Source organism: Sycon ciliatum, chromosome 4 (genome assembly GCF_964019385.1).
Source record: "Sycon ciliatum chromosome 4, ocSycCili1.1, whole genome shotgun sequence".
NCBI lineage: Eukaryota > Metazoa > Porifera > Calcarea > Leucosolenida > Sycettidae > Sycon > Sycon ciliatum.
Window position 1 is genome coordinate 36,521,790 of NC_088646.1, and position 72,089 is coordinate 36,593,878.

The window sequence follows — 72,089 nt, forward strand, 5'->3', positions numbered from 1 at the left end:
GTTATAAAGAGAAAGAGAGCTAGAAGGAGAAAGTGGGGACGTTTTCCTCTTAACGAGAGAGCTTGGAAGCTCAGGGCCCTACGCTATGCTTTTTTGCCTAGCTCATCGTACATGTTATAAGAACTGAGGCAAAAGTATTTGCAGAATTTATTGCGGATTGTTATTTCTCTAATAATCATCTACTTTTGGTTTGCTCCTTCTTTTCTTTTATCTCCTTATACTGTAAATCAACAAATTTTGGCCGATGAGAAATAGAAACCTCTCTATTAGAGAGGTTAAGATGCACGTTATTACCGACGTGACGCGCAATTTCACGTCAAATTTGAAATCGATCGGTATTTTTGCTCTCACATGCATCCATTGCTCAATCATGCATCATTTGCCGATATGACAAACTTTGGCCTGCGATTTACTTTGGCCGGTTGGTACTAAGCGGCGAAATCAGCGAAATTAAATCGCCAGCGAAAATTATTTTCTGGCCTTTTGTAGTAATACATGTACATTGACCTGTTGAGCCAATGACGACGCCGAATGCGTGGTTGCCTGTGGAGCACATCACATAACTTAGCAGTCTCCTAAAATACGTATCCTGTCCGACGGCAAAAGAGTCTGCAGATTTAGTTTTTCTGCGCGTCGACGGGATGTCTGCGACGCGAAAGTTCAGCTCGCGTTATTTGGCTTGCACGTCGAAAAATCAACGCGAGTGACCTGCTGCTCACGTGGAAATTTGAACATTACATAACTTTACAGTCCCCTATAATACGTATCCTGTCCGACGGCAAAAGAGGCTGCAGATTTAGTTTTTCTGCGCGTCGACGGGATGTCTGTCCTGACGTTCACTGGGACCGGCTCTGACTCTGCCGATTTACGGGCGTTCTGGACTCGACGGGATGTCTGTCCTGACGTTTCCTGGGACCGGCTTAGACTGTGCCGATCACGGGCGTTCTGGACTCAACGGGATGTCTGTCCTGACGTTGCCTGGGACCGGCGGACTCTGCCGATCACGGGGGTTCTGGAGTCGACGGGATCCCTCTTACGACGTTTCCTGTGACCGGCGCTGAATCGCTCGTTCACGCTTATTTTGGAGACGACGGGATCTCTCTTCCAAAGTACATGTATGTTAATGCGGACGCATCCTATCACCTATTCGGCGTGTTTTCTAATTTATTTTCTCCTCGTCTCCCTATTTCTTTCCAAATCTCCCTCTACATCAGGGAGTCGTATACATAACACGACGAATATTGGTACGGTACGGGACAGATACAGGAGCCCGCAAATATTGTGGACAGCTGTTATGTACAATCCTGTAGAGCCTTTGTAGTCACAGATACGGGACAGATACGGGACAGATACGGGATAGCTCCAGCCGTGACACAAACAAACAAACAAACACACACACAAACACCAAATTAAAGCTGTGTGGACCCTGGCTAGCGCCAGACGTTACTGAAGTAACGTCTTCTGCATAGCTACGGGAATAAATACGTATAATAATCCACATGTCGTAAGAGCCGGGAGCAAGGGCAACTTCCTACGTAAATCTTTCTACCAATTTCCGTGGTAAAGGACTTTCCTACGTTGGATCTTCGTTTTTAATTTTTTTCGCATTTTCCGGCTTTATCAATGGCAATGTTCAAGCATCACGAAACACAAGGTCCGCACCACATCAAAAGTGGTTGAAGCGATTTCGATTCGTATTGCATGCAGTGCGCGCATGCCTCTCAGCTGCCCACAGTGTTAACCGCTAAATGCTGTTTCAGCTGGCAGCAAGACCTATCCAGACATTCGCAATACTTGTTGGAATCCAACTCCCGTTTTCTGGTCCCCTTGTCATAGGGGTGACACTTGCCCATCTGAGCAGTCATGCTGCTAATAGTACGTAGGGGTGAAATGAACGAACGAAAGTTTGAATATTCGTTTGAAAAATTTGAAAACGAACGAACGAACTCGCAAGATTGATAAACGAACACAGCAAGCAAGCATAAAGATCGCTTGTGACTAGATCACGAAGGAGCCGCGGAGGTTGGGAGATCACGCTGATCCACTGCGTCTGCCTTGCTGATCACTTGAAGCAAGTTGAAGGAGTTGTCGCGTCGGAACAAATTTTCCTGAAATATTTCTGTGTGTCCGTTTGAGATTTATTTGTACTCGTAGTGAAAGGAGTCGAGTCGCTTGTGACATCTGTTCCTGAAAGCAAACGTTCACTCGTTGCAATGATGTCAAAACTTTCGAGCCTTTCATCGCGGTCCGGAGTTGGAGCGGAATTTGATAAAGTGGTCGGGAAACACGAAGTCCTTTTCTCAATTTCAAAAAGGTTCTATCACGCAACAGAGTGACGACGAGCAATCTTCGTACCCACCTCAAGAAGTTCCATTTCTCCTGATCTGACGACCTGAGCTAGCGATGAGAAGAAAACTCTCGTCCGGACGATGGTGATGGACTTTGCAGCTAAGCTAGCTGCAAAACCCTGTGATTCAGCGCAGGCTGGCGTGATGAAAAAATATTTCTGTTCTCGCAGTGTATCATGCGGTCAATGAGCATTCTCACTTTCTCAGTGATTCTGGTCTCTGGCTCTATAGAGCTAGCTTACATGTAGATGTACATGCATGATCACAGTGTTTGTTTAGCATCACACCGTCAATACTGAACTGTGGCCAGCCAAGTACAAAGAACGCCTGTACTGACAGTCTGTGTGGTCTTCAAAAAAATACATCCATGAAATACATAATGGAGAATGTTCGTTCGAGTTCGTTCGTTAGTGTGAGAGTTCGTTGGTATTCAAAATTCGATGTTCGATTCACCCCTAAATAGTAGTAGTGGGTGTTAAGGTGGGGGGGGGGGAGTATGTGTATATATATGTGTGTGTGTGTGTGTGTGTGTGTGTGTTATTTGCCCAACTGTTTTTATAATGCTTGTGTGTCGATGTGTTCACTTGTCTAGTAATCAATTGCTCTGTGCCGGAAATTGCTAATGCCACTACGAACAACATATACATCAGGTATGGTGAAGCATTGGTCTACACATGCAGTAAGGGCACAGCACCACCAAGCAGGACTCCAGCGATCTGTAAAGCAGACGGCACTTTAAGCTCAATGCCCAAATGTGAATGTAAGTTAGTTTGTGTGTTGAATCGCAGTGAAGAGGGAAAAAATGGCCCGGTATCAGCAAGAATCGACCTTCGGGTGAAAATATTTTTTGCAGAAAAAGTCATTTTCTGCCACCGCAAAAAAACTTTTGCTTTGCTGTGCACATCTAAACAAAAATTGGTTGATTGCGACAATGAAAGCATTTGATCGTCCTACTTGTACAAGTGTAGTAGGAGCGTTCGCTCACTATGGCCAACTGCCGTCCATCTCTGCCAGAAGTCATTGGACTTCCTAGGTAGGAATCATCATCGCGTCTGGTAGAGAACACCGACAGTCCTCACGAGATGTTTTTTTGTCGACGCCCAATTCTTATTTAGCGACGAAAAAAATTCAACTTGGTTTAGGCGCTTCGCCAAAGGAGATCTCTGCTGGTGAAAGTACTTTCTGACATCTGGAAATCCTCGTAGGGCCCTTCTGATTTCAGTACAACTCCGCTGGGGGGAAATACTCAACGAGGAGAAACTAGTGAGGCGACGGCAACAGAGGCAGTTGCACTGAAATGTCCTGGATCAACTCAAGTATGGACGAAAGAGCGCTGCCGCTAGTGACATGATGTTGCGCCCGGGACTCCGTGAGGCCGAACATGAAAACCCCAGGAGGGGGCAAGAGATGAACAGTACTTGTGATTAATGAGCTATGAACTCTTTGCCATCAGTGCTGCAATCAAGGCGCACTGATGCGCATGCTGGAAGTTTCCCACAGAGCTCAAATTTCAATGAGGTGCAGGAAGAACAATGATGGACTACCTCTAAATCGTGCATGAGATGAAGTCACGGTGTGGTGTTAGAATGTTGTGCCTGTGTCATATTCCCTGTGGGATGCACAGACTGGGACTCAAGGTGTAGTTATAGCCACCCTCCCTCCTGTTCTTGACTTCTGCGGATTATCAGCAGACTTGGGATGGTGTTAAGGGGGCAGCCTACCCATAAATTTCATATGGCATTCAATTGACCGTAACTTTGGTGTTTCTCGATGGATTTGAGTGAAATTTTGACCACACACTCCTGCCACTATGCTGGCCCTCAGGACATGATTTACAAGCTCTTGCGCCTCACTGACAGGCTTTCCAGGCCGGAAAAACTCAAATTTCCGGCATAGTGCCACGGTGTGCGAGCCACCCAGGAGCCAAACAAATGCATTTACAATTTTTTCACATTTTCGTGCTCATTCTGTTCGTGCGCGGGACTCAAACCTAGAACAAGTCCAGAAGCAGCCATAGGTGATGGGGTAGGGCCCCTCAACGAGGCCCTGGAATCTGTCACAACGGAACGAGTGGGCGTTCTCTCACACACTCCCACAGACCCAAGTCAATTTTTGAATTTCTTTAGGTTTAGCACGTGCTACGAGGTCGTACCTTTGATACAACATCCAGTGCTGGGACCTCCACAGCAAGCCATTTCCACAGCGCTGCACACCAAATCCAGGATACACTCAGAAACCGGCAAAGACTACCACTCACGTTTCACTACTGCCTAGTACTGAATCCTACCTGACTTCTTGACACGACTCAAACTTGCCAAAGTCACTAAATCAACGTCAACTACAATAATCAAGCCACATATCTGCAGCGTCACGAGGGTGCTGGCAAAAGTCCTGCTGCACGGCGGCGGGCGAAGCCTGCCGCCGTGCAGCCCAATATGTGGCTCAAAAACCTGATTTTTTGGACTTGGAGCAAATTTCTGCACACTTTCACGTGTTTCCATGATACGACAAGTTGCGCACGGTCTGCTCACATTCAAATACAGTGCTGCCAACAAATGACAGCGTGCAACAAAAAAATCTTTCCTTGCAAGGGCACATTTTCGGCCATAACTCTTGAACGGCTGGTCAGATCGGGACACAATTTTCAGAGAATTTGCAGCTATTCATGCTCTTTCAACCGACGTAGCACTCAATATGAATTTACAAATTCGATTTTTCAGCGAATTTTTGGGTAGTCTGCCACCTTAAAGCAGTTTCCATTGCCGTCTGCAGTGATGGGGATCAAGGCCATCCATGCTCTATGCCAGAAGTTGTGCGAGAGTTGTTTTACAACAAAAACTGGATGGCTGATGTATTACACTGTCTTTTGTAACACATAGTACTAGTATTGCGATGTGGAAAACGCTGTGATAAATTGTTGTATTTTCTGATATGTACCTATACTTATATATATTCTTTTATTCCACGATGGCGTGACGCCAATAAGGATGATTAATAAGTGCGATAGAACTGGTACTAGCCAGAAACAGCTAGATGGAAATTAACCGGGAGGCAAGAAGCAATGGATCATGAAAAACAAGCGGGGGCAATAATGTTAGCAGGGGTGATCGAGATAGTTAAGTACACGTTCGAGATATCAGAAACCAGGGGGATGCGCGGAGCAGGAGCAGGTACTGCTCAAAAGAAGACTGGATGCATTGTTTCGGAAAGAATTTCTACGAGGTTGGGTTGTGATGTCGATAGGGAGTGAGTTGTAGAGGGTGAGGGCACTGTTGATGGGGGAGTCTCGGTGCCTGTTCGTGTGTGCGTGTCCGATGGAGTAGGTCCTTGTCTGTCGAAGATGTGGTTGTTGCAGGTGTGGTGGGGAGGTTTGGTGGTGGATGTCCCATGCTAGTAGGGCTTGTTTAACAAGGAGTCGTGAGCTAAGGGTGGGGAGCTTTGCGTGATGGAGGAGGGAGCTGTGGTGAACTGGTGCAAAGAGGAGAATCCGAAGGCAGATGCGTATAGCACGGCGTTGAATTCTCTCCAGTGTGTCCCGCTGTTGCTGTGTGGTGTTCGAGAGGGCAAGGCTGCCATATTCGAGAACGGGTCGGATGTAGGTTGTGTATATTAACAATAGGCTGGAAGCGTTCATTGTGCCACGTGTCTTGTGGAGTTGGTGTAGTAGTTTTTTGGCTTTGTTGGTGGTTTCTATGATGTGTTGGGTCCATCGCAAATCGTCTTGGAGTGTAACACCAAGGTGTCTATGTTGGTGGACCTGCTGCAGCCGAGTCGAGTGGAGCGTGATGTGGATGGTGTGTTGGGGTTGGAAGGAAAGGACGACGGTTTTCGTGGTGTTGACGAGGAGATGCCAATCCTTCAACCATCGTCCTGCTGCGTCCACGGCACGTTGGAGGAATGCAGCTGACAAATCCCTCGTGTAATGCGTCGCGATGAGTGCCGTGTCATCGGCGAACTGGCTGCATTTAGTGTGAGAGTTTGTACATGCTGGGGGGAGGTCGATCGTGTACACCAGGAAAAGAAGAGGCCCCAGGACAGAGCCCTGGGGTACTCCAGCTGGAATGGATTTCCATGATGACAAAGCGGAGCCAACCTTGACGCGTTGTCGGCGGCGAGTCAGGTAGCTTGTGAGCCAGGTAAGGGCAATGCCACGGACACCAAGGTGCTCGAGTTTGGCCAGGACGCCAGCATGCCAGACTCGGTCAAAAGCCTTTGATAAGTCAAAGAAGCATGCTGACACTGCCTGACCGGAATCTCGGCTGGCGGAAATCTCATGCACTAGGCGTGAGAGCTGTAGTTCAGTACTATCCTTAGATCGAAATCCAGATTGGTTGGCCGGTAGGTGGGGCTCAATGTGGGTGTAGAGGCGTTGGTGAACAATCCTCTCCTGAACTTTGCTGACAACGCTTAGGAGCGAGATTGGTCTATAATTGGTGACCTCTGCACGAGAGGCTTTCTTGTGTAGAGGACTGATAGTGGCGTCGCGCCAGTCCTGTGGCTGCTCGCCTCGCGAGAAAGACTCGTTGAAAAGTGTTGCGAGGGAGCACGATATTTCGTCTGCAGTGATCTTGAGCAATTTCGTCGGGATGCCATCGTACCCAGCCGACTTCCGGAAATCAAGAGCGGAAAGGAGTTTTCTGACCTCCTCCTGGGTGGTGATGATTTCCTTCAGTTCGCTTCCGATGATGCGCGACACGCCAATCTCTGGCACGGCTTCAGTTGGTCCGGAGACGGACTTCTGGCTTTCCGAAATGAAAAAATTGTTAAACGCTTCCGCCTTTTCTCCATCTGATCTAGCCACTGTTTCGTTCGCTGAAATAGGTGGAAGCTCCATTTTCGGGGACGACCGCAGTGATTTCATTAACTTGTACAGGTTTCGCTGTGGGACACCAGTTACGTCGCCTTGCGCGGTAGTGGATACGAAGGCGGATTTAGCTTCTCTCAGTAGTGTTGTGGTCCTATTGCGTTGAGTAACGAATGTGAGCCAGTTCTCGGCGCTGCGAGTTCTGAGATACTGACGGTAGAGATACTTGTTTGAGAAGCTTCTGTGTCATCAATATTTTTTGCTTTGTTCCGTCTAATACGATACCATGTGAACACTAGAAAGCAATATTGATAGATGACAAAAGCAGAAAAGTCATTTTGTAAAAAATCACCCTAAGGCGAGACCAAAAAAATAGAGATTCCTGGGCCCTCCCGCACCAAAATTGAGCCAAAGCCAATTTTTTGGGGAACAGTTCACACATGTACAGTACTGATCATGTGAGTATATCTGTGACATGGAGTCACACAAACCCGAGCATGTACGACTCCCTGATGTACAGATCAGGGCCATCGTTGGCCGAAATATAGAAAAATTGAACTTGTAAACCGCGTACCTGTTGTCTGTAAAAAAATTGAATACAAATTACCGGAAAATGCTGCAAAAAAGTTCAACATGGCATGCACACATAGTCATGTATATACATGTACATGGGAACCGAAATAAAAAATAAAATCCGCCCGCCCGCACCAATTTCACATGGGTCCTGCCCGGGAATCTCGATTTTATTTTGGTCTCGCCTAAGGTCCATTTTTGCTGATACTGGGCCAAATAGAGAAAATAGAGAAAGATAGCAAGAGGATGGAAAGATACAGAGATAGAGAGGAAGGGAGATAGAAAGAGAAAGTGGGGACGTTTTCCTCTTAATATATATGTATAATAATCCGCATGTCGTAAGAGCCGGGAGCAAGGGCAACTTCGTACGTAAGTCTCTCTACCAATTTCCATGGCAAAGCACTTCCCTACGTTTGATCTTCTTTTTGACATTTTCCACATTTTCCGGCTTTATGAATGGCAACGGTCAAGCATCGCGAAAAACAAGGTTCACACCACATCGAAAGTGAAAGAAGCAGTTTCGATTCGTGTCGCATGCTGTGGGCGCATGCCCGTCAGCTGCCCACAGCGTTAACAACTAAATGCCGTTTCAGCTGGCAGCAAGACCTATCCAGACATTCGCAGTCCTTGTTGGAATCCAACTTCCGTTTTCTGGTCCCCTTTTCATAGGGGGACACTTGCCCATGTGGACAGTCATGCTGTTAATAGTAGTAGTGGTAGTGTGTGTGTGTGTGTGTGTGTGTGTGTGTGTGTGTGTGTGTGTGTGTGTGTGTGTGTGTGTGTGTCCCATATGGTGCAGTGGTATGTGCAGCGATTTCCAATCGATAGGTTGCGGGTTCGATTCCCGACGATTATGGTCACACACGTCTTTCTTCTCTTTCTCAGACTCTTCCTGACTTTTCTTTCATTCTCCTGGGTGGTTACCAACAGCCAGTGTATGCCGGAGTATGTGGTGTGGTGTGTGTGTAGAAAAAAAATGGAAAAATGAAAAATAGGGATTCACTGGCCAGAAAAAGTCACTTCAAACAGCTGTGTGGTGGATACCAGGCTAAAAATAGTGGCGGTCAATTCATCAGCCTTGCAAGCTGTTGAATGGTGTAATCCCAGCACAAGTTGCTATGTCTAACATAGCTGTTCGCTATCATCGCTTCCGCGATGGGCATGTCTGAGGTCTGAGGTCTGAGGTGTGCGCGCGTGTGTTATTAGCACAACTGTTTTTATAATGCTTGCGTGTCGATGTGTTTGCTTGTCTAGTAATCAATTGCACTGTGCCGGCAATTGCTAACGGCACCACCAGCAGACATTACGTCATGTATGGTGAGGCAGTGGTATACACATGCAATACTTTTACAGTACCGCCAAGCGGGAATCGAGCTATCTGTCAGGCAGATGGCTCGTTAAGCCCAGTGCCCCATTGTGAATGTAAGTTGGTTCGTGAGTTGATTTCCAGCCTCCGTGTGACAGTCGAAATGTGTTTACCGTGACCAGTATTTGTCACTCTTGCTATGCCAGGAATGTGTACATCCACTGTGAGTGCATGCATGCTTTCTCCCTTGTACATTTAGAATCCACTAAAGATGTGAGTGATGCCGGTCTTTGGCCATCTGAAAAAGGTATACCTTCCACCATTGCTGTTTCCAGGGTTGCTGCACTTTGCTTTAGTGCTTTGATTTGTTTAAAAAATCACTACTTCAAGTTCAATAATTAAAAAAATATTCGATTAGAATTGCGAGCTAGCAGAGAGTATTGGTTTTAACAACTGATTTCACTTCCAGAGGCGTCATGGTGTGCTAGTATGTTACAGTGTGGATGTGTGACTGTGCTTGCCGTAGGGGAACAGTTAACTTTGTGTATGCATGTGGACGATGTGGTTGCTTGAAGTTGATAGTAAAAAACACGTTAAATCTATTGTTTGAACCGAGGATTGTCAGCCTACCCCCTCGCCTCCTGGCCCATTATATTGTTGAATTCAAACAACAGCCGACGGAGCGAATCGAGTTTAGTGGCAGATCTTCAATCATTCGAGTGAGAGTCGAGAGAGAGTTGAAAAGAGAGGCAACGCAATATAAAGGGCCTGGGTAGCTATGGCAAACATGGGCGCGCAAGTAGCTACCCAGGCCCAATGAATAATGCATGAACTAATGAATATGAACTATTTACCTGTGGGCCTAATAATATGATGAGGAGTTTTTTTTCCTGTCACTGACTAAATAATTACTCTTTTTCATGTAAATTTCGTCAAATACGAATACTGTCTTGGTGTAATCCTCTGAAGAACTCCCGACTACCAGGTCTACAGGTCTACAGGACTACAGCCACCAAGTTGGCGTGGCGCTGTGCCAATCAGCATATGCTGGCATTTTTAACAGCAGAGCCTACTCCGCGGGATGTGGTGGTGGGGTACTCAACCAACCCATCGTAGCATGGGTTGGTAGCAGCGATCGAAATGGTAAATTCATGGACACACGGGGAAATTCGTACCCTCCAAATACTGTAAAGCGCCATGTCGTATGTGAATTGCCTAAGTCATCTGCGACTTCAGCAACATCGTCAGATGAATCGCCTTTCCGTAGCTACATCGCGTTCCTTTGGGGTTCGGGTTGTTGGTGTTATCGCCGGCTGGAGGAGTACTGTTTTCTGCACACGCTCTCATCATCGTCACGGTTGTTCCTGATACGAAAAGTTCAAAACAATGACGTACCGGTACGTCCGTTCTCACAAAATAAAACTAAGATGCTCGCGGGAGAAGTCAAAAAGGTGAAAGCTCAGCTGCTTCATATTTTAATTTGGCTGTTTACAAAATGGTTAAGCTGCACGTGGGTCTCTGCCTGTTTGGCATTCTCCTTCATGCCAGTACGGCGTACCCATCTATGTTGCAGTTCAGAAGGCACACGTGTACCGTACATCGGAACAGCTTTATTTTTATTTATTTTTTTATTTTTTTACTGAATACCACAGTACCATCAGATGCTGCACAGCGGGGACGGTGGCATATTGGATGGAAGTGGGGGCGGGGCAAAAGTAACTCCTTCGACCAAAGGTCTCGGAATCATCGTTACTCCTGTGCGCCGATACATAGGAGAAAAGAAACATGTGCATCCAAGAGGGGAGCAACGGCTTTGCAAACGATAATGGGGAGAATTTGAGATTAGGATAGGACAAAACAATAGTAAAAGCAGTGCACCGTGGGAAGATGGAGTGAACCAAGAGTCCATAACCCCCCCCCCCAGAGTGTGCAACTCGTGATCCTTCTCAGCACAAATCAGTGCCGCAACGAAATCCAAACTTCATACGTCATGTAGTGAGTAGCTATGACGAAATGGGAAGTTTGGCCCGGACCTACTTCGCCCGTTTGCCCAATTTGGGGTCTTTCTTTACGAATCCACGGCCAGGTATTAGAGAGGTTAAGATGCACGTTATTTCCGACGTGACGCGCAATTTGACGTCAAATTTGGCGTAAAACTCCAAATTTCGACGCGAGCAGCAGGTCACTCGCGATGATTTTTTGACGTGCGCATGCGAGCAAATAACGCGAGCTGAACTTTCGCGTCACGTCAGAAATAACGTGCATCTTAACCTCTCTATTGTACGTAACACGCCTGGAAAGGCTCAAGTACACAAAGAATTATTTTAGAGTTGTCGAACAGTTTTCTCTTTTGAGTGTCTCTCCGATAAGAGAAGAACAATGGCCACTGTTGAACCTAAAGCAAAGCGCTCCCCATTGTCGCCGGAGTGCAGTGTCTCTGTGGACGATAATCGTCAGTTTTTGCTCGATCTGGGCTCCTCATTTTCTTCTCTCGATTGTCGAGTGTTGGAAATTGTACCAAAATGGGACTGAGGAGCAGGTTGAAGCACATCTACTTCGAAATCGATCGGGTCTTCATGCCGTGTACCAAGAGCTATTTCCATCAAATCTTGTAAATCTATATCCATGCCTATTCTTGCTATCCCGGAGTCACGAACTCTCCCAATACAAGCTTTTCAGACAACGAGCAGAGAAACTCTCTTCAAATAAAAAAATTCTGTGACTGTGAAATCAAAGCCGTTCTGCTGACACTGCATAGCCCGTTGAGCAAACGTTTTACGTGACACTTCCGTGGCTTGCTTCAAAGCAACCTTCAAGTAAGTTACTTGGAACCCCCGCCGGATGTACCAGATATGCACATGGCCCCATCCGCCCATGCTTGCCCGGGGACCGGATGACGCAATGTTTGGATTTCGTTGCGCCAGACCCCAACCTGGAGTTGCACACTCTGGGGGGTTATGGACTCTTGAGTGAACTGATAATGATGTATTCATGTAATGAATTCAGTTTAGCGTAGGCGCACATCTCGCAACTACGTATCTGCTGCGCTACAGCGCCCTCTACGGTTCTGGCCGCGGCACTTGTTTAGCGCGCCTTGCCGCGACCGGCAAGACCGCCTGCTGTGCATCACATTAATTTATGCGTACGCCATCACAATAATTAATTCAGTTTTGATCGGGTCCGAGTCCGCAACGTGGCACATCTCCTTGCCATTCTCAGTTTTGAGTCTTCTCTGCTTTGGCTCATGCCCGACTTGCATCCTGCTGCCTTTGTCTTTTGCTGACCGAACTGTCATTGCCTAGTCATGTCGGGCACCAGGAAGAGAACCCGTCGCGCAGCACCTAGCCCTGTTCCCGACCCACCTGTTTCTTCGGCTGCGGACCCCGAGCTGCCGAGTAACGCTGCCTCACCACTCGACGGCGGACAATTCAAGCAATTTATATCTGACGAAGTCCAGAAAGCCGTCACCGCCGCCCTGGCAGAAACGGTCTCCCCACTGCTTGCCACCATCGGATCCTCGCAGCCTTCCCCCGCCATGGCCGTACCCACCGGAAATGCTGCGCCAACTGGTCCGGGTGCTGGCTCTCTATCTCATCCACTGAACGTGCCGTCTCACGTGAGAGAGAGGATTTTGCGAGGTGAGTGTGTTGATTTGAATACACTGTTACCGGAAGCTCTTGGGGCACCAAAGCGTGACACGATTCAGTTGAATTTCAGTGGGTCCAGGACTGTTGAGCTGCTGGATCCCAGCTCTGGCGGGCATGTCGAGAAAGTTCGTAGGCATGTTCACGACCTGGTTACATGGCTAGAAGCCTGGTCCAGATATATGTTCGTACTATGCTCGCACGCACCCAGCCGTTTCTCCGAACTGATGGCATATCAGGCCACCATTGTATCGGCCAACTCCTCATACTATCCGGAGGCCTGGCTCGAATATGACCGGGAGTTCCGTCTGGCAATCTCTCTTGACCCCAGTAAGCGTTGGGACGCCATTGACGGCAATCTCTGGCAACTGAAAATGACAGGCCGCTCACGCCCGCAGTGTAGCACATGCCGGATCACTCACCCTCCATCGGGTAGCCAGTGCCCTTTTCGTGCCTCCCGAGTACCAAACCAGCAGTTTGCACCACGGTCTGCCTACACCAAGTCTGGCAAAGAGATCTGCCGGAATTTCCAGCAAGGTCGATGCTCCAACACCGACTGTAAATTTGCCCACGTCTGCTCCCAATGTGAGGGCGCACATGCCCGCCCCTCCTGCCCGCGTCGCTTCTCCACTGGCAACCAGCGGCAGAACAAAGCTTAATGAACTGCATCTCGATAGTAGCATTCTCCGGACACACCCTACATTCTTTCACACTTGCCGCACACCTATTCACGTTAATCGCCTCCGTTCCTTACTGCGTGCACACCCCGATCAAGCTTTTGTTAAATATGTACTTCATGGCCTTACGTATGGTTTTGACATCGGCTTCAATGGCCCACGCCAAAGCAGCATGTTCTCCCCTAACTTACCTTCTGCGAGGATGCATCCCGATTTTATTACCAAATACCTGCAAGAATGTTGCTCCCGCTTTGAACTGCTAGGTCCTTTTTCCTCCTCGCTTTTTCCTTTTTTTCATTGCTCCGGTGTTGGCTGCGTTCCGAAAAAGAACGGCCGCTTCCGTTTAATCCACCATCTCTCTAGCCCAGAGGGTCAAAGTGTTAACGATGGAATTTCACGTGAAGATTTCAGCTTGCATTACATCACTATTGATCACGCGATCGATGCCATTATGCAGTACGGTCGTTCTGCTTATCTTTTCAAACTTGACATTCGGAGTGCTTTCCGCATTGTACCTGTGCGGCAGGAAGACTGGCCTCTGCTAGGTATTCACTGGCAAAACCAATATTATTTCGACACTGTGCTCCCCTTTGGCTTACGCTCCAGCCCTGCCATTTTTAACTCTATTGCCGACTGCCTTGAATGGATTGCTCGCTATGAGTTTTCTATTACTGACCTGCTCCATTATCTAGATGATTTCCTTTGCATTTCTCCATCGGAGCTGGTGGCGAACCAACGTGCTTCAATCCTGCTTCGCTGTTTTAACTATGTCCAAGTCCCCTTGGCACCTGACAAAGTGGAAGGTCCAGCTCAAGTGCTGTCGTTCCTGGGCATCGAGCTGGACTGTGGCAGACTGGAGGCCCGGCTACCAGACACCAAGTTGCAAGATCTCCGCACCTTGCTCGACCAGTATGTCAACCGTGGCGACATGACCCAACGCGAACTCGACTCACTATTGGGAAAACTCTCCTTCGCAGCTCGGGTAATTATACCTGGTCGGACATTCATGCGCCGACTCTGGGATATTTGTCACCGCTACAGTCAGCCACACTATAAGATCAAACTCTCAGTCGAGGCCCTGGAAGACCTGAAGTGGTGGCAACGCCTCCTCTCGCAATGGAACGGAAAGTCCTTCTTTCATATGCCAAATTGGACCCCGTCTCCCGACATCCAATTGTTTACTGATGCCAGCGGTTCGATCGGCTGGGGCGCATGTTATGGCCATCGCTGGATCCAGGGACAGTGGTTGCCGGAACAAGCCGACTACTCCATCGAGTGGAAGGAGATGTTCGCCATTGCCGCAGCTTGCTCCTCCTGGGGCCTTGAATGGCGCAAGCTCCGCATACTCGTGTACTGTGATAACGAAGCCGTAGTGACATGCCTGTCCAATGGTTGTAGCCGCTCCCCCCCCAGTCATGGACCTGATACGACGGCTGTTCTTCATGTGCGCTAACTTTGGCTTCATTCTGTCAGCAAAGCATATTCCAGGATGCACTAACAAAGCCGCTGATGCTCTGTCTCGTTTTAACATGCAGGCGTTTCGCGAGGCGGTTCCGGGAGCTCGGGCGACAGCCGACCTGTTCCAGTCATTCTAACTGCCGCGGACGAATTAGCAGCACGATATGCTGCTCACGCTCTATCCGACAACACCAGACGAACGTATTCCGCCGGCGAATCTAAGTATCTCAAGTTCTGCCAACTTCAAAGATGGTCCCCGTTTCCCGCTTCAGACCTAATGCTGAGTAGTTTTGCTGCCTCCCTAACCCAGTCGGTCAGACCCGTGACTATTAAGGTTTACCTCAGTGCTATCAAGAACCTGCACCTGGAGCTCGGTTATGTCGACCCGACCGAGGGCGCGCACTTCCTCAAGCGAGTGGTACGCGGTATTTGCCGTTGCCATGGAGTAGCCGCTGTCCGCCCCAGGCTGCCAATCACGTTTCCTATTCTCTGCAGTCTGGTTGACACCTGCCTAGCTGCTCCAACCATGTGCCCTCACGACAAGCGCTGCCTGCATGCCGCTATGCTTGCCGTGTTCTTTGGTTTCTTCAGATGCGGTGAACTGCTAGAAGCACCTACCACGCGCGGCTGTTTGACATTCGAGTCAGGGATGCTCCATGTGCACCTACCACGCTCGAAGACAGACCCGTCCGGGGAAGGTACGACGGTGCTGATCGGGCCAGCGGTGCCGCCATACTGCGCTGTGAGAGCCATGCTCACCTACCTCACTGCAACCGCCTCTGCTCGTCCAGGCAGTGCTGTGTTCATCCTGGCCAACGGGCAACGCCTCATCCGCAGCACTTTTACAGCCCACGTACGCACGCTGCTTAGCACCAGCGGCGTGGCAAACTGGCAGGACTATGCAGGCCACAGCTTCCGTATCGGGGCCGCTACCACTGCTGCCCTTGCTGGCGTCCCCGACCACCAGATCCGCTCCGCGGGACGGTGGCGCAGTGATGCATGCCTACGCTACATCCGGACACCACCGTCATCGGCCCGAACGCTGGCCAGCAAACTATCCTCAGTAAGATCATCTCCCTGACACCGATGTTTCTCAATTCACACAATTCCCTCATAATGAACTATGCTATGCTGCACTGCAATACTGTTGTGTATGGGTATGTACTGGCGGTATGGCGAGTCACTCATAACTGGTCTGCCTTTCTATTGCGGCATTATGGCCTTATGGTCCTGCCTTTCCATTGCGGCAATCACAGCCTCCGGGCTTCTGCCTTCCTGCGGCAATCACAGCCTCCGGGCTTCTGCCTTTCTGCGGCACTCGCAGCCTCACGGGCTCGTGCCTACCTTGCGGCAAAGACCAACCAGTTCCTCGTCACCAGTACTTACCCAACACAACCTAGCCTTATTCGTGTGGTGTATGCCTGTCTGCATGCCGTCTGTGTGCGCGGAATGCTAATGATGTATGCCTGCCTGCATGCCGTCTGCGTGCGCGGAATGCTAATGATGTATTCATGTAATGAATTCAGTTTAGCGTAGGCGCACATCTCGCAACTACGTATCTGCTGCGCTACAGCGCCCTCTACGGTTCTGGCCGCGGCACTTGTTTAGCGCGCCTTGCCGCGACCGGCAAGACCGCCTGCTGTGCATCACATTAATTTATGCGTACGCCATCACAATAATTAATTCAGTTTTGATCGGGTCCGAGTCCGCAACGTGGCACATCTCCTTGCCATTCTCAGTTTTGAGTCTTCTCTGCTTTGGCTCATGCCCGACTTGCATCCTGCTGCCTTTGTCTTTTGCTGACCCACCATCCCACCACTAACCATTAATACTACATTGCATCATTCCTACTTCAAGTACAATAAACCTGGTGGCGAGTCACTCATAACTGGTCTGCCTTTCTATTGCGGCATTATGGCCTTATGGTCCTGCCTTTCCATTGCGGCAATCACAGCCTCCGGGCTTCTGCCTTCCTGCGGCAATCACAGCCTCCGGGCTTCTGCCTTTCTGCGGCACTCGCAGCCTCACGGGCTCGTGCCTACCTTGCGGCAAAGACCAACCAGTTCCTCGTCACCAGTACTTACCCAACACAACCTAGCCTTATTCGTGTGGTGTATGCCTGTCTGCATGCCGTCTGTGTGCGCGGAATGCTAATGATGTATGCCTGCCTGCATGCCGTCTGCGTGCGCGGAATGCTAATCGGATTTTAAGGCTGAGCGAAGGGGATCAAAGAGGGGTAGAAGGGAGCTGGAGTGCGGTCAGTATAATTAGGCTGGTATGTTGGCAGAGATCATAGCCTGTCTGTGGCCCACTCCCACTTGCTGCGCCGCAAGTGGTCGTTGACGTTTTTCTTGAACGTGTGCATGCCTCTGCGAGAAGGGGGAGACTGCAGAAGGGTAGGTGGGAGCTGATTCCACGTTGCGATGAGAGAGTGGGGAAATGAGCGGAGCGTGTTGTTTCGTGCCTGAGGAGGAAGGATACTGGTGAGTTGCGATGGATGATGTGTTACAGATCTGGTTGTCTCACGAGTAGGCATGCGGTGTTGCGGTGCGGCTGCTGATGGTGGCAGAATGGCTTTCACCATTTCCGGACCCTCCACAAAGTGCAGCTTGTACAGAAAGAAGAGCCCTGCTACGGTACGGCGAATGTAGCTAGCTCGATCGAACCGCACACGGGCTGGACTTAGTAGTAGTAGTAGTAGTAGTAGTAGTAGTAGTAGTAGTAGTAGTAGTAGTAGTAGTAGTAGTAGTAGTAGTAGTAGTAGTAGTAGTAGTATTTATTATTTGACTAGGGGAGTCCCAACAGGCATGGCCTTGTTACAGGGAACCCTAGGTGAATCTTTGTGAGGTGAGCAAAAGTACCAGCAGATTGTGCCTGACGACGAATGTACGCGTGGAAGTCAGATCCGGCGTGACGTCACTCGGCACTTCGGGACAATGTTGGGCACCTTCTTTTCAAGTTTTCACCCACTTCCAGTCATCGCAGAGAAAAACGAATAACACCATCGTGATCAGGAGCCAAAGAACTACAAGATAAGACAAAAAAAATTGGTGACAGTTGAAGGTCACTGTGCTGATATAATTATCACTGTACAAACTTGTTTTTGTATCTATGTCATTCGGATCTTCCCAAGTTGTACAATGTACTGTTGAGATACCGAATTCAAATAAATCAATACCATACCAATCAACTACAGTAAAGTCGAGGATAAAAGCCGGGTTTGCATACAAGCACATCGCGGATAGAAGCCTGAAAATCAAACGGGTCAAATGCATATAAGCCTGTCGCGCGTAGAAGCCTGGCTTCTATGCAAACGCGGATCGGGTAGGTCAAGTGTGCATTGTGCTATGTACGGTGCATAGTAAAACTGCCGCCATACAGGTAGTGGTAGATCTACGCATGTCGCGCGTAGAAGCCTGGCTTCTACGCAAGTGTGGTGCATATAACCATGGTTTGCATACAAGTCTGGTTTGCATTAAAGCCTAATGCAGAAAGCGGCTTATATGCTTATAAGCCCGGCTTTTATCCGCGACTTTACGGTATTCTGTACAATCAACTTCAAAAGAATGAGATCTTCTCGTTTTCTCAGCCATGACCAACTTTCGCTATCCCCATAGCAACGATTGTTGTGAAAATGATGGAAAGTTTAAAAGTAGCCTGTCGAGTTTGTGCCCAGTTTAAATGGCAGTTATAGCACTTTCTGATTGCTTATTGTCTTGCTATAGTGGTGGGCAGTTGCTTCATAACTCGTACCCTTTCTGTCTTCTCCGCAATTTAAAATGAAAGAAAGTTTTGGACTCGGATGAAGAGCCAAGGATATATTTATAGAAAAAGGACCAAGTGGAGTTAGTGGGCATTATAGTGTAAGTAGTAGCTCCTTGGTCCTTTTTCTTTTCTATGAAAGAAAATGTTGTGCTTTTTCCCTTCTTTTGACATTACAGCGGCGACTTGGAATGATTGTGATGATGGAAAAACACAAATTTATACCAACCAAACGATCTCGGACTGGATAAGTACGGAGAAACATTGTCAAACAATAGGTGGTCACCTTATCAGCCATGAACAGGCTCAGGCGTGCCACAAACAAATCACCAAACAGACATATTCCTACCCGAGCAAGAGATATGTTAACATCGGCTCCACAAGATTGGTCGATGCACCACACTTCCGCTCTGTTGGCAACAACTTGAAGGTTGATAACTTTCTTCCTATCCATATCGTTGAGCCGTATTCTAAAAGAAACAACGTGTTGAGCTGTGCAAAATCGACAGTGACTGGCAATAGGAAGTCTGCTGTGCATTGCCAAATCGATGACCTCACCTGGTGGCACTGAGGACCAGTACGGTTTGCGCAAGGTCCAACCCATTTCCCTATAGTATGCGCCCGCAAGAAAGGTAAGATCTAGGTCAGGAGTCAGGGACGTGAATACTTGTTTCACACGTTCAGCTGGTCTAGACAGTCCTGGACTTTTTGCTGTTCCATTCCTAGCAACTTAACTTCTTCGACTTGCTCACAGATTTGATTACTAGTTACCGTATTTCCGCCCAAACAAGTGCATGGGCTTGCAGGGCATCCGTTTTTAATCCATCCGTTCTTAATCCATCCGTTTTTAATCCACCCATTTTTAAACCACCCATTTTTAATTCACACATTTTTAATCCACCCATTTTTGATCCATCCTTTAAGGGGGCAGCCTACCCATAAATTTCATATGGCATTCAATTGACCGTAACTTTGGTGTTTCTCGATGGATTTGAGTGAAATTTTGACCACACACTCCTGCCACTATGCTGGCCCTCAGGACATGATTTACAAGTTCTTGCGCCTCGCTGACAGGCTTTCCAGGCCGGAAAAACTCAAATTTCCGGCATAGTGCCACGGTGTGCGAGCCACCCAGGAGCCAAACAAATGCATTTACAATTTTTTCACATTTTCGTGCCCATTCTGTCCGTGCGCGGAACCCAAACCTAAAACAAGTCCAGAAGCAACCATGGGTGGTGGGGTAGGGCCCCTCAACGTGGCCCTGGAATCTGTCACAACGGAACGAGTGGGCGTTCTCTCGCGGACTCCCACAGACCCAAGTCAATTTTTGAATTTTTTTAAGTTTAGCACGTGCTACGAGGTCGTACCTTTGATACAACATCCAGTGCTGGGACCTCCACAGCAAGCCATTTCCACAGCGCTGCACACCAAATCCAGGATGCCCTCAGAAACCGGCAAAGACTGCCACTCACGTTTCACTACTGCCTAGTACTGAATCCTACCTGACTTCTTGACACGACTCAAACTTGCCAAAGTCACTAAATCAACGTCAACTACAATAATCAAGCCACATATCTGCAACGTCACGAGGGTGCTGGCAAAAGTCCTGCTGCACGGCGGCGGGCTTCGCCCGCCGCCGTGCAGCCCAATACGTGGTTTTTAACGTGATTTTTTGGACTTTTTTGGACTTGGGGCAAAATTCTGTACACTTTCGCGTGTTTCCATAATACGACAAGTTGCGCACGGTCTGCTCACATTCAAATACAGTGCTGCCAACAAATGACAGCATGCAACAAAAAAATCTTTCCTTGCAAGGGCACATTTTCGGCCATAACTCTTGAACGGCTGGTCAGATAGGGACACAATTTTCAGAGAATTTGCAGCTATTCATGCTCTTTCAACTGACGTAGCACTCAATATGAATTTACAAATTCGATTTTTCAGCGAATTTTTGGGTAGTCTGCCACCTTAACATTCCAAGTGTAAATACCACAGGGAACCTAAGAACCTAAAATTGAGAAAAATCAATAAGATGATCTGGCCATCCTTTGGCTGGTGTTTTCCGTGCATGGTATCTTAGAATGCTTCGATGTTTACCTTTATGCATCAGGAGAGAGCCCCGTCACCTCCAATTGTGTCGCCAATGGACAGACCGGCATCTACCTCTACCACACGATTGCCTTTGGTTTCGAGCATGCTCTAGAGGCCTGTAAACTGCGCGGTGGCCGACCTATTCTCTCATCGGGTGGCGAGAGAGCATGCGCAGCCAAACTCCTGACCGAATCCAAAATCCTGCGCGATAATGATGTGAGCGGCGTGGAACTGTTCACCAACGATACAACCCTTGAGTCGGGAAAGAGGTTCTGTCACTACCTCAAGGTATCCACCAATACCGCGGTGAAATACGAATGCAACTTGAACAAGCCAGTGGTTTGCGTGAGCTGTAAGATTTATTTATTAACTCTTTTTTTTACAAAAACACACACACACATTATATGAGGGCACAAAGCAGCAAGGCAGTGATGACAAATAATTATATAGAATGGCAGGAATGTGGAGAGGCAGCAGGGAGTACTGGCAATTCACAAGGGCATGCTGGTGCATGCATGCATGTGAGGTTGATCTTTTCGCCGCCTTTGGTCAGTTCTGAAAGCTGCGCCAGCCTCAGCAGTGCAATCCATACGATCCAAAGCATAATCTTGTAGTACTTTTCCTGATGACAAGAATGGCTTATGGCTCAGATGGGGTCCTGTGATGGGGACCTGTGACGTGGGGGGGGGGGGGGGGCGACCTGTGATGGGTGGTGGGACCTGTAACGGGGGACCTGTGACGGGGGGACCTGTGATGGGAAACTGAATGATGTACCTTATAACACTGGCCTCAGTTGAAAAAGAAGGGCCTGGTGGATCGTACCACACTTCTCCTAACACCTCAAGCTGGGAAAACCTGCCGCACTCCTGGTGAAATAAACCCCTTGTGCAGCTACCCAAATTGCCGGGGGAGCTATCTGCCAGTGCCTATTCTTGCTGGGCTGCATGCAGATAAAATGAATGACGACCACCATGCTCCTTATTCAAGCACTTTGTGTTCCGCTGGTTTCTGTTCTCGCACTGCAGCTAAGGCACGGAGCGCCGATAGTGGAGATTTGCCACAACCGTCGCTTGAAGTGGAAGAAGGTATGTGATTGGTGAAAATACAGGCGAAGAAAGGTGTCAGTGCTTCGTTGCAGGGGTAGCTCACCCCTACTGTGATAAGATTTCTGCAGCACCAAACAAAGGCTCTTCACTGAGAGTCATTTTGCATTCTACCCAATTTTCGGGCATGACCTGGCCCAGCATTGGGGTAAAGGGGGTGCAGGAAAAGCAGAATCCACTCGAGAAAGACGTCTTGCTCCATTTTCCACACTAGTTTGTCTTACGTACCTTTTCTCAGTGTAGAATTCGAGCGCGAAGTGCAGACTGCACATACCTAGTCTAAATGTATATGCAACACACTTCCAGTCTTGCTGAAATCCCTTTTGTGTCGCAACCCAAGCTGCCTGGGGAACTATCTACCATTGCCGATTCCCGGGCTGCGCGGAGATAAAATGGATGACGATATACCGTGCTCTTGTTTGCATGCGGTGCTGCAAGCACATTGTGTTTCACTGGTCCTTTTCTCTCGCCACAGATGTGGCACCAAGCTCCGATAGAGAAACGCCCACAGCAGAAGAAGAAGGTATGTCACTCGTGAAGCACAGGCGAAGGGAGGTGTCTGTGCTTGACTATCGTTGTAGGGGGAACTCAGTTATCACAAGCTCTAATATGACACTGGGGCATTGCACACGGTACGGTCACTACGGTATTGACTGTACCACTGTTTGCACCAAGTACCAAGTGAATCAATAGAAAATGCACTGATTTGGGCTCTGAATTTCCAAAATTCTCGGCTAAGCCACACTTCCCTCACGAGTAAATTGTATAGTTCAGATGACTGACCGTACCACGCTAAAATACCTTCCGATACCCCTGTGACATGCTTATTCAACTTCAACACACAGCCTCACACACAGGCCACAGTCTCTTCACTGCTTCACTTTACATTTCACCAAGTTTTCGGGCCCGGCCACGGCGGTAAACACTCCACTCCATTTTTTTTACCTCATTTTCAACATTTGATTTACTTTCGTAAATTTGCTCTTGGCAGACTTCTAGCACGAAGTGCAGGATGCAGATACCCAGTCTAAATATATATGCGCTGCGTACTTATTTTATAATAGCAATAAAGAGAACAAATTCTGCAGTCATCGCCACACTACAACGAAGTCATGAAAGTTTACCAGAATTAATTTTCTTGTCACATTCATCAGTGGAAAGTCGTGACTGAAGAGTAACCATGCTGAACAATGATTAAATATACATTCAATGATGTGTTTCGAGAACAAAATACAGTGCCAAAATAGAATGAGGGAAGGTGTGACAATAGAAGTGAAGTGAGAGCTAAGTGCAACGGCGGGTGAGAAACTAATTATAACGCTAAAACTGTGTAGTGAGACAAACAATCATGCTGTGCACCTACGAAAACAATTTTAACGCAACTACATGTTTCTTCTGCTTACAAAGATCAGGCTTATGCAAACGAATACTTGAAGTACAAACAGCCTCAAGTACTTTCAACTGACTAGCATACCATGCTAGACAAAGAACAGAAAAACTAAAATCATCATACACCTGCAGACACTTAGGGTGAGACAACTAGTGAAGAAAAACGGCAGACTTCTTACGATCACAATCACCATCTGAATCCTCGTCTCCAACAACCGCAACCTCGTCCTCCGTCTCATCTCCCAACTCGTCCTCAGTGTCGTCCTCCGTGTCATTCTCCTCATCAACACCGATCGGTCCCAGGCTCGCTTCATGTTGTTTAACCTCTGTTCGTTGACTCCTCCTTTGATCTTGATGGTAAATTGTTACCATTGTTGTTGTGGTTGTTGTTGTTGTTGTTGTTGTTGTTGTTGTTGTTGTTGTTGTTGTTGTTGTTGTTGTTGTTGTTGTTGTTGTTGTTGTTGTTGCTGTTGCTGTTGCTGTTGCTGTTGCTGTTGCTGGTGCTGTTGCTGTTGCTGTTGCTGTTGCTGTTGCTGTTGCTGTTGCTGTTGCTGTTGCTGTTGCTGTTGCTGTTGCTGTTGCTGTTGCTGTTGCTGTTGCTGTTGCTGTTGCTGTTGCTGTTGCTGTTGCTGTCGCTGTCGCTGTCGCTGTCGCTGTCGCTGTCGCTGTCGCTGTCGCTGTCGCTGTCGCTGTCGCTGTCGCTGTCGCTGTCGCTGTCGCTGTCGCTGTCGCTGTCGCTGTCGCTGTCGCTGTCGCTGTCGCTGTCGCTGTCGCTGTCGCTGTCGCTGTCGCTGTCGCTGTCGCTGTCGCTGTCGTTGTCGTTGTCGTTGTTGTTGTTGTTGTTGTTGTTGTTGTTGTTGTTGTTAAATCTTGTGTTCCCAGTGTCCTCGCCGGTGCTTGACCTCCAGTACTGTAATAATTCATTGAATAATTAGCCGTTGATCGTCTAGGTCTTTGAATGTTGATTGTGTTAGTAGGGAGGTTCTGCTATACGTGAAACGTAGAGAAATCACGTAGAGAGCAGGTGTCTGGGTTAGAGTCTACGGCTTCGCGTGTTTTGGCTCCAGATTTCTACGCGAAGATGGGGTTCTCTACGTTGTGGCACACGCAGAGAAAATGCGTACGGATTTGCTGGGTATCTATCAACTGCATGCAGAAAACTGCCAAATATGGAAGGGGAAATTCCCAGTACACATTCCACGTGACTTCTCTAGGTGAAACCAAGAGTACTCTTGCCAGTCTTGGTGAAACGTAGAGCAGAACAGCATTTCTTTACGTTACGGGAACGCGAAGAAAGTTCGCGTGATTCTTTGCGTCGCGTTCCCAAAACGTAGAGCAGAACCTCCCTACTTTCTTTGTTGAATTCCGTTCCCTTCAGCCTTCTTTATCGTTGTTCACGTTCAGTGCTTGCCTCATCCATATATGCACGTGCCACCGACACCACAGACTCAGCCCCAGCACTGCCGATGATAGATGTAGGTGGCGGTTCTGGGGGAGGCAACGGCAAAGACGGCGATGAGGGCATTACCTCATCACAGCGTCCACTTTGGTCTTGAGCTGAATGTTGTTGTGGTGTGTTATCTTGTGTTGTTATGGTGCATTGTGTTGTGATGACATTATGCCCATTACCCGACTCCAAGGCTCTCGATACGGGTAATGGAGGCACTATTGCCGATGACGGAAATTGTGCTAACGATGGCTGTGGTCGAGGGTTCTTCAGTGGCCTGCCGCGTTTGGGTCGCAGTGCCCGTGCCGAGCCAGTCAGCATATGCAGTGGGACGTGCTGCTTGATACGTGCGTTCAGATGTTGAAGAGTCCTACCGACGTACCGACTACCGCATTGTCGGCACTCAAATTGGTATACCAATTTAGATGCAAGTTGGGTTGGTAGGACATCCTTCCTCACCGTGAACGCACGTACAGTTGTGAAAACGGGTACAACATGTACCGCGTTGTAAGTTTGCTGCACAATTTTCCGTACCACGCGACTCATGGATAATGAGAGGTTACCTTTCCCAGGGAGAGAAAGATACGTGGGACATTTGTCCGGGCCAAAACGTTTTTCCTTTTTATGCAGCCTTTCGCTCATGAGTTCCTTCAATAGATCGTCGGGGTACCCGTTCTTTAGAAAAACGGACTTAAGGAAGTCCAGTTCCTCAGCTAGTTTGGAAGAGGAGCAAATACGCTCTGCTCGATCCACCAAGTTACGAACCAAATTCACCTTGTATTGGTACGAACAATACGAGTCAAACATTATGTACTGGCCGGTGAATGTAGGCTTTCTGTATACAGATGTTACGGTACCCTGACTAGACTTTTCCACAAGGACGTCTAGAAAGGGAAGTTTGTTCGCTTGTTCGTGTTCACACGTAAAACGTATGGAAGGATGTAGGTCATTTAGAATACCAAGAAAGATTTGGCTATCTTCAAGAGAATCAAACCAGGTGAAGGAATCATCAACAAAACGAACGTACAATGCTGGCCACAACTGTTCTGCAATCAGTGACTCGCAGTAACCAACGAACACATTCGCTAAAACTGGACCCAATGGAGAGCCCATGGCTACCCCATCAACCTGCCTGTACATGTCACCGAAGGAAAATTCCACACCAGTCGTCACGAGCAACATCAGTTCCCAGAACGCTGTCTCCGATATCCATGGCGTGTCAACTTCATCATTTCGGTACAACACATCTAGGCAAATATTGATAGTCTCTTGTAATGGGACGTTCGTGAACAGACTCACAACATCAAACGAGCACATATGCGCGGAGGCCGGAACCAGGTGGGAGCGAAGGACGTCAATAAATTCGAAGGTGTCTTTAACTGTATGTTTGCAATAGAACGTTTGCACGACGTCAAGCCAACCACACAGCCATTTAGAGATATTATATTGCGGTGATGCAACCATGGATAAAATGGGGCGCAACGGACAGTTCGGTTTATGTATTTTTGGTAGCCCATAGAGACGTGGACGGACGGAACCAATGGGCCGCATTTTGAAGAACTCTTCCTCCGAAATCTGTTTACTTTCTTTAAGTCTCTTGAGTAAACTATTCAACTTTTTCTTTACTCGAACTGTGTTGTCATGAGTAGATACCGGACCGAGTTGGACAAACTTACTCGTGTCCTCAAGGATGACCGCCATTTTCGTATTGTACTCTTGTGTGCTGATAATAACTGTAGCTCGACCCTTGTCTGGTCTTGTGATTCTAATATCGTTGTTGTTCGTAAGATGACGTCGAGCCTTAAGGTGTTCTCTGGATAATGAAAATGTGCTTCGGTCTGGAGGTTTTTCTGCGTGTTCTTCGGCGATGGCTCGAAGATTAGCCGTACAGATAGCACGCTGATTTTCAGACACTGGTGTAAAATTCTTCATGAGTTTTTTGTGGAACAGTTCGAATTGCGTAAGAACTATTTCCTTTCTGTTGTTAGAAGGAGGAATACCAAACTCCGTTCCCCGGCAAAGTAATTCCTTTTGCATAGGGGATAGTTCGATGTTGGCCAGATTAATAATCGTGTCCATGTTGGGCTTAAAGGAGCCATACCGCTTTGCACGCAGCCATTTGATGAACGCTTTTGCTTGCACCTTGGGGTGGTCGCTTAAACCAGGTTTTACTGTCTGTGATGTGTGCTTATCCTGCTAGCTAATGCAGATAACTAGTTTTACTGGTTTTTGCATACAGTATATTATCACGTTGTTCTCGGTGTGACTGTAATTTTGGTAGAGGAACCTGGCACCTAAATTTAAATGCCACATTTAAAAAAGGCAACAGATCATACTGTATGTGAAGGCAATGCGTGTTACGTAATTCTATATAACAACTGAACTCTGGCGGATCCCTGACACCGAAATTCTAATGCACCTAAAATTACATGCCAAAAATAATGGAGTTTATCTTCTCGACAAGGAGTGTAACTTCTCATGTACCGGCATAGCCTAAGCTAAAATTTAAGATTTGCGTATGAACCCTACGCCAATCTAGAAGCAATTTATTGTCATGTTTTTACTCTGTTGTTGCTTATATGCAGGTGTTGTGGAGTGCAAAGGGTATCGACTGCAATTGCACAGAGAAGAAAACAAATTTGAAGTTTCCACCAGCACCTGCGCCCAGAGCGGTATGCGACTTTTCAGGCGCAAGGATCGCAAAGCACTGAAGAAATCCCAGTGTTTCAAGGTAAAGATTAAGTTTGTTTAAATTGTATCATAATCGCTTAGTCCACTCCATAAAGACACCTTGCTCCATTTACAACACTAGTTAATCTTACGTAACTTTGCTCTGTGTAGAATTCGAGCGCGAAGTGCAGATTGTAGGTACCTAGTCTGAATGTGTATATGCAACACACTTGTCCTGCTCAGTATTGTTCATGTTTCATCGGAGTATTGTAACCCTGGGGATAGGCCATGGCAGAAAAGTTGATGACGTAAGCAGCAAAGAGCCGTATTTTGAGTGTTTGGGTTGAGGTGTCCTAGTACATAATGTGTAAATGGCTGCAATGGAGGCTGCGACTGCTTAGAATTTGTTTCATTTGTTGTCCATGATTTTTGTAGAATCAGCGCGTTCTATGGAAACCAGATCAAACGCTCGAAACGTGGCCTCTTTGTTGCATACGCCATTCGAACAGTTCATCACACCTGAAAATGGAGGTGCGACTTACAATCGAGTGCTACTGGCAATCGAGTGCTAGCTATTTGCAAATCTAGTGCGACTTGCAATCGAGCGCGACTTGCAATCGAACGCGACTTGCAATCAAGTGTGACTTATAATCGAGCGCCACTTCCAACCGAGTACGTCCGGTACAAATCCTCTCCTCGTGTATTGTCTTATTTTTTCTATTAACTGGTTTGAGGGAAAGAGACAAACGGGAAAAGTCTGAAGAAAAAATTTAATGACGATTTTTTCTGTTTCTGAATCTGCTCTTCATTTTGCCAATCAGAAATTACTGGGATCTAACCAGGGGCTTCTTGTCTGGATGCGAGTAAAGAACTCCAAGACAGCTACAATGGATCTCTCAACCGGAGAGGACGGGCCAGAGCAATCCACAGCTGCCTCCCTATGCGGTGAGAAGCATGCAGTACATGTATACTAATCGGAGTCCAGTTATTGTCAATGAAGCTCTTGCACACTACCACATGGCCACAGACTCGAGCCAAGTCAGTTCTTTTACCTTCTGTGCTTTAACCCTTCAGGAGCCGACTGTAATAATCAGAATTCTTCATATTTTCATGTTCTCTGTCCACCCTGCACTCACTCGTTGCGCACACATCCGCACACTCACTCATACGTGTACACCACTATTGAACACGTGAACACTGCCAGTGGGGGCCACCACAGCACAGCGCCCCAACTTATTGTCTTTGCACACAATTCCGCGGTCATGACTATACCGAACCATTGCCTAGTCTAACCAAAAACTCCAGCTACGTACAACCAGAAAACCACGCCCGACCATTATGCATCCGCACACTCTAGAATAATCAAATCACTAGAATAATCAAAGCGATGATGTATGAAATTACATGATGATTACTGGGGTGGGTGGGTGGGCACTCTCACTCAACTCTCCGCACAAAGACAAAAGAGGCCGACCCTGCACTCGTCACCTCCTTTTATCCCACACCGTGCTCCCTCGTACCCGTTCCCGGGTGGACAGAGAACACTACTTCTCTGCTAATTCTTATACTGTGACGTCAACCGCAGAGAAGTGACATTTCTCTGTCCACCCTGCACTCACTCGTTGCGCACACATCCGCACACTCACTCATACGTGTACACCACTATTGAACACGTGAACACTGCCAGTGGGGGCCACCACAGCACAGCAGCAAAGCATAGCCAGGGGCCTCTAATCTAGTGCCAGCTAACGGCACTAGATGGCAAGAGCATATTGTCCAGACTCTCTTTGATGTAGGAGTTGACTGCTTCACTGTGCCAGCCACCATGCCGTTTCAACAGTCGCTGTGGAACCTTGGCTGCGGCCGCTGCCGTCGTACCCCCCGATCGGAGGCTGTGCAGGCCGAACATCTCTGCCTGTAGGCCTGCTCCTGACACTGCCTCTAGGAACAGCTCTCTTGCTCTGGAGTACTGGAGTGACCCTTTCTTCGTCTTCCAGCCAGACTTCGCTTTCACCAAGTTACTCAGCAAATGATCATCAGCTTGAAGGTTCGTTTCTTCGATCAGCCTCTGCGTCAGAGCTACCGCTCCCAGCTCACCAGGCTGCGTGCTTATGAGGACCAAGCTGCCTTCTCTGAGCTGGTCATTCTTGCGCTTATCCAAACGAACCTCCATGTAGTCTTGACGGAATGCAATGTCCCGCACCCGGATTCTCGCCAAATCGTCCCACCTCATGAAGCCAGCAAATCCAATGGCAAACATAACCGCTGTCCGCAGCTTCAGACAATCGTCGCTCCCGGCAAGTTGACCCACGATCGTAGCCACCTGCTTCTTGTTGAGGGGCTCTTTCCGCCTGGGGGTGCAAGCTAACCTCCTTTTTGCCGCTGCTGCAATCTGCTCCACCATGGCATTGACAGGAAGCTGTACGCATGCCTTCTGATGAGCCCATTTGATTGCGGACAGAGCTGCAGAAATTGGGCTTGCGGATGCGCTCGTCTCTACGAGGTGGATCAGGTACAAACTGACTGCCACCGGTGTAGCGGGTATCGCCACAAACCCATGCTCCATAGCCCAGCTTTTCCAACGCGAAAATGCCGACTTGTAGGTCTTCACCGTAGATGACGCATGTGTCTCCATCACCAAGTCCTTGGCTCGTTCCGACAAACTCACTAGGCCCTTGCCTTCAGCTACTTCCTGTAGCTCCTTCCAGCACCCCTGGTCCCAGATCTCTAAAAATTTTAGCAAGCACATGGAAAGAACCACAATATAAGCCTCGTTATTCAGACCGCACAAGCTTGTGCTCCAGCTACAAGCCTCCTCCTATGCCATGTTACATAATAATGGCTAACATGCACCAGCCATACACAACCACATGACCTGCCAAAAAATACAGCTCACAACATTAATAATAATAATAATAAGCAAGAACCAAAACAAGACTTCCCTGTGTTGATATGTTGACAGCTCCATGGTGCAAGATCCACCTACACATTCCCTCCGGACCCTCCAGCCTGCCTCAGGCTATGCACCCTGTGCGTCTTACAGAACTAGCCTCTAGATTCTGCAGCCAATCAACAACACATAGCAGAACACAGAACCTTCTGCAGATACCTAGACATCATGTCCCACCGCGCTGACACCCCATGATACTACTGGACCTGGCTGCCATGACTTCACACCTTGGAACATGCAAAACACAGCTAATAATAATACAAGGCAAGTACCAAACCAGACTTCCCTCTGTTGGTATGTTGGCAGCTCCTTGGCGCTGGATCCACCAGCACAGCCCCCAGGACCGTCCAGCCTGCCTCAGGCTATGCACCATGTGCGTCTTGCAGAACTAGCCTCTAGAATCTGCAGCCAATCAACAACCAACACACAGCAAAACACAGAACCATCTGCAGACACCTTGTCTTTAAGTTCAATATCATTCCCGACATTCTGTCTCACAGCACCGACAGCCCATGATACTACAGAACCTGATTGCCATGACTTCACACCTTGGCACCTTCCCATCAAACCAATTCCATTGGCAAGAGCCACTGTCAAACAGACCTGATATTCTAGGCAGGAAAATAAAACTCCTCACCAACGTGGAGCTTTCAGTACCTTTGAATAAGTATGGCCACCACCATGCAGATGTCCATTTTGGGACAACCAATGTCCCATGACTGACAATCACTGAAATTCTGCTAATAACGTCTCCAATAAGGTAAATGGGGGGGCACAACCATAAGTTCTCCCCTTCCCAGCACATCGTGAAAGCATCCACGGCCAAACATCCTGGATTCCACCAACGTGAGCAGAAACGAGGCAACTGTGCCGACTCTGCACTGGCAAAGCAGTCAACAGTGTGCGGGCCCCACAAACCGTCTATCTCGTCGAATACCTCAGACGACAATTTCCAGTCATCAGTATCCACTACCTTGGATAAAAAATCTGCCAGAACATTCTCCTCCCTTGGAACCCATTCTGGCACAAGTCGAATGCAATTTTGCCTGCAAAACCTGAAAATCCGACATGCAATCTCCTGCAGTTCTGGAACTTTGCTGCCCACCTGCAGAATACGAGCTGCCGCCTGATTATCCGTCCGGTGCCTACATTCCTTGCCTGCCAATTCTTGGACCACCGATTGCAGCACCAACTCGGTAGCCCTCAATTCCCTCCACGTAGAACTCTTCTGAGCCTCTAACACCTCTTCTGGCCAATTCCCTCTTGCAATCGTTTCCCCGCAGGACACCGCAAAACCTCCCCAGGCTACATCGCTAGCATCTGACCACGTGTCTACAACTGCTGTTATCTTTGGATCACCCACAACCAATCTTCCATGAAACTCATTGAAACAATACCACCAGAAGCTCACTTCTGCATAAGCCTCATCAGACCACTCCTGTCTATGAAACCAGCTTTTCCTCCTGAGAATCATGTCATACAATGCCCTGGTTCTCAACCTTGCAACTGGCCCAATGGCGAAAGACATTGAAATGATGAACCCAGCCAGCCTAGCACACTCTTTGGCATTCGGTCTCCTCTTGCTATGCAAAACCCTCAAATGCTCCAAAAACCTCAGAACTCTTGCCTCCGCCACACTTACTCTCCCGTGAACCAGGTCCAACACAAAACCCAGAATGGTAGGCTTCTGAGAAGGCACAAGACACGATTTCTCCACATTGATCTTCCAACCCGCTCTTTCCAACGTTTCCGTGAGCACACCTGCTACCCTCACTGTCTCTTCCACAGTGCCCGCTCCTGCAGAGCCATCGTCAAAGAACATCATGCACTTAATGCCCTGAGCCCTCCAGTAACGAACCATCACACGGACCAGTTTGTTAAAAAGATACGGAGCAGTGGAGAGCCCAAACGGCAATGACTTGAAACAATAAAATTCACCTCCCCATGAGAAACCCAAATATTTCCAATGGTCCCTTGCCATATCAACATGGTGATAACCACTCTTCAAATCGAATGTTACAACAAAGTCGTCTTTCTGAAAGAGCTTCACTGCCATCCTGATATCATCCAATTTAAACCTGAATTTTGCCAAACATTCATTCACTTGCCTCAAGTCTAAAATCAGTCTCAGCTTCCTAGCACCTTCCACCACTCCCAGCGGGCTAACACAATTTAACTCAGATTCGTTTACTTTCATCGCACTCCCGCAGTCTACCAGCCCCTTCACTGCCTCATCAACAAATTGTACATGCTTCCAACAGCTTTTCTGATTCCTTAAAAAACCAGACGGAGGGTCTGTTACAAACGGCAACGCATAACCGACCTCCAAAATACTAATAATCCAAGATGAAGCCCCCATCTCCCTCCAAAACGGTATGCACCGCTTCAATCTCCCATGCATCACAGTTTCACCCTCTGCCCAGATTTCCCCTTCCCCTTCCCCTTCCGCACCATATCCGCTTTCAGCCACAACATCTGAATAAGTTTGAACACTCTTTTCATCATCCTCATCCTCATCATCATCAACAACATGCACATCAAACTTATCTTGTTCATCGTGGCTGCTGTTGCTGTTGCATCGGGAATGACCTGGCAGGTGCTGGGCCTGGGGCAGGCTGCGTGCAGTCCCTCTGCACGTGCCCCTTCCCTCCGCACCGCCAACAGGCCAGCTCCTTGAACGGGGCGCCGAATCCGGGTGGCTTCGGTGCGGCCGGCATGGTCTGAGCTCGAGCAGCCGCTCCGAGCCCGACCCCGGCTGGGCGGCCTCCTGGAAAGGGCTTGCCACTGCTCCTCTTCCCCTCCTTGGCCTCCGCCCTGGCCCTCCTCATCCTCCGCTCATCGTCCGTATCGGACCCGCACTCCATTTTACCATCATAAATGTTTGCGGCCGACCACCCTTCGGCGTCCGCAAACAGCAATAACTTGACTCGCCGCTGGAGGACGCTCTCACCTTCCTCTATGTTTCTGGCGATGTCCTTCTCGCCTCGACGCTCCGCCTTCTGCCTTGCCTTGGCTAGAGGCTCCAACGCCTTACTTATCACGCAGAACTGCTCCTCGTGAGCCTTGGCCTTCCAACTTCTCTTTCTTGCCGCCGCCATCGTCTCGTCCTGTCTCTCCCTCTTCACCTGCTTACTTTCCTTGCTCCTCTTGCTCTTCTTGCTGTTTCTCCTCTTGCTACTTCTACTCCTGCCACTTCTCCTGCTCCTCTCTGACTCACTCTCACTGTCACTGTCACTCCTATCCTCTCTTTTCCTCTTACGACTAGACTTCTCCAACTTCCTCTCCAACGTCTCCAATCTCGCAGCCATCTCTCTCATCCTCCTACTCTCCTCAACATACCCTTCACTCTCACTACCACTACCACTCGGCGACACACTTCTCGACATTCTTTTCACAAAATAAAACTTTCAAATTAAATAATTCACAAACTCTCACTCAACTCTCCGCACAAAGACAAAAGAGGCCGACCCTGCACTCGTCACCTCCTTTTATCCCACACCGTGCTCCCTCGTACCCGTTCCCGGGTGGACAGAGAACACTACTTCTCTGCTAATTCTTATACTGTGACGTCAACCGCAGAGAAGTGACATTTCGTTGGGTTTAAAACAGTGCTGGAGATGTGATTCTGCATTTTCTATAATTATTCTCCTAGTTCTGCCAGCTGTTCTTTTGGTTGTGTATATCTACAGTGTAAGATTCAGTGCATTTTTGTTCTGTTTAGTTCTCAAAGCTGCGCCAGCCTCAACAGTGCAATCCATACAATCCAAAGCATGTGATGGGGGGACCTGTGACGGGTGGGGGACCTGTGATGGGAAACTGAATGATGTACCTTATTACACTGGACTCAGTTGAAAAAGAAGGGCCTGGTGGATCGTACCACACTTCTCCTAACACCTCAAGCTGGGAAAACCCGCCGCACTCTTGGTGAAATAAACCCCTTGCGCAGCAACCCAAATTGCCGGGGGAACTATCTGCCAGTGCCTATTCTTGCTGGGTTGCATGCAGATAAAAAGATGGGCGACCGCCATGCTCCTGGTTTGCTTGTTGTGCAAGAGCTTTGTGTTCCGCTGGTTTCTGTTCTCGCACTGCAGCTAAGGCACCAAGCGCCGAAAGTGGAGATTTGCCACAACCGTCCCTTGAAGTGGAAGAAGGTATGTAATTGGTGAAAATACAGGCGAAGAAAGGTGTCAGGGCTTCGTTGCAGGGGTAGCTCACCCCTACTGTGATAAGATTTCTCCAGCACCAAACAAAGGCTCTTCACTGAGAATCATTTTGCGTTCTACCCAATTTTCGGGCATGACCTGGCCCAGCATTGGGGGTAAAGGGGGAGCCGGAGAAGCAGAATCCCCTCCAGAAAGACGTCTTGCTCCATTTTCCACACTAGTCTGTCTTACGTAACTTTTCTCAGTGTAGAATTCGAGCGCGAAGTGCAGACTGCACATACCTAGTCTAAATGTACCGTAAAGTACCGCCAGAGCGCCCCACCATCTCATCCTTTCGCGGTCGTATTGTGGAGGTGGTCTGCTGTCTGTAGGTCATACGACATGAACCTTGTACACATATTCCACGTTTTGCAGTCAATCCGCACCTTCAAGATGACACAAGCTCCACACAAAAACCTGCCAAGTGTGACCTTAGTACACTAAGATTCTCACATCGTGCACACTTCGTTGCACTCTGCCATACGATTTTCCTTTCTCTGGCTGTAAAATCAAGGTGGGGCGCTCTCGCGAGACGGGGCGCTCTGGCGGTACTTTACGGTATATGCAACACACTTCCAGTCTTGCTGAAATCCCTTTTGTGTCGCAACCCAAGCTGCCTGGGGAACTATCTACCAATTGCCTATTCCCGGGCTGCGCGGAGATAAAATGGATGACGATATACCCCGCTCTTGTTTGTATGCGGTGCTGCAAGCACATTGTGTTTCACTGGTCCTTTTCTCTCGCCACAGATGTGGCACCAAGCTCCGATAGAGAAGCGCCCACAGCAGAAGAAGAAGGTATGTCACTCGTGAAGCACAGGTGAAGGGAGGTAGGTGTCTGTGCTTGACTATGGTTGTAGGGGGAACTCAGTTATCACAAGCCCTAATATGACACTGGGGCATTGCACACGGTACGGTCACTACGGTATTGACTTTGCACCAAGTACCTCGTAAATCAATAAAAAATGCACTCTCTGAATTTCCAAAATTCTCGGCTCAGCCACACTTCTCTCACGAGTATATTGTACAGTTCAGATAACTGACCGTACCACGCTAAAATACCTTCCGACACCCCTGTGACATACTCATTCAATTTCACCACACAGCCTCACACACAGGCCACAGTCTCTTCACTACTTCACTCTACATTTCACCAAGTTTTCGGGCCTGGCCACAGCGGTAAAAACCCCACTCCAGAAAGTCGTCTTGCGTCATTTTCAACAACTTGCTTTTCTTTCGTAAATTTGCTCTTGGTAGACTTCTAGCACGAAGTGCAGGATGCGGATACCTAGTCTAAATATATATGCGCTGTGTGCTTATTTCTTCTCATTTTTCAAGTATCTAAATCCCAAAGCACAAGCGCAAAGGGCCTGCCTCTCTTTAGTTCAGGTAAGCTGATAAGGAAGGTCCAATCGATAGCAGTAAATCTGTGTCGCTTGATGTCGGTTTTTTAGATTTAATTGATGATGTGGCTTCATTTGTGCTTCGCATCCGAAGCAGCAACAGATGCGTCAACGGTGAATTCGTTAGCTGACCTTTGTTGTTTCGCATAGCAGTCGGTGGTTTATGTTTTAGATAAGGAACTTGTGTCGATTTTTCCAGAAGCTGAAAGAGGAGCCATGGATCACGAAGTGCAGATTGCAGATACCGGTTCTAAATATACACTGTAAAACCTAGTGTAAGCGAACTCTGTGTTTAGCGACCACCTGCTCTTAGCGACCGTTTTCCATGCACCGACAGTTCTACACAGACACTGTGAGACCTGGTTCCAAAGGCCACCTGGCTTTAACGACCGATTTTGATTGCACTGTAGGGTGGTCGCTTAAAGGGGCACTCCGGGAATTTTTTTCGGTAATGTGTTCTCTTCATGGGGGCCTTATAATATTACTAGCAGCACCCCAGGCCAGCGTTGCCTGGCCGAATGTGGCATGCGGGTGAAGCAAGTACATGAACAGCACACGTGCTCAGCACGTGGTGGTGGCCAGACCGCTGAAGTCCTGGTGAGGGAGGTTTTTCATGGTTGGAAGGAGAAGGAGGGACGTCTGTTACGCCTTCGGGAGGCTGGTCAGGGTTGTCCATCACCTGGTTGCGGATGAAGCGGCTCAAAAAATTCATAAACTTAGGGGTCGTCCGTAATTTTCGAAAAATTAAAAAATCCGTCCTCAGGCAGAAAGAGGGTGGGTGGTCAAGAGTGCTGGCGGAATTTAATTTTTTGATTTTTCGTACTTTTTTTTCTTTTTTTCTTCAGTGACTTTTATACACTTGTTGCACAGACTGTACTGTGTATTCATGTGGTGTATATACATGTACTGTATACACGTGTAGTGTAGGATCGATTGCTGCAAACACCAGTACGATGTAATTTGTAGGACGTGCATGGCCGTCGGTAGACCTACATTGTATAATAATAATAATAATAATACTTGATTAGGATGACCCAAAGGCTGACCGCCTATCGTGGGGTCCGTCGCATTGAACGATGATGGTACACGAGAGTACAGATTGGGAGGGGAGGGACTACTATGAACAGGGATATGTACTACTACAAATATAGCTTCTAGTACTTGACACAGGTGCAGTCAGTGAACACGGCCGGAGTGATAAGTTCTTATTTTCGAGCCGGGCCTTAGGAAAAATCAAAAAATTAATAAGAAAAAATGGGGGTGGGTGGGTGGGTCCGAGACAATTTTGCACGAGGACGGACTTTTTAATTTTTCGAAAATTACGGACGACCCCTTACGAACAAAAGTGCGATGCGCTCTTCACTGCACTGCAGATCAGATGCAGAGTGCAGTCAGTGCAGATCTTTTGTATCCTTTTGTTGCAGATGTTTCTATTTGCAGAGAACGGTTCACGTGGTCCGCAGCGCTTGTGCGGCTGCTAGTGCTACCTATGACCTAGGCTAGGTGGCTACATGATTCGCACGCTTCGCGTGCTCAGTGCTTCTGCGCGCGGCTGCTACTGCTATACTCGTGTCTGCTATAACTATTATAAGCGCTACCACCTACACTGTTCGCACGCTTTGCGTGCTCAGCACTTGGTGGTGGCTACACGATTCGAACGCTTCGCGTGCTCAGTGCTTCTGTACTCTGTGCCTGCTTCCGCTAGCTACACGATTCGCACGCTTCGCGTGCTCAGTGCTTCTGCGGCCGCTAGCTACACTGACTGTGCTACACTGTTCGCACGCTTCGCGTGCTCAGGGCCGCGCTGCTCCGCAGCGCTAGCGCTTCAGCGTGACCATGGTGACACAAAAACACACGTCACAGGTGCCTCTTCTTTATAAGGAGCGGGACACACACACACACACACAGACACACGTCACAGGTGCCTCTTCTTTATAACTATAAGTAAAGATAATCAAAAAGGAAAGGACTCGTATGCCATAACGAATCAACTGCCCTGATTCGTACAGAACGAGCTCGGATTGCGGTGCGAAATGAGCTACACTGTGCTACACTGTTCGCACGCTTCGCGTGCTCAGGGCAGCGCTGCTCCGCAGCGCTAGGGCTTCAATTCAGCGTGACACAAAAACACACGTCACAGGTGCCTCTTCTTTATAAGGAGCGTGACACACACACACACACACAGACACACGTCACAGGTGCCTCTCTTTTATAAGTAAAGATGGCCTCCAAGGAATGCAGATTGCGAAAACTAGAATCAAAAAGTCGATATATGAAGCCAGGGAGGGCCAAATTTGTCTCCTCCGCCGAGGGTTTTGATGACGTCACCTGTGATTAGTAATCAAATTCCCTGCATTCGATGGTGTTAGTTGTTTGAATTTCCTGATGATGAAGAACGATGTTTGGGAGACATTCCCAAGCTTCACAACTGCGGCCATACTCCAAGGAACCAGAAGGGCCTCCTCAGGTGCCACCGGTAGAAGCGCAGCGTGATGAGGGCCAGGAGATTGGAGCAGCCGACTTCACTGGTCGACAAGGAAGAAACGATTGGTGTCCCTGCCAGAAATGTGAAGTGATGCAGAGGGCAGTCGATTGCCTTTCCTGTCGAGAGAGCGATGGAGCTGTTAGCAATGACAGCGCTTTGACATGCGTTACGCATCACCCCGACTTCCCGTCAGCTTGTCTAAACACTTACCAGCTCCTCGTCCGATCCCTCCTTCTGCTCGCGTTTTTGCTTGAGGTAAAGTGATTCCTTTAGAGGTGTTGTTTTCGGTGTGGAACTAGACTTTGCAGACACGCCTGAACTCGAAAATAACGTGGGCACTGCACCCTCCATGCGACGAGCTTACAAGGTCGCTTTTGCCAGATGGGCTGCTCATCGCTTCGCTAGCCATAAATTCGCTCATCAGATCGCGTTGAAAGGAGGCCGGTTCAAAGTAGGCTGAACACAAACGATCCCACTTTATTGGCTCAAAGAGCTTGTGGGTTTCCCACCGGCGACTCGAGCTGCTCTGCCCATGTTCTTGACCCGCGAAAGACGCAACTCAGCGTCGTGGGGAAACACAAACAATGTCAAATTTGTGCACGCCTCATCCTTCGAATCGTTTGAACAGCCGGGAGCATAGCACCTTCGCATGACAGACAGGAAATCTGAAGCTGGCACATAGACGACATGAAAGAAAAAACTTGACAACTACCCTGCAACTCTTCACCTCGACAGTTTCAGCAGTGTTCCCATTCGAGCTCCGGGAGCGCATTGAGCTCCATCAAAACCCTCCGTGGTGGAGACAAACTTGGCCCTCCCTGGCTTCATAGTATGGACTTTTTGGGTCTAGTTTTCGCGATTTCCCATTCCTTGGGGCCATACGAAGCCCCATGAAGAAAACACACCACCGAAAAATCGGACACCCGTCACCGCCAAGGCTGGCCACGTGGTGCGAATTTTTCTCTTTCAAATGTCAATTTTTTCCAGAGAATGCAAAATATCGCCCAAAATACCATGAAAAATCGCTCCGTTGCCATGGTAACTGATACGGCACCCCCGAAGTTGTCATGAATTATTATTTTGTAATGAATGCATGAGTGTGGTCACACACTGTACAGTGTCATGTACCCAGGCATACATGTATTACCAAGAGTACAAGCACTCTTGGTAATACTCAACTCTCAAGTTTGCACTTCCACAGCCGGCCAAGCACTAGCCCTTTTTCCTCATGTACATGCCTAGTGTACATGTACATGACTACAGTACATGTACTACTAGTAGAGTGATTTGTACCTTCAGTTGCGCTGAAAAGTGAAAATAGAGGACTTCTGCATAGGAAAGTACTGATCCCTGATAATTTTGGGTGCTTTTCGGACGTTTCCTTTTTCGGACCGGTTTTCGGAAGAGGCTTCAAAAATCGGACACTGTCCGAAAAATTGGACGGTTTGGCAGCACTGTGTATGTGATGGGTGCATATCCTGCTAGCTAATGCAGATAACTAGTTTTACTGGTTTTTGCATATAGTATATCACGTTGTTCTCGGTGTGACTGTAATTTCGGTAGAGGGACCTGGAGCCTAAATTTAAATGCCACCTTTAAAAAAGGCAACAGATCATACTGTATGTGAAGGCAATACGTGTCACGTAATTCTCTATTACAACTGAATTCTGGCTGATTCCTGACACCGAAATTCTAATACACCTAAAATTACATTCCAAACGTAATGGAGTTTATCTTCTCGACAAGGAGTGAAACTTCGCACGTACCGGCATATCCTACGCTAAAATTTAGGATTTGCGTATGAATCCTACGCCAATCTAGAATCAATTTATTGTGATATTTTTATTCTGTTGTTGCTCATGTGCAGGTGTTGTGGAGTGCAAAGGATATCGACTGCAATTGCACAGGGAAGAAAACAAATTTGACGTTTCCGCCAGCACCTGCGCCCAGAGCGGTATGCGACTTTTCAGGCGCAAGGATCGCAAAGCACTGAAGAAATTCGAGTGTTTCAAGGTAAAGATTAAGTTTGTTTAAATTGTATCATAATCGCTCAGTCTACTCCATAAAGACAACTTGCTCCATTTACAACAGTTGTTTATCTTACGTAAATTTGCCCTGTGTAGAATTTGAGCGCGAAGTGTAGATTGTAGGTACCTAGTCTAAATGTGTATGCGACACACTTGTCCTGCTAAGTATCGCTCATGTCATGTTTCATGGGAGTATTTTCACCCTGGGGATAGGCCATGGCAGAAAAGTTGATGACGTAAGCAGCAAAGAACCGTATTTTGAGTGTTTGGGTTGAGGTGTCCCAGTAAATAATGTGTGAATGGCTGCACAGGAGGCTGTGACTGCTTAGAATTTGTTTCATTTGTTGTCCGATTTTTTGAAGAATCAGCGCGTTCTATGGAAACCAACTCGAACGCTTGAAACGTGGCCTCTTTGTTGCATACGCCATTCGAACTGTTCATCACACCTGAAAATGGAGGTGCAACTTACAATCCAGTGCTACTGGCAATCGAGTGCTACTGACAATAGAGTGCTACTGACAATCGACTGCGACTTGTAATTGAGTGCGACTTGCAATCGAGTACTACTGACAATGGAGTGCTACTTGCAATCGAATGCGACTTGCAATCAAGTGTGACTTATAATCGAGCGCCACTTCCAACCGAGTACGTCCGGTACAAATCCTCTCCTCCTGTTTTGTCTTAATTTTTCTTCTTCTGAATCTGCTCTTCATTTTGCCAATCAGAATTTACTGGCATCCAACCAGGGGCTTCTTGTCTGGTTGCGAGTAAAGAACTCCAAGACAGCTACAATGGATCTCTCAACCGGAGAGGACGGGCCAGAGCAATCCACGGCTGCCTCCCTATGTGGTGAGAAGCATGCAATATAATGTGTACTACTCGGAGTCCACTTCTTGTCAATGAAGCTATTTCACTCTACCACACGGCCACAGACTCGAGCCAAGTCAGCTCTTTTAGCTTCTGTGCTTTCACCCTTCAGGAGCCGGCTGCAATTTTCAAAATTCTTCATAATCATGTTCTTTGGGTTTAAACATGTGCTGGAATTGTGATTCTGCATTTCCCATATTTTCCTAGTTCTGTCAACTGTTCTTTTTGTTGTGTATATCTACAGTGTATGATTCTGTGCATTTTTGTTCTGTTTGCGCTGCATAGTTCTGAAGCCGACGAGGAAAGCCGGAGAGGCAAAAGACTCGCACGACCAAAGGAAGGGTTTCGTCCACTCTCAGTGAGTACTAAACTATTTCACGGTTCGCTGGAGACTCGGTTTAATTAATAGAATCAGTTTTCTGCATCCCTGGGAACGCCATCACCCTGCACAGATCTAAGGTGCAGATGTAGATCCAGACTATCTAGGTGCAGTCGGAATTTAGTTTTCTTTTTACCCTAATGGTGAAACGAGCAGGGTTTCCCTCCCCCTTCACCTAACGTTATGTAATGCAATTCAGATAGTATATTATAAAGAAGCCTGCCTTGGTAGTTTTGCAAACATGTTTTTCGATTTTGACAGCATTTTTGCAAGGCGAGGACGCATAGTGCTCCTGACTACAACCATAACCCGGTTGGCAGAGTATTCAGATAATACAATTTATTATCTTTCCAGCAAAACCTCCCTACAGTCAGCCTTGCGAATAATGTGCCTCGATTGTTCATGGGGAAAGTGTCCTATTCTCGAGTTTGCTTTATTCAGAATGTTGAAAAGAGCAGTGAGATTATCTGAAGATTGCGGTACTGTCCGAAGTATACGCTGCACTGGAGTGAAAGGCACATTCAAATTTGTTGGTCAAGAAATCAAGACACCTATCCTGCCTATCACCATTTATTTGATTATCACAGTATAGACCGCACTGACGTGTTTGAGGGTTAATTACTGGCTCATTCCAATAAATATGGTATGTGTGTGTGTGTGTGTGTCTGTCTGTCTGTTTGTGAATGGATGTGTACGTGTGTCTATTTAAACACGCAGATAATAGAAAGGACAAGCAACCTCATTAGCTGATAGCAGTTATCAAACACTCTCTTCACACCAGGGGCGTGGTGTACATCGTGTCTGCGTGTGTGTGTGTGTGTGTGTGTGTGTGTGTGTGTGTGTGTGTGTGTATGTGCAACATCGTCACTCGTCAGTCACCTACAATGTCCAGAGACTTGCCTACTCTTTGTCCTGCAACCGTCCAGAAGAGAGGACGGCTACTCAGGAATTATTGTAGTTTCTCGCTGGACAATGGGGATCTAGCGCGGTTTGTGCCTCCTAGAACATTCAGGACTGGATTTGGCGAGACAGCCATATCGCTATTCAAAACACACCCAATTGGAAAGAACGTTAACATCGTACTTCTGTAATCTTGTAGACGACTTTGAGATGCTAACGCGCGTGTGCACGAGCGTGTGCATATGTACATATGTGTGTGTGTGTGTGTGTTCGAATGCTTTAAAGTAGATGTTTAGATATGTATCAGAATATGTGTGCACGTGTACTATTTTTTGCTGTTTCTTGTACATCCCAAGAGTGTGTAAGTCCACTATGGGTGCTACACTGACCTGATTCATTGCAAGTTAGCATCACTTTGGTGTTGCAGTGTGCATTGTCTGAAGGTATGATTGTATTTTCAGACTAAAGTAAGTGGATCTACATGATTGTACTGGCTTTGAGGTGACATGTGTACGTGGTTGTGTGAATATCAAGCGTGGTGTGGTGTGGTGCGGTGAGATGGGTGGGTGTGTGGGGATGGGGGGGGGAAAGGGGGGGGGGGAGGGTGGGGGCAGGGTTAACTGGCGAGGTACCTGCACCACCATATCTAGGGACATGTCCCGGCCCAAGACAGAAAAGGCTGGCGCACCCTGAAGGCAACTTGCTAGAACCAAACTGTTCAAACCACTCCAGACCGAATATTCAGAAATGACGAGACAACTCACCAGCTATTATCAATGAACTAATCATTTTCACCTTTCTGTAGTGCATCCAATCGATACCGGCTCTTCTGCTCTACAGCATTGTTCCTCAAGATTCTGAGCTTTCTGTTTGTCTTTCTCTTTATCATCATCCTGAATGGCACAAGTGAAGTAGGCATCCCCGCTTACATCGCGATAGTGCTTATAATATTATATTATAAGCACTATCGCGATGTAAGCGGGGATGCCTACTTCACTTGTGCCATTCAGGATGATGATAAAGAGAAAGACAAACAGAAAGCTCAGAATCTTGAGGAACAATGGACATATATTATAATTTGAAACTCGGATGTTGAGCCATAAATAAAAGTAGAAAGGAAAAGGACATATGGAAACGAGTTAAGAGTAACTCTCCACCACTGTAACTAGATACTATAATTATACAGTCAGAAAGTGCAACAACTTGGCACAAAACTGACAGAGTACTGAGACATTCGACGTCCTGACACCTAGCTTCAACACATCTCCGTAGCGCTAACCGACAGCCTTCCAACTTGGAAGGTTCAAGGTTATGGAAAGACCAAAGAGGGGAAGGCAAGCGCAACGAAAACGAGCACAAGCTTCAGTCCCAACGGAACAAAGAATGTCGATTGTCACTGGACGATGACAAGACCAGTAGGCGATTTGACAAAGCGGTCTAACTACAATTCGAAGCAGCAAAGCAGCACACCACCCAACTTGGGTGGGTCAAAAATATCAAAGATAAGTTAAGAAGGGGGAAGCTTTGCGAGAACGAATTGTACAAGCCTTCTTAACTTATCTTTGATATTTTTGACCCACCCAAGTTGGGTGGTGTGCTGCTTTGCTGCTTCGAATTGTAGTTAGACCGCTTTGTCAAATCGCCTACTGGTCTCGTCATCGTCCAGTGACAATCGACATTCTTTGTTCCGTTGGGACTGTAGCTTGTGCTCGTTTTCGTTGCGCTTGCCTTCCCCTCTTTGGTCTTTCCATAACCTTGAACCTTCCAAGTTGGAAGGCTGTCGGTTAGCGCTACGGAGATGTGTTGAAGCTAGGTGTCAGGACGTCGAATGTCTCAGTACTCTGTCAGTTTTGTGCCTAGTTGTTGCACTTTCTGACTGTATATAGTATCTAGTTACAGTGGTGGAGAGTTACTCTTAACTCGTTTCCATATGTCCTTTTCCTTTCTACATATATTATAATTATATGTATCTATTATTGCCCGATTAAAGAGGTCAATATATGAAATATAGAACGAGTAAAAGACCGAGGTCCCCCGAGGTCTTTTACGAGGTCTATATTTCATATATTGACCGATTATGAGGGCAATAATAGATTTATCACGACATAGCATACCTAAACTGTTTTTAGCTGTGTTTATAGGAAGAAAGGAATACTATTATAATAGTACAGAGTATGTACATATGCCGTTTACATTGGACATGACTTCTCTATAAACAGAAGTTTTCAGTTGTCACTTGTAGTATGTTCCCGAAGTTCTTTGACTGAGAATCTGACAGTTTGGGTTCAAATCCCAACATTTGGCTTCAGATTTTTCTTCTTTCAGTTCTGATTTTTTTTCTAAGTTGAGGAAAAAGTTCTAAGTCCTCGGGCTAAGTGGTCAATAATAAGCGGTCAATATAAGCGGTCAATATATGCTGATATTTGACCGCTTAGAGATCACAAGTTTCTGTGGGGGTCAATAATAAGAGAGTGATAATATATAATATAATTATAATATATGTCCGAGGTTGCTGGGTGGGTACGACAGCCCCAGCGCTAGAAGGTGGGCTTTCTGTTGCATCGTCTCTCTTGCATGCAACTATTTGTGAAAACCGTGTACTTACCCCCGCATGCACCATTGTTCACAGGCGAATTATCAAACACGTCCTGTGCCGCATGCTGATCAGGTAGTGCCATATATGTGGCACATAATATGCCATATATGTGCCATATACTATGGTATAATTATGGTATAATTATGGTATATGGTATATGGTACATGGTATATGCCGTCCCTCTCAAGTGTGTGTACCATGGTACATGTATGTGTTGTACACTGTACTGTCAGTTGACATGCATGCCCCCTTTCAAACCCAGACAAACTTTTCGGGATTGGTCTATACTGGACCTGGCTGAATGAGCGCTGTAAACAAGAACACATACCTGTTGAAGCTGCATGCTCTCTCTGCTGTGAAGGTTTTACTACGATCCGTAGGCCTGTGGGATTGCCCTATTTAAAAATTGATAATATTTTAAGGAATAACGTATGGCAGAGTGCAATGAAGTTTGCGCGGCGTGAGAACCTTAGGGTGCGTTCTTAAAGCCTCTCGGAAAAGTTGGAGACTCTTCGAAAAGTTCGAGAGCAGTTCTTATATCCTCTCCGAATTTTAGGAGGCTCTCCAAAGCTCTCCAAGCTTCGGGGAAGGGGGGGGGGGGGTGTTGAAACTTGGAGATTCCCGCGGTTTGGGATCAGCGCGTGTGAACTAGGCTAAAAGCCACGTGTTGACCATGAGTGTACCCATTTCCCTTTTTCTCATACGCACAGTGCATACTATATTCGTGGCACGCAAGATCGCGGCCCCTTTAGCCCATGATATTTCTTGACATGTGCAAAATATCTCCGAATTCTTCCAGACCTGTTCCTTGATTTTACAAGTTTCTTCGACTTCTGTTTCCTTCTTCTCTGAGAAGCTAGAGAATATAAGAACGCACCATTAGTTGTATAGGCATTTTCCAACCCAAACTCCAAAAAACGTCGTGTGAGGTGGGGTGCAGGAAATTCAAAAGATACGGTACATGAGGAAAAAGCTGTTTATACCGTATACTGTAACTACAGGAGTCCGGGATGTTCGATTGGTAAGGATCGGGATCGGGATCCACATCTCAGAACCTTCGCATCCTTCAGGGCATGTTCATTTGGTAGGATCGGGATCCCGATCCACCGGATCCACTGGATTTGCACCTTTTCATTGGTCGAATCTGGATCCGGATCCTTCGGATTTGGATCCGATCAACCCACCTCGGAGAGCAGGGCTGACCGGATCCAACAGATCCAAATGTGATGACCTTTGTGTGTATATGGCGGGTAAAAATCATTTTTGTACACATTGTGATACGCACACGTGGATGGAGATAGAGCTTATTGCCTTTTTGTACGACGGAGGCGTTGAGAACGAAGTCCACCCTTTTGGGTGAGTTGTGGGTGCCATTGTCAACATGTTAACGAACATGGCAACAGTCAAGGTTCAAAATAAAGTGTTAAGTTGAATCTGAAGGATGCGACGGATTTGAGATCTGGATGCTGTTCCCGATCCTTACTAATCGAACATGCCCTCCAGATTCAACTGAACACTTTATTTTGGACCTTGACTGTTGCCATGTTGACAATGGCGCTCACAAGTCACCCAAAAGGGTGAACATCGTACTCATCGTGTGCGTCGTACAAAAGTCAACAAGTTCTATCTCACAGTTGCACGAAGCCTCTTTTACGGGCGAACAAAACAAGACATATGTCAAAGAAAAAGAAAAAAAGGCCCAACCCTAACCTGCCAGTTATGAGGGCTGACGAGGGTCGCCATGGCAAATAAAAAAAATTAAAATTCCGCACGTTCGGGCTCTCCGCCTTCTCCGTGAAATAATAAGGGGCAAGAAATTTGTGTGGAGGCGAAAAGCTCGCCAAGGGCTGGAGACACACATCTACATGTCTTTAGTTCAACGGTCCTGCAAGGAAACACGTGCGACGGCTACTTCGACAGACGCTGGGTCCCTAGATCCCTGGTGTCACGGTGTGCGGATGAGGATCTTGCCCCACGAAGGCACATCACGCTAGCTCGGACTATAATGCCCTATTCACAGGACAACTGTCTGCGACGCGACACGCAATTTGCGACAGTTGCGACAAGAAACTGCGTGTATAGCTGTCGCGAGCTGTCGCAAGCTGTCGCAAGGCGCCTGTCGCAGAAGTTGAAGAAAGTTCAACTTTTGCGACATTCGACACGCGACATACACAAATGGAGTACAATTTCGACCCTGGGTGCACGCGCAGTGCACGTGCATAGTACTACTTGGGCATAAGGATGTCGCAAACATGAAGAATATTGTGAACCGTGTGTCGCTGTCGCAGCTCATCGCATGTGTTGCAAGTCGCTTGTCGCGTCGCAGAACGTTGTACAGTCGTCCCTCTCTAATCCGGCACTTGTTTATCCGGAACCCTTGCCAACCGGCGCACTTTCTGACGAAACCGATTTTTTTCGTTCGATTCCTACATCTTAATCCGGCACTTGAATTCCGCCTCCAGCAGTGACTTTTTGAAACGAATCGCTCAAACTGCACGTATACGCGCGTAGTTTGATTTCATAATCTTTTTTTTTATTATTATTTTTTTACTGTAACAACAGCCTCTTTTACGGGCAAGATTAAAAATTAAAAGCAACACAATGATGAGAAAACAAGAGGGGTAAACACAATAACTTTATCAAAGCTGTTGACTCACGCCTACACACATACACACACACACACAGAGGATAACAATGATACTCAGTACCTAGACTGCAGGAGTTGCAAAGAAAGTTAAATCAATGCAGCCTGATTTCATAATCCGGCGGTCGTAAATCACGTACGGAGCAGGTGCACTCCTTGCCAGGCCGGCCAGGCTAGGCCAGCTGGTCGGTGCCGCGCGCGCGGGGCCACTTCAGAGTTCAGTTCAGTTGACTCGAGTTGCGGTGCCACAATCACTGCTGCAGACCTGACTGCTATATTTTCACAATTCGCTGACAGCAAGGAGTAGTGTGCTGCCAATTTTCAGGTGTGTGTGTGCGTGTGTGTGCAAGAGTACATGTGAACATGTTCTCTATTTTACTTTATCACTTTATCACTGTGTATATTCCTGGAGAACAGTTGAGAATATAAAGCCGTGCACCAAATACTTGGGTTGACACGGAAAACCCTGCGTTTTGACGTATGATATATGCATACAACTGGGTAGGGCCGGGTCAGAGGGCAGGATTTCTTAATCCAGCACCCTCGTTAATCCAGCAGAAAACGTCGTAGCAAAAGGTGCCGGATTAGAGAGGGACGACTGTATTGTGAATCGGCCTTAAGTTAAGGGGGCAGCCTACCCATAAGTTTCATATGGCATTCAATTGACCGTAACTTTGGTGTTTCTCAATGGATTTGAGTGAAAATTTGACCACACACTCCTGCCCAGGTATTTGACGACTCCCTGCTCCTGCCACTATGCTGGCCCTCAGGCCATGATTAACAAGTTCTTGCGCCTCACTGATAGGCTTTCCAGGCCGGAAAAACTCAAATTTCCGGCATAGTGCCACGGTGTGCGAGCCACCCAGGAGCCAAACAAATGCATCATCAAGTTACAATTTTTCACATTTTCGTGCCCATTCTGTCCGTGCGCGGGACCCAAACCTAAAACAAGTCCAGAAGCAGCCACGCGACACGCAATTTGCGACAGTTGCGACAAGAAACTGCGTGTATAGCTGTCGCGAGCTGTCGCAAGCTGTCGCAAGGCGCCTGTCGCAGAAGTTGAAGAAAGTTCAACTTTTGCGACATTCGACACGCGACATTGCACGCTGTCATTTGTTGGCAGCACTGTATTTGAATGTGAGCAGACCGTACGCAACTTGTCGCATCATGGAAAGACGCGAAAGTGTGCAGAATTTTGCTCAAAGTCCAAAGGTCCAAAAATCAAGTTAAAAAACCACGTCAAGTCCTGCTGCACAGCGGCGGGCTTCGCCCGCCGCCGTGCAGATGGACTTTTGCCAGCATCCTCGTGACGTTGCAGATATCTGCACTGCTCTTTCCGTTAATTTCTTCCTATGCAAGTCGCAACTCCTGTTTTGAGTTGTTTTTCTCCTCTCTTTTTCTTTCCCTACTAGTTGCTGTCCCCCTCACCGATCCTTTTGCACAGATATACAGCATTCCCTCACTAGTGGGACCATTGTTATTAGGCTAGGGCCTGTTTTGGACTTCCCACTCCAAATAAAGAATACAAACAAAACAAACAACAGCAGTGAAATTTACAAGTGTGAATTTTAACCTTTAGAGCAATAACGAATGCGTGTGCTAACAATAAACTTGCAAATGGAAAAATGAACAAACAAGAGAAAGAAAGCGGCCAAGCTTGGTCGCACCAAACACGACACGTTACTTGAACAATTTTAACCCAATTATAATATCTTTCTGTACACACAGAAATCAACAAATCTACATAGTGCATATCCACCTCTAGCATTCGCTCAGGCCTCTCAACAAGTCAGAGGACAATAAGGACAAGAGAAAGCGAGGGAAGGGGCACAGAGCAGCAGGGTCGAAAGAAGGAAAAATTTCAAAAAATAAAGCAAAATCCAGTTTAAATCCTGCATTTTGAGCGAAGAAAGGGTGGGAGGGGGGGGGGGCGGGGGCACGCGCCTGGGAACTACAATTACGCAATGATAACACAACTAGCCTACATGTACTTCCACCACCAGCGAAACGATCGTCGTGTGAAACTGCTGCTTGTTACTGCTGCTTTTTGTCCATCTAAATTGTCATAGTCGGAGAGTACGAAACGACACCAGCCGAATGCAGCTCGACTCCGAATCTAACACAGTTCGATGTTAACCCTGTGTTCCTGGAAAAGAAAAGAAAAAGAAAAATCGCAATGAATAAAATATTGTAATGCGCTCCCTCACGTCGAAAATATACAGGTGGAATCCTGTCAATTCGAACCTCAAACTGCCAGAGAACAACTGTTATTATCCGGACACACCAATTATCCAAACATGTACCCACAACACAATTATGTACAATGTATAAAATGCTCGCATTGTCATACAGAGTTGCGCTACGCACCTTAGACACAGATTTATAAGTAGTGGGCACAGAACTGCCTGTGCATGCAAGCCAAACAGACTTGTAGAAAATATAGTGAACTTTGAATTATTCTTTGCTAACTTCGAATGATTACGACAAATCCCATATATTGTTCTATGTAAGTGGCGTCCGTGGAACTTCTAACACAGTAGAGAGGCTAAGATACACATTTTTTATTACTTTTTTTTAAAGTGGGGTTAAAATCTCACGTTACCTGTAAATTATATTAGAGGTTTAAGTTGCACGTGCGACGTGACGTGAAATATTGCCATGGCTAGATTCGGTGTTGTGAAACCACAAGTTCTCGAGAGTGAAAGGCCTTCTCGCTTGTGACATTGTGTTCGTTCCAATGCAGCTGTATCCCGACTCCGCCGTACCGCTGATGTTTACGACGTAGTATACGCTACATGCGCTATGTGCGGTTTGCTGTGTGCGCTGTAGTTGTATGTTGTATGTGTATGCTTTTCTCATATACGCTGTCATTTTCACGCTATAACTACCTGGTGGTTTTAGTGTTAGTTGTTTCAGTTGTTCATTCAGTCATTCATTGTTCATTGTTATTAGTCGATGGAAGTGAAATATACTGTTGAGAATAAATAGTTGTCCTCGTGCCGTGTGGGGTCGTTCGTTCCTGATACTTAAGAGAACCAGAGGGTTCACAACATTCGGGTTGAGTTCGAACAGCAGCATTTTCTCAACACACAAGTTTCAAATCTTACAACAAACTCGATAAAACTATGGATACTCAGACCAATCCGATCGGGATGATCAAACAAAACTTCCAAAAACCCAAGTCACGTGTCTACGCGTGCTACAGTCAACTCACGTATATTAAACACGTCAAATCTTTTTTCACGTAACAAAACGTTTTATTGCGGACAACACGCCAAATTTTACGTGAATGTTTTTGAAATTTGACGTAAAAGTTCACGGACGTAAGACTTTGCCTAAAACGTATAGGGTATTCACACGACAGGCAAATCCACGTGCACCGGAAAGTAATTAGTTGCTATGGTTTTTTACCTATGAACGAGAAAAGTGGCTGAAAGTGGCTGAAAAGTGCAAGCGAGCTGGGGGCCCACTTTCACGATAATCGTGGCATGCACGAGTACATTTACACCTTCTGCTCAGCCTCGGATGCACTGTGCGATGCTCTGGTTACCTGTGCCAGGCAAATAGCTACCAAGTATGTGGACCCCATCTCACTGGAAGCTTATGTGGCTTGCCATCTAGTGCCTTTGGACAAGCAGCAAGGTGTTCGGCCTATCGGGATCGGAGAAGTTGTCCGTCGCATTCTGGTCAAATCCATACTCCAGATTGTTGGCTCGGCAGAAGAGAGTTTTTTTTGGCTACGCAGTTTTTATCACTGGTTTGTTGACAATGCAACACAATTATTGTGGAAAGGTCACAACAATAAGAGACAAGATCAAAAGGAAAGCTTTACAATAATAACAAGGGTACTCTTGATATTAACTGGTTTGAGGGAAAGAGACAAACGGGAAAAGTCTGAAGAAAACATTGACTGCCACCACCAGGACTCGAACCAGGGACCCTCGCTTGTAGCCAGCGATGCTCTAACCACCGAGCTATGGTGTAGTCGTCATCCCAGCAGAGGCCGTTCAACATTTTCTCCAGACTCCGTAACTCACACTTCCTGTGAATCCACACAGGCGGGTGGGACGCAGCCCTCACTGTAACCCACACACTTCACGTACAAACTAGCACGCGGGGAGCCCCAAATCATAAAATATTAACTGGTTTGAGGGAAAGTACTCTTGATAATAATAATAATAATAATAATAATAATATTAACTGGTTTGAGGGAAAGAGACAAACGGGAAAAGTCTGAAGAAAAAATTGACTGCCACCACCAGGACAATAATAATAATAATAATAATAATAATAATAATAATAATGTGGAAGAGAAAAAGACATATGGATACGAGTTAAGAGTAACTCTCCATCACTGTAACATGATACTATATACAGTCAGAAAGTGCAATAACTAGGCACAAAACTGACAGAGTACTGAAACATTCGACGTCCTGACACCTAGCTTTAACACATTTTCGTAGCGCTAACCGACAGCCTTCCAACTTGGAAGGTTCAAGGTTATGGAAAAGACCAAAGAGGGGAAGGCAAGCGCAACGAAAACGAGCAAAAGCCACAGTCCCAACGGAACAAAGAATGTCGATTGTTACTGGACGATGACGAGACCAGTACGATATTTGACAAAGCGGTCTAACTACAATTCGAAGCAGCAAAGCAGCACACCACCCAACTTGGGTGGGTCATAATTATCAAAGATAAGTAAAGAAAGGGAAGCTTTGCGAAAACGAATTGTACAAGCCGAAAGCCAAACTCCTACAGTACTCCTCATGCATGACATTGTGATGGACTAGTTGACTACAAAACAAGTTGTTTCACACGACGTACGTTTCGCCGTATGGTTCGTGACGGCTCATCAGGTGTGCAATTTGAAACTCGGATGTTGAGCCATAAATATATGTGGAAGAGAAAAAGACATATGGATACGAGTTAAGAGTAACTCTCCATCACTGTAACATGATACTGTATATAGTATCATGTTACAGTGATGGAGAGTTACTCTTAACTCGTATCCATATGTCTTTTTCTCTTCCACATTTATTTATGGCTCAACATCCGAGTTTCAAATAATAATAATAATAATAATAATAATAAAACGTAGCCTGTAAAATGTAAAAAGTCACTGAGTACAGTTTTTAAAATGCAATATCCATGTCCAGTATTTATAATCGGCAGTAGAGAGTGCTGTTGGCTGTCTGCAGTTATGCGGTGGGCAAGAGTGCGACGTGAAAGCCGCCATTCATGCAGTGAAGACCACCTTTGATGATGACTACACGGAGGGAGTCCTGTTCGCGGATGCAATGAACGCAATCAATCACCTAAATAGAGCTGTTTGCCTGCGCAATGTTAAGGGGGCAGCCTACCCATAAATTTCATATGGCATTCAATTGACCGTAACTTTGGTGTTTCTCAATGGATTTGAGTGAAATTTTGACCACACACTCCTGCCACTATGCTGGCCCTCAGGACATGATTTACAAGTTCTTGCGCCTCACTGACAGGCTTTCCAGGCCGGAAAAACTCAAATTTCCGGCATAGTGCCACGGTGTGCGAGCCACCCAGGAGCCAAACAAATGCATTTACAATTTTTTCACATTTTCGTGCTCATTCTGTTCGTGCGCGGGACTCAAACCTAGAACAAGTCCAGAAGCAGCCATGGGTGATGGGGTAGGGCCCCTCAACGAGGCCCTGGAATCTGTCACAACGGAACGAGTGGGCGTTCTCTCACACACTCCCACAGACCCAAGTCAATTTTTGAATTTTTTTAGGTTTAGCACGTGCTACGAGGTCGTACCTTTGATACAACATCCAGTGCTGGGACCTCCACAGCAAGCCATTTCCACAGCGCTGCACACCAAATCCAGGATACACTCAGAAACCGGCAAAGACTACCACCAAGAGTACATAACGGGGGGGTTATGTACTCTTGCTACCACTCACGTTTCACTACTGCCTAGTACTGAATCCTACCTGACTTCTTGACACGACTCAAACTTGCCAAAGTCACTAAATCAACGTCAACTACAATAATCACGCCACATATCTGCAACGTCACGAGGATGCTGGCAAAAGTCCTGCTGCACGGCGGCGGGCGAAGCCCGCCGCCGTGCAGCCCAATACGTGGCTCAAAAACCTGATTTTTTGGACTTGGAGCAACAAATGACAGCGTGCAACAAAAAAATCTTTCCGTGCAAGGGCACATTTTCGGCCATAACTCTTGAACGGCCGGTCAGATCGGGACACAATTTTCAGAGAATTTGCAGCTATTCATGCTCTTTCAACTGACGGAGCACTCAATATGAATTTACAAATTCGATTTTTCAGCGAATTTTTGGGTAGTCTGCCACCTTAAGCGGCTATGTCCTAAGCTCGCGCCAGCTATCATCAACACCTACCGCTCACCAGCTCACCTGTATGTTGGAGGAAAGAATTGTTCGCCACAACCGGGGCTAACAGCCGGACGGACGGCTATCGGTATCTTGGTGCTGCCCTTGGCTCTGCCCTGTTCTGCGACGGTTACGTGTCCCAGAAGGTTGACACATGGTGCACAGAGCTGCAGACCCTCGCCAAACATGCGGCGTCTCAACCTCAGGCTGCTTACCCTGTCCTTACTCATGGTCTCCGCCATAAATGGCATTCCTTGCGAGGACAATGCCAGCCATCGCGGACCTCCTGACACTGCTGGAAAACTCCATCAGGCAAGCTTCCTCCCTGCACTGACTAGTCGCCAGGCCCCCGGCGAGGAAGAATGTGCCATCCTGGCGCTCCCGGTCACGATGGCTTTTGTACGGGCGAAGATCTCCTTTTACCTTGTTCAGGCAATGGTTGCCAGTCTACGTGGTCACCGTCGGAACCCGTCTCGACATCTGTCTGGGTCAGCTGTGCTGGCGGCTGCTGAATGTGCCCTGGTGCCATAAACGGTGTACATTATACATGTGCTTGTACAGTTTCTATGGTAATGGTGTTCCCATGGTAATGAGATTCATTTACTTTGGTATTTTCAGTTCGTTTTGTTTGTATTTAGCTCCTCATTGATTTTATACCAGGTGTGGGCCATCCCCTGATTTCATAGGTGCCAAACATTTTACGTTTTTCATTCACAATCATGCTTTTTTTTTACCAGGCGTGGGCCATCCCCTGATTTCATAGGTGCCAAACATTTGCACCTCCCGCCAATCATGTTTGGCGGAATACAAGTCCCCGAGGCAAACTCGATCACCCTCCTAGGCGTCCTCTTTGACCAGAAGCTGTCTTTTGGGGAGCACCTCCGGTCTGTTGCAACCCGGGCAAGGCAGCGACTTGGTCTTTTGCGCCGGTCAGCTCATCTTCTCCCTCTGGCTGGGCGCATAACAGTGTACAAAGCATTCGTCCGTCCGCTGCTGGAGTACGCCCCACTTATCTGGATTGGAGCGTCATCCAGCCACCTCAGCCGACTGGACCGAGTCCAGCACAGGGCCCTCGGAATCATCGGTCCGGGAGCAATCCTGCCTAGTCTGGCAATCAGACGGACAGTAGCTGCCCTAGCTTGTTTATACAAGCTACAAGTAATTACGGGCCCACCTCAACTTCTCGCGGTTCTGCCAGCTCGCCGTCAGCAGTCGGCCAACCCGCGAACCCGGAGCGACCATGCCAGCGCTGCTGGCCACCGGTTTCAACTGGACGCCAGCCTGCCAGCCTCTACCCCGTTAGTCCTGAAGCGATCATTTCCCCACTGTGTGCTCCACCAGTGGAATGCATTGCCCTGTGATCTGCTCCTGCATCCTCCCCATCGCAGCCGAATGCAGGCATTCAAGACGCAGGTATACCGCTACCTGCGCGCCGAGAACTGGATGTGGGCTACTGACTCAGTCTAAACTCAGTATCTACATGTAGGTATTGCTCTCTTTTTCCTTGTTTTCTCTACTCTCTGTCTCTCTGTCTCTGTCTCTGTCTCTGTCTCTCTCTCTCTCTCTCTCTCTCTCTCTCTCTCTTTTTTTTTTTCTGTCTCTCTCTCTCTGTCTCTCTCTCTCTGTCTCTCTCTCTCTCTCCGCCTCTCTCTCTCCGTCTCTCTCTCTCTCTCTCTCTCTCTCTCTCTCTCTCTCTCTCTCTCTCTCTCTCTCTCTCTCTCTCTCTCCGTCTCTCTCTCTCTCCGTCTCTCTCTCTCTCTCTCTCTCTCTCTCTCTCTCTCTCTCTCTCTCTCTCCACACTATACTTTTCGCTATATATATTTTTCAATCGTTTTTGTTTCTCTTCTTCTCCCGATTTTCTGATGCGTGAAGTAGGCGCGGATGCCGAGACCATTGGTCGGCGGAGCCTGCAGCACCTCATCACCACCGCTGCGTTGCATTTGCAGCCCCATTCAGTCAATGTCTTGTTAGTCTGTTGTTTTGTCATTTCCTGCTTCTTTCTTCTTTTACGAATTGGGTGCGTGGTTTCAAGTAAAAAAAAAAAAAAAATTACACCAAAGAGCGCGAAACAAGACTTGATTTTTACGCGGCTCTTTTTAGAGCATGATGAGCGTGTTTTGAAAATTTGAAATACCCATGGCTTCTGGTCGGTAAAGCATTCAAAAATGCAAATGTTCCTGTGGTCGAGTGCAGCTGTGTGAATCCAAACAGTCACTTAAGTCTTTTCTCGTACATGTATATCACTCCCTGTAAAATGTGCTAGTGCCTGTCGTGTGAATTGCCTCCCTTAACATGCTTTAAGTTGCAGCCTGTGGGCACGGTGACCAGGTGACTGGTAAACGCATCAGCACATTGCCGCGTACTCAACCGTGTTCGATGGGGGGAAATGGGTCGGACGCTGCATCGCAGCCTTCTCGGACCAAAACCAGTCGACTCAGAGTCGAAAAGAATACAACATATGGGCCAATGAAACTCTGAGTAACAACGAAACAGCCCTACAGTCGACTCCTGATATAACGAACCCCATTGTGAAGAAGAATTAGTTCTTTATAGCCGAAGTCCGTTATAACAGAAATGCACTCACACTATACAGCTAATTACTTACAGCAAGTCATGGCTGGCAAGTGGCGCATGACAGTATGAGCGCACTTGGTTTACATGTGACCCTACAAGATTTGAAAAAACTGTTGAACGGTATCTTTCGGCTGTTTTGATAGGCGAAACAGCTGTCAGAAGGAAATGTTTTACCCGTGACCCCTTCGTTGTTTGAAGTTATTGGTGTGAGTAATGGCTACCGAGGGTAGCAATGGTCGGCTTTAGAGCGCATGGAGGAGGAGAGTTAGTTTCCTACAAGATTTGGTTCGTTATAAACGAAAACTAAAAAAAAATGAAGTTGAAGACACCATTGCAGCTGTACTTATGGTTGATAAATATGGTGGTAAAGACACACCCGGCAATATGGCGGTAAACACACGCCCGAAGGAGAGCTCTGTGCTAGAACTTTGCAGCCTAGAGAGCGTGTGTGGGCAGGCGTGTGTTTACCGCCATATTGCTGGGTGTGTCTTTACCACCATATTTATCAACCATAAACGAAAACTGTTCGCTATATGGGGTCGATGGGTTCAAACAGGGACAAGGACAATGGTTCGCTATATCACGAAATTCGCTATAATTATATGAGTTCGTTATAAGTGGAGTCGACTGTATTTTATTTTCCTTTTGTGTACCTCTTGCGTATGGGCCGATCACGTTCATCCGTGCGTTTACAAGAACGAAATGGCGCTTTTAGTGACATTTTCCATATAAATCTCCATCTGGTGGGCACAGTCACCCAGTTTCAGTGAAAGTGGCGAGTTCAATGGGAATAAAGGAAGAAGAGAGCGTCTGAGCTTCCTCGGACCAATGTAGTATCCCTGCCCGACCAATACGGAAGTAGTACGGAACTAATTATTTATAGTACGGAGCTTTGCCTGATGTTTAGTTAGTGTATCTCCGTATGTAAGCGTACGGCGTCTGCTGCATAAAAGCTGCTGCGCATTTCTGTTAACTTATCTTTGATATTTTTGACCCACCCAAGTTGGGTGGTGTGCTGCTTTGCTGCTTCGAATTGTAGTTAGACCGCTTTGTCAAATCGGCTCCCAAGATAACACAGAGCCACTTCGATACTTTGTATTGCGGTGAAGCCACCATCGATAATATGGGGCGCAGAGGACAATTCGCGCGTTGTGGACAATACCAACAGAAAGAAGTTCGAGCAGGATCATGAGTCAGTGAGTGAAGCGGAGCTGGAGGAACAACTCCGCTCACGGGACGAGCAGCTAGCAAATGGGAGACAAGTGGTCTGTACAGAAACGGAGGATGAGACAGGTGATCAGAGGATAGAAGAGCAAGAAGAGCAATTGGATGACGAAACGGTTGGTGAGGAGACAGAGGACGAGGCAGAGGATGGTAGTGATGATGATCGTGAGGATGACGAGCGGAACGAGGAAGAGAGTGATGAGATGGACGAGGAGGAGTCGGGTGGGAAGGAGCGAGATGAGGCGGATGAATGTGTTGATCGTAAGAAGTCAGCTGTGTATCTACACTTGTTATCTCGTCCTGACTGTCTTAGTGTGTATGATGACTCTCATTTTTCTGTACTGTGTCGTGCGCGTTATGTCCAACAGTTGAAAGTCCTTGAGGCAGTCTGTATACGTATTCATAAGCCTGTTTTGTGTAAGCAGAAGGAGCACGTTGTTGCACTGAAGTTGTATTCGTAGGTTGACACTTCATTTAGCGCCTTCTCGCCTTTGGTTACGTAATCTTGTTACCTTTTTGCGTTTCCTCTAGTGGTTTTATTGCACTTGTATTTTGTTGTTATTTCTAACACATTTCTATTTACAGTACTTAAATTCAGTTTCTTTGGTTGTATCCTTAGTTCCGTATTTTTTCCCACTGATGATAGGAACAAGAAAATCGATTATGGGTTTTCAATAATATTTTTGTTATAAAATACACAGTAAATACATGTCGAACAAGTAATGTAGTTGCGTGATGTCTGCGGCCTTCATCCTATTCATAGCTGTATTTTATTTAGTAATGTTTTATGTATGAGAACACAGAGGTGGTACTTATGTCGAGTGGAAAGGGGACTAATCTTGGCAATTTCGTAAAGACTAGCGGAGGGAAAGCGACGATCTTTGCTAAATAAGATTTTAAGGAGCATGCGGTTATGGGTTTCTAGCTTGTTCAATACAGTAGTAGTTATGCCAGACCAAGCAGTATCACAGTAGTCAAGTAAGGGCAATATATAGCAACGATAAAACAAGCGTTTGCAAGAAAGAGGAAGATTTCTCCTAACCAAGCACAGAAGAAACGGGCCTATCTACAACGTGTGATTGATGTTGAGCGAGGCACCTTCACACCTTTGGTTTTCGCGACCAATGGTATGTGCGCTTCCGAATGTTCCCGTGCTCTAAAGAACATTGTTCAGCTCATTGTCGAGAAGCAGCCAGAGCTTAGTTATGCAATGGTAATGTCGCATTTGCGCTGCAGGATCTCTTTTATTTTGCTCCGCTGGCTGCTCCGCTGGCTGATTACCTGCTTTCGTGGGTGCAGAGCTTCATACTGCCGAAAGCGTGTAGCAATTTCATTCCTGGACCAATGCCGTTTGCTCCAGTTGTGAGTGGGAATATAATTATAAGGTCCTCCATGTGCTGTGCACGGAGGCCTTCGGTTAATTTCAATATCTTCCTTTTTGGCCGGCTTTCCAAGTTGCGCTATTGTGAATAATGATCTGCTTTGATAGTAGTGACTGCTAATAATTGCCTGGATTTGACTCGAGTTTGGATTTTTCTTCAATCATCTTTCCGATCACATTACCATGGATTTTCAATAAAGTTCTTTGACTACTACTACTACTACTACTACTACTACTACTACTACTACTACTACTACTACTACTACTACTACTACTACTACTACTACTACTACTACTACTACTACTACTACTACTACTACTACTACTACTACTACTACTACTACTACTACTACTACTACTACTACTACTACTACTACTACTACTACTACTACTACTTGACACAATCTTTATTAGGAAACTTGAAATGGAGATGTGAAACACAAATACAGCCATGTAGATGGAGCAGCAATGCAATACAATGTCCAAAAACTCAAGAATTCATTATCATGGGGCAATGTTGGGCAAATGTCTGTCAGGTACTATCACGCTCAGGCTGCCCGCAACCTGCACATCGTCGTGAAATTCATCCTACTACTACTACTACTACTACTACTACTACTACTACTACTACTACTACTACTACTACTACTACTACTACTACTACTACTACTACTACTACTACTACTACTACTACTACTACTACTACTACTACTACTACTACTACTACTACTACTACTACTACTACTACTACTACTACTACTACTACTACTACTACTACTACTACTACTACTACTACTACTACTACTACTACTACTACTACTACTACTACTACTACTACTACTACTACTACTACTACTACTACTACTACTACTACTACTACTACTACTACTACTACTACTACTACTACTACTACTACTACTACTACTACTACTACTACTACTACTACTACTACTACTACTACTACTACTACTACTACTACTACTACTACTACTACTACTACTACTACTACTACTACTACTACTACTACTACTACTACTACTACTACTACTACTACTACTACTACTACTACTACTACTACTACTACTACTACTACTACTACTACTACTACTACTACTACTCGATGTCGAGAGGGGGTCATTCACTCCGCTCGTATTCTCGACAAACGGCGTATGTGGCACGGAGTGCTCTCGTGCATTGAAGAACATTGTTCAGCTGGTGGTAAACAAGCATAGTGACCTCCAGTTTGCTGTTGTGATGGCACAGCTACGCTGCAAAATTGCATTTGTTTTGCTGAGGTGGTCAATCACGTGCCTCCGTGGTTGCAGAGCGTCTTACTTGAGGAAGAGAATAGGCCCATCTTTTCTCGACCAATGTCGCCTTCTGTCCATGTAACCGCCTTCGGTATTCATATGTTGGCCTATTTAACATTGGCATGCTCTGCGGATTTGTAGGCATGCTAGGCAATTTAAATATTATCCTGCAAAGTATTTTGTAGGTGCTTGACTACTATACTACGTCATGTATTACAATTGGTACATGACTTAATAATAGCCGTTTGGCATGGTACAATAACCTTTTTTGTTTTATTTTTTATTTTTAATGGCTTTCTCTTCTTCCTCGGATGGTTTACAATTTGTATCACAATTATTTGTGGGTTCAGCAATAAAGGATGTGACTACTACTACTACTACTACTACTACTACTACTACTACTACTACTACTACTACTACTACTACTACTACTACTACTACTACTACTACTACTACTACTACTACTACTACTACTACTACTACTACTACTACTACTACTACTACTACTACTACTACTACTACTACTACTACTACTACTACTACTACTACTACTACTACTACTACTACTACTACTACTACTACTACTACTACTACTACTACTACTACTACTACTACTACTACTACTACTACTACTACTACTACTACTACTACTACTACTACTACTACTACTACTACTACTACTACTACTACTACTACTACTACTACTACTACTACTACTACTACTACTACTACTACTACTACTACTACTACTACTACTACTACTACTACTACTACTACTACTACTACTACTACTACTACTACTACTACTACTACTACTACTACTACTACTACTACTACTACTACTACTACTACTACTACTACTACTACTACTACTACTACTACTACTACTACTACTACTACTACTACTACTACTACTACTACTACTACTACTACTACTACTACTACTACTACTACTACTACTACTACTACTACTACTACTACTACTACTACTACTACTACTACTACTACTACTACTACTACTACTACTACTACTACTACTACTACTACTACTACTACTACTACTACTACTACTACTACTACTACTACTACTACTACTACTACTACTACTACTACTACTACTACTACTACTACTACTACTACTACTACTACTACTACTACTACTACTACTACTACTACTACTACTACTACTACTACTACTACTACTACTACTACTACTACTACTACTACTACTACTACTACTACTACTACTACTACTACTACTACTACTACTACTACTACTACTACTACTACTACTACTACTACTACTACTACTACTACTACTACTACTACTACTACTACTACTACTACTACTACTACTACTACTACTACTACTACTACTACTACTACTACTACTACTACTACTACTACTACTACTACTACTACTACTACTACTACTACTACTACTACTACTACTACTACTACTACTACTACTACTACTACTACTACTACTACTACTACTACTACTACTACTACTACTACTACTACTACTACTACTACTACTACTACTACTACTACTACTACTACTACTACTACTACTACTACTACTACTACTACTACTACTACTACTACTACTACTACTACTACTACTACTACTACTACTACTACTACTACTACTACTACTACTACTACTACTACTACTACTACTACTACTACTACTACTACTACTACTACTACTACTACTACTACTACTACTACTACTACTACTACTACTACTACTACTACTACTACTACTACTACTACTACTACTACTACTACTACTACTACTACTACTACTACTACTACTACTACTACTACTACTACTACTACTACTACTACTACTACTACTACTACTACTACTACTACTACTACTACTACTACTACTACTACTACTACTACTACTACTACTACTACTACTACTACTACTACTACTACTACTACTACTACTACTACTACTACTACTACTACTACTACTACTACTACTACTACTACTACTACTACTACTACTACTACTACTACTACTACTACTACTACTACTACTACTACTACTACTACTACTACTACTACTACTACTACTACTACTACTACTACTACTACTACTACTACTACTACTACTACTACTACTACTACTACTACTACTACTACTACTACTACTACTACTACTACTACTACTACTACTACTACTACTACTACTACTACTACTACTACTACTACTACTACTACTACTACTACTACTACTACTACTACTACTACTACTACTACTACTACTACTACTACTACTACTACTACTACTACTACTACTACTACTACTACTACTACTACTACTACTACTACTACTACTACTACTACTACTACTACTACTACTACTACTACTACTACTACTACTACTACTACTACTACTACTACTACTACTACTACTACTACTACTACTACTACTACTACTACTACTACTACTACTACTACTACTACTACTACTACTACTACTACTACTACTACTACTACTACTACTACTACTACTACTACTACTACTACTACTACTACTACTACTACTACTACTACTACTACTACTACTACTACTACTACTACTACTACTACTACTACTACTACTACTACTACTACTACTACTACTACTACTACTACTACTACTACTACTACTACTACTACTACTACTACTACTACTACTACTACTACTACTACTACTACTACTACTACTACTACTACTACTACTACTACTACTACTACTACTACTACTACTACTACTACTACTACTACTACTACTACTACTACTACTACTACTACTACTACTACTACTACTACTACTACTACTACTACTACTACTACTACTACTACTACTACTACTACTACTACTACTACTACTACTACTACTACTACTACTACTACTACTACTACTACTACTACTACTACTACTACTACTACTACTACTACTACTACTACTACTACTACTACTACTACTACTACTACTACTACTACTACTACTACTACTACTACTACTACTACTACTACTACTACTACTACTACTACTACTACTACTACTACTACTACTACTACTACTACTACTACTACTACTACTACTACTACTACTACTACTACTACTACTACTACTACTACTACTACTACTACTACTACTACTACTACTACTACTACTACTACTACTACTACTACTACTACTACTACTACTACTACTACTACTACTACTACTACTACTACTACTACTACTACTACTACTACTACTACTACTACTACTACTACTACTACTACTACTACTACTACTACTACTACTACTACTACTACTACTACTACTACTACTACTACTACTACTACTACTACTACTACTACTACTACTACTACTACTACTACTACTACTACTACTACTACTACTACTACTACTACTACTACTACTACTACTACTACTACTACTACTACTACTACTACTACTACTACTACTACTACTACTACTACTACTACTACTACTACTACTACTACTACTACTACTACTACTACTACTACTACTACTACTACTACTACTACTACTACTACTACTACTACTACTACTACTACTACTACTACTACTACTACTACTACTACTACTACTACTACTACTACTACTACTACTACTACTACTACTACTACTACTACTACTACTACTACTACTACTACTACTACTACTACTACTACTACTACTACTACTACTACTACTACTACTACTACTACTACAGACGCCTGTCAAGTGACCACCCATCTATTGGCCAGTGCTGGTATGCGGATGACGGCGAGGCTGGTGGAAGGATGATGGACGTGCACAAGTTTTGGTTGGCTTTGTCTGACATTGGACCGGAGTATGGTTATTTCCCCAATGCCTCCAAGACGACACTCCTTGTCAAGCCGGATTTGGAGCGGGCGGCCGTTGACATGTTCGATGCCACTGGTATTGCAATACGAACCGGTGGAGCGAGGTACCTGGGAGGTGCTGTTGGCCAGTCGACGTTCATTGCCGATAATCTCGATAGCCACATTGCGAGTTGGGTGCGGGAGATGAGCCTCTTGGCTGACATCTCGCTTACACAGCCCCACGCCGCATATTCCGCATTTGTCCGTGGTATGAAGAGCAAGTGGAATTATCACATCCGAAGTCATCCAGGGTCGGCTTCTTCGTACAGACCACTGGATGATGTCATAAATAATAAATATATCCCTACCTTAACTGGCCGGACGGAGGTTTCTGATTCGGAGCGGAAGCTGCTGGCATTACCAGTGCGATATGGTGGCCTCGCTATTCCTGTGGTGTCGGAGGACGCAGAGGTGCAGCGCCGGATAAGTGAAGTTGTCACTGGGCCCGTCGTGCGAATGCTGCGGTCGGGGTCCAATGAGTTGACGCCGGCTCGGGTTGTTTCCGACACCAGCGTTCTCCGGAGACATCAAAACAATCAACGTGCTGATATGCATAGGACCCAGCTGTCAGAGCTGGCCCCTGCCCTAAGTGGCCCTCAGGGTGTTCTGCTGGAAACCTCCAGAGATGCCGGTGTGGGAAGTTGGCTTACGGCGGAGCCGCTCGCCTCCTGTGGATTCGTCTTGAACAAGTCCGCCTTTCGTGATGCAGTGGCAATTCGTTACGGCTGGCCACTTGATGAATTACCATCATCCTGCGTATGTGGAGCGGCCATGACGCTTGATCACGCTGCAGTATGTCCAACAGGGGGCTACCCAAGTCTACGCCATAATGAGATCCGGGACCTGTTGGCGGAGGTGTTTTCGGCTGTCATTTCTGATGTAAGGATAGAGCCTACGTTGCTGCCTTTGACTGGTGAGTCATTGGATTGTGCCACTGCCAATCGTTCTCCTGAGGCTCGTTTGGACATTTGTGCAAGGGGCTTCTGGTCTCGACAGCAAGATGCATTTTTTGATGTGAGGGTCACCCACCCCTCGGCGTCCTTGCTGTCGAGATCGGATGTACTTGCCCAGTTGTCTCGTAACGAAGCACAGAAGAAACGGGCCTATCTACAACGTGTGATTGATGTTGAGCGAGGCACCTTCACACCTTTGGTTTTCGCGACCAATGGTATGTGCGCTTCCGAATGTTCCCGTGCTCTAAAGAACATTGTTCAGCTCATTGTCGAGAAGCAGCCAGAGCTTAGTTATGCAATAGTAATGTCGCATTTGCGCTGCAGGATCTCTTTTACTTTGCTCCGCTGGCTGATTACTTGCTTTCGTGGGTGCAGAGCTTCATACTGCCGAAAGCGTGTAGCAACTTCATTCCTGGACCAATGCCGTTTGCTCCAGTTGTGAGTGGGAATATAATTATAAGGTCCTCCATGTGCTGTGCACGGAGGCCTTCGGTTAATTTCAATATCTTCCTTTTTGGCCGGCTTTCCAAGTTGCGCTATTGTGAATAGTGATCTGCTTTGATAGTAGTGACTGCTAATATTTGCCTGGATTTGACTCGAGTTTGGATTTTTTCTTCAATCATCTTTCCGATCACATTATCATGGATTTTCAATAAAGTTCTTTTACTACTACTACTACTACTACTACTAGTACTAGTACTACTACTACTAGTACTACTACTACTACTAGTACTACTACTACTACTAGTACTACTACTACTACTACTACTACTACTACTAGTACTACTACTACTAGTACTACTAGTACTACTACTAGTACTACTACTACTACTAGTACTACTACTACTACTAGTACTACTACTACTACTACTACTACTAACGGTTACTACTACTAGTACTACTACTACTACTACTTTCAATTTCAATATCTTCCTTTTTGGCCGGCTTTCCAAGTTGCGCTATTGTGAATAGTGATCTGCTTTGATAGTAGTGACTGCTAATATTTGCCTGGATTTGACTCGAGTTTGGATTTTTTCTTCAATCATCTTTCCGATCACATTATCATGGATTTTCAATAAAGTTCTTTTACTACTACTACTACTACTACTACTACTACTACTACTACTACTACTACTACTAGTACTAGTACTAGTACTAGTACTAGTACTAGTACTAGTACTAGTACTACTACTACTACTACTACTACTACTACTAGTACTACTACTAGTACTACTACTAGTACTACTACTAGTACTACTACTACTACTACTACTACTACTACTACTACTACTACTACTACTACTACTACTACTACTACTACTACTACTACTACTACTACTACTACTACTAGTACTACTACTAGTACTACTACTACTACTACTACTACTACTACTACTACTACTACTACTACTACTACTACTACTACTACTACTACTACTACTACTACTAGTACTACTACTACTACTACTACTACTACTACTACTACTACTACTACTACTACTACTACTACTACTTGACACAATCTTTATTAGGAAACTTGAAATGGAGATGTGAAACACAAATACAGCCATGTAGATGGAGCAGCAATGCAATACAATGTCCAAAAACTCAAGATTTCATTATCATGGGGCAATGTTGGGCAAATGTCTGTCAGGTACTATCACGCTCAGGCTGCCCGCAACCTGCACATCGTCGTGAAATTCATCCTGTTGCGGCGGTATGACGATCTTGAACCCCGCAAACAGGTGACTGCCCATCGCATAAGGCAGACTGACAGCTTACAACGGAGCTGACCCATGATAACCGATACGTGTAGGTCGACGTTCTTCTCAGCAATCAGGCATGCCAGTGTCTTCAGTGCCATTGAACATTCTCTGCCAATCATGCCCGAGGTAGAAAAAACTAGCGGTGTAAACGTACCTCTGTCAACTGCTGTCACCCGCTCTCCGTACTGGCGCTTCTTCATCCGTTCATGCGTTCGGAGCTGGCTGATGACTTCCTGACGCGACAGCAAGCTTGCCTTTGGGTGTGTTACCCGGATGTCGAAAAAGGCATCTTGCTGTCTCGTCCAGAAGCCACAAGCCCGGATGTCCAGGCGGGCACCTGCCGAGCGGTTGGCTGTCCTCCCTTGGAGCCGCTCACCATCATATGGTAGTAGAGGCGGTTCCACCTCCACATCCACCTCCACTACTACTACTACTACTACTACTACTACTACTACTACTACTACTACTACTACTACTACTACTACTACTACTACTACTACTACTACTACTACTACTACTACTACTACTACTACTACTACTACTACTACTACTACTACTACTACTACTACTACTACTACTACTACTACTACTACTACTACTACTACTACTACTACTACTACTACTACTACTACTACTACTACTACTACTACTACTACTACTACTACTACTACTACTACTACTACTACTACTACTACTACTACTACTACTACTACTACTACTACTACTACTACTACTACTACTACTACTACTACTACTACTACTACTACTACTACTACTACTACTACTACTACTACTACTACTACTACTACTACTACTACTACTACTACTACTACTACTACTACTACTACTACTACTACTACTACTACTACTACTACTACTACTACTACTACTACTACTACTACTACTACTAGGAAGCGTGTTTTTATTGACCACATAAAATGATGATGGAAAGAAAGAAAAGAACACCGGTAACATAAACTCAAGAAATAATATTCGGCGCAAAAGAAGAAACACAAAGAAATAACCGCAAAAACAAACTACTACTACTACTACTACTACTACTACTACTACTACTACTACTACTACTACTACTACTACTACTACTACTACTACTACTACTACTACTACTACTACTACTACTACTACTACTACTACTACTACTACTACTACTACTACTACTACTACTACTACTACTACTACTACTACTACTACTACTACTACTACTACTACTACTACTACTACTACTACTACTACTACTACTACTACTACTACTACTACTACTACTACTACTACTACTACTACTACTACTACTACTACTACTACTACTACTACTACTACTACTACTACTACTACTACTACTACTACTACTACTACTACTACTACTACTACTACTACTACTACTACTACTACTACTACTACTACTACTACTACTACTACTACTACTACTACTACTACTACTACTACTACTACTACTACTACTACTACTACTACTACTACTACTACTACTACTACTACTACTACTACTACTACTACTACTACTACTACTACTACTACTACTACTACTACTACTACTACTACTACTACTACTACTACTACTACTACTACTACTACTACTACTACTACTACTACTACTACTACTACTACTACTACTACTACTACTACTACTACTACTACTACTACTACTACTACTACTACTACTACTACTACTACTACTACTACTACTACTACTACTACTACTACTACTACTACTACTACTACTACTACTACTACTACTACTACTACTACTACTACTACTACTACTACTACTACTACTACTACTACTACTACTACTACTACTACTACTACTACTACTACTACTACTACTACTACTACTACTACTACTACTACTACTACTACTACTACTACTACTACTACTACTACTACTACTACTACTACTACTACTACTACTACTACTACTACTAGGAAGCGTGTTTTTATTGACCACATAAAATGATGATGGAAAGAAAGAAAAGAACACCGGTAACATAAACTCAAGAAATAATATTCGGCGCAAAAGAAGAAACACAAAGAAATAACCGCAAAAACAAACTACTACTACTACTACTACTACTACTACTACTACTACTACTACTACTACTACTACTACTACTACTACTACTACTACTACTACTACTACTACTACTACTACTACTACTACTACTACTACTACTACTACTACTACTACTACTACTACTACTACTACTACTACTACTACTACTACTACTACTACTACTACTACTACTACTACTACTACTACTACTACTACTACTACTACTACTACTACTACTACTACTACTACTACTACTACTACTACTACTACTACTACTACTACTACTACTACTACTACTACTACTACTACTACTACTACTACTACTACTACTACTACTACTACTACTACTACTACTACTACTACTACTACTACTACTACTACTACTACTACTACTACTACTACTACTACTACTACTACTACTACTACTACTACTACTACTACTACTACTACTACTACTACTACTACTACTACTACTACTACTACTACTACTACTACTACTACTACTACTACTACTACTACTACTACTACTACTACTACTACTACTACTACTACTACTACTACTACTACTACTACTACTACTACTACTACTACTACTACTACTACTACTACTACTACTACTACTACTACTACTACTACTACTACTACTACTACTACTACTACTACTACTACTACTACTACTACTACTACTACTACTACTACTACTACTACTACTACTACTACTACTACTACTACTACTACTACTACTACTACTACTACTACTACTACTACTACTACTACTACTACTACTACTACTACTACTACTACTACTACTACTACTACTACTACTTGGAAGCGTGTTTTTATTGACCACATAAAATGATGATGCAAAGAAAGAAAAGAACACCGGAAACATAATGCTGGATTTGAAAGAAGAAGAGAAAAAGGAAGATTAAAAGAAACCTGACCAAGAGAACTCAAGCATTGCACCCAGGAGGCAAAAATGAACTCAATCCCTAGCATAGGCTCAATGAGGTCGTGTAATTGCACAAATTTCAACGGATCCAAGTAAAACTCCAACCAACAAGTGGAACGAATTCAAATATTACAAAGCAACAGCGAAAATAGAATAACAACACAGTGAACAAAAAAAGAAAAGAATACTATTCGATAGACAAGTCCAGTTACTGCACACGTGACATGTGCGCCAGTGCACGGCACTCGGTTACGAAACCATGACGGCCTGTACCGGAGACACCACGGGCATACGACGATCTTGACCCCCGAAAACACGTAATCTGCCACCGGATTAGGGAGGTACTTATCCTCGATCGCAAGTGACCAAGGACAAGGGCGTACTGAAGATCCCGATTCTTATCTGCTATACGGGCTGCCAAAGTCTTCAGGAATCTGCTGCACTCCGGCGCACTCTGACCATTCGTTGCGAAAACCAGAGGGGTAAATGACCCACGATCCACCTGGTTAATCCGGTCAGCATACTGTCGCTTCTTCTGGCGCTCATGCTGGGACAACTGACCCGCCACTTCCGGTCCAGACAGCAAAGACGGCCTTGGGTGAGTCACCCGCACATCAAAAAAGGCGTTTTGCTGCCTGGTCCAGAAGCCACGAGCCCGTATGTCCACACGAGCGCCATCAGCTGAGCTGCCAGAGACTGCCTCGCCCTGGAGTGGCATCAGCGGTGGCTCGATCGCCACATCACACACGACGCTGCCGAGGGCGTCCGCAAGGAGATCCCTCAACTCGTTGTGGCGCTGCGTTGGGTAGCCTCCACTGGGGCAAGTGAGTGCGTGATGGCTTGACATCTCCCCTCCACACACACAGGACAATGCAACCCCATCCAGCGATAAATCATACCGCAGACAGAGTGCATCCCTGAAGTCAGATTTATTAAATACTGACCCAGGTATGTGCATGGAAGGGGGAGTGCCAAGCCAAGTGGATACACCACCCTCACCTGCCACATCCACAAGGAGGCGCTGCTGATCCGACAGATCAGGCTTGATCCCAGTCAAGATGTCCAGCTGCTGAGACCGGCGTCGGCCACGAGCCTGAACTGCCAATGCCTTGCTGGTTGAAATTACGTCGGCGACTCGACGCTCGCCCAGACCGACCACCACACACGTCACCATAGGGTCTATCGCATCGCAACAGAGCAGACGCTCAGCCTCGGCACGCACACTCCCGATTCGCATAGCGAGACCGCCGTTTCGTAGGGGCAGAGATAGTAGCTGACGAAGCGCACCGTCAGGCCTGAACGTGTGGCCAGTCAGCGCCGGCAGCAGATCGTCATTGATGGCCCGGTCCAGAGGTGAGTACACGGCTGGGTCGGCAGGGACCACACGCTGTAAGAAGGTCCACCGGGATTGCAGAGACGCAACAAAAAGGCGATAAGCCGCCTGCGGTTGCGTCACAGCCAAGCCAGCAAGGCGCTTCACCAATCGACACATGCCCGCAACCCGATCCAATACAAAGTCATTCTGAAACTGTTGGCTGCCAATGGCTCCACCCAGATACCGCACACCATCAGTCTGGATTCTGACGCCCGTGCCAGCGAAAGCCTCCTGTGCCTCAGCCAGAAGATGCGGTCGGACAAGCAGCACAGTTTTCTTGGCATTCGGGTAGTACCCGTACTGAGGGCCGGCCTCCTCAATGGCAGACCAATACCGACGCAGTGGTTGTATCTTGTCGGCAGCCGCATCATCATCTGCGTACCAGATTTGAGCTGTTGACTCCGATGCTGAACCAAGCTGTGCAGCAAGAGGAA

At 46.0% G+C, this 72,089-nt stretch overlaps 2 protein-coding genes across 2 annotated transcripts; both read left to right on the forward strand.

The window, feature by feature from the left end:
- Nucleotides 1-15,963: 15,963 nt before the first annotated feature.
- On the forward strand, nt 15,964-42,954 carry LOC135813542 (uncharacterized). Its single transcript, XM_065326634.1, has 14 exons — nt 15,964-15,967; nt 19,187-19,204; nt 20,683-21,015; nt 21,689-21,748; nt 22,242-22,289; nt 27,188-27,333; nt 28,094-28,217; nt 34,314-34,373; nt 35,174-35,221; nt 35,762-35,812; nt 40,179-40,324; nt 41,064-41,187; nt 41,491-41,563; nt 42,302-42,954. Exons 1-14 carry the CDS (start codon nt 15,964-15,966, stop codon nt 42,303-42,305), a joined length of 1,239 nt encoding a protein of 412 aa, XP_065182706.1. The 3' UTR covers nt 42,306-42,954.
- Nucleotides 42,955-54,899: 11,945 nt separating this feature from the next.
- Nucleotides 54,900-55,574, forward strand: LOC135813543 (uncharacterized). Its single transcript, XM_065326635.1, has one exon. It carries the CDS (start codon nt 54,900-54,902, stop codon nt 55,572-55,574), a length of 675 nt encoding a protein of 224 aa, XP_065182707.1.
- Nucleotides 55,575-72,089: the final 16,515 nt, after the last annotated feature.

What these genes read in the sequence shown, in the direction of transcription:
- LOC135813542 (XM_065326634.1), top strand. An exon ending in CACAGCTGCCTCCCTATGCG is followed by an intron (nt 28,218 to 34,313) that starts GTGAGAAGCATG and finishes CTCGCACTGCAG; the next exon opens with CTAAGGCACCAAGCGCCGAA. An exon ending in AGAAATTCGAGTGTTTCAAG is followed by an intron (nt 40,325 to 41,063) that starts GTAAAGATTAAG and finishes TTTGCCAATCAG; the next exon opens with AATTTACTGGCATCCAACCA.
- LOC135813543 (XM_065326635.1), top strand. Translation starts at nt 54,900, where the DNA reads ATGTTTGGCGGAATACAAGTCCCCGAGGCAAACTCGATCACCCTCCTA.